This window comes from Pelophylax lessonae, assembly GCF_965119305.1.
Source record: "Pelophylax lessonae genome assembly, chromosome: 8".
NCBI classification, from domain to species: domain Eukaryota; kingdom Metazoa; phylum Chordata; class Amphibia; order Anura; family Ranidae; genus Pelophylax; species Pelophylax lessonae.
In genome coordinates this window covers 594534-666622 of record NC_138775.1, presented here as the reverse complement: position 1 = coordinate 666622, position 72089 = coordinate 594534, and the positions used below count along the sequence as shown (strand labels likewise).

General features: G+C 50.2%; 1 protein-coding gene across 1 annotated transcript; it reads right to left on the bottom strand.

Annotated features, from left to right (window-relative positions):
* Positions 1–42870: 42870 nt before the first annotated feature.
* LOC309562425 (protein SSUH2 homolog) lies at positions 42871–58250 on the bottom strand. Its single transcript, XM_082266639.1, has 9 exons — positions 58126–58250; positions 57426–57486; positions 52974–53098; positions 51935–51997; positions 49717–49799; positions 49298–49387; positions 48033–48138; positions 44062–44169; positions 42871–43015 (listed from the first exon to the last, which is right to left on the bottom strand). The coding sequence occupies exons 1-9, from the start codon at positions 58162–58164 to the stop codon at positions 42875–42877; spliced, it is 816 nt and encodes a 271-aa protein (XP_082122765.1). The 5' UTR covers positions 58165–58250; the 3' UTR covers positions 42871–42874.
* Between the last annotated feature and the right edge of the window lie 13839 nt (positions 58251–72089).

The window sequence follows — 72089 nt, the reverse complement described above, 5'->3', positions numbered from 1 at the left end:
CTCTTGTTTTTTTCTTCAAAGTCTTCGCAGAAGACTTCTTTACAGAAGAAGCAGCAGCACCCTTTTTGGCACATGCCACCGCTCCAGGTGGGGGGGGGGGAACCTTCCCTTAAGTCAGACCTAGGAGACTCATGGGGCAAGACTGACTCGGGGGGCACAGACTTAGAAGGTTCTGACACAAGAGGAGCGGGTACAGTAGGCTGGGGGGACACAGAGACAGCCACAGAAGGAATACCTACAGACACAGGAGGGTTGGCCACAGAAACTGGGGAGGGATCCTGAACAGGACCTGGGGGGTCAGTCACCGCAGAGGAGGATGGTACACCAGGGGCCTCATCCTCCATCCTGTCCAGCCTCAACAGCTCATCTACTACCTCCTTCTCCATATTGTGCCAGGCCTCCGGACATCTGCTGTAGGGGTGGCCAAGGCGCAAGCACAGGTTGCACCTTATCGCCTGGGTGCAGTCCCTGGCCACATGACCCTGTCCCCGACATACCGAACATATTAAGGCTGAACAGGAGGAGCTAAAATGCCCCTTTTCTCCACAGCGGTAACACAGCTTTGGCTGACCAGGATAAAAAACAGTCATCCTATCCCTCCCTATGAAAGCCGAGGAGGGCAGGTGACGGACAACATTCCCATCCCTGGCCAACCTGACCGTTACTGACCAACCCCCAGTCCAGATGCCACGTTCATCAAGGATTTTATTTGGCGTTGTCAAAACCTCACCATAGTTCCTTAACCAGACCTCCAAGTCCCGAGCAGGAACACTCTCGTTAGTGAGGATGATGGTTATTTTTTTTAACCGTTGATCTTTGTGAAACAGCAACTGGTGCCAGATCTTCCCATTCGGGTCTTGACCTGCACCGAGCCTCATATCGTTCCCAGAACAGGTCAAGACCCTCTGGCCTGGTGAAGCGGATTGTGTACTCCCGACTCCCAGCTACATGTATCAGGGCATAAAGGTCATTCGCCCCAAAGCCCATCTCCAAAATCATATCCACCACCACACGCCGTGCTGGAGAGACTGCACCACCTTCCCATTTAAGAATGACTACATTACGCCTTGGACCCCCAGCAGAAGCCAGAGACCCAAGACCAGAACCAGGGGTGCTCAAGGTGGCAGTCTGTGGTGTAAATCTCTGCCTGGAAGCAGGGTTCCTCATTGGCTGCAGCCCTGGCTTAATAATATTACCAGGTGCAGAGCGTACCACCTGAGCAAAAGAGGGCTTATCAGGGCCAAGACCCCACACTGATGTGACTTTAGCCGGTACATTATTATTATTATCCTTATTATTAACTGCTTGTACTGAGCCAGCAGGATTGTCCATTGCACACATATTGGCAGCATTATTCAGAACACCTGAAATAGAAGAATCGTTAAAAATCACCATTCATTATCACAGTGTCTGCTGTAGTACCACAGGTGGCCTGATGCTGCAGTGTAGAGTCCTGAACAACAGCTGTGACTGGACAAACAGCCTTGGGCTCAGCAAAAGGGGGGTTAATGGGTTGCTCTGGCTCTTGTAGTTCCTTTGCTGCAATGTCATTTTTTAAACGCAGTTTTTCCTGCAAGGGAACATCAGCAGCTGAAATATTGCTGGATACAAAATTACCAGCCTGGGTGTCATTGGGCAAAACATCAGTATTAGCCAAGGTGTTAAATGGCACAAAAATAGTTTTATCAGTCACTTGGGACTTGCTAGGTTTTACCTTATCAGGCACATTATCAGGTATGTTCTCCTCACCAAACACCAGCTGATCCGCCTGTAATGGAGACTCCACTGCCTGGATCACTGTCAGCATGCCTCCTGAGCCCTGAGAAGGCAACGGGCTGCTCACCTCACCTTGGGGGGGCAGGGGGTCAGAACTTGGGGTCCCCTCCTCCACCTCCATCTTTGCCATCCTTGCAAATCTGCGGTCATTGCAGAACTTTTCCTTAAAGGGCCCCTCTATGCCTTCCATCATGGCCACAATGGTTTCCTGGTGTTGAACCCGGACCTTTGCCAACTGGATTTCCGGATCCATAGATCCACGGTTGCGGCTGTACAAACCTTCACGTTGCTTTCGCAGGCGTTTCAACTCTGCTCTCAGTTTGTAGAGCTGGTCTCTCTCCCTATTCAGGACCTTGATCCCGGCCACCACTCGCTCCCGAATGGACTCGGTATCCTCATCCTCACCAGGGGCAGAGAGATCCCCAGCCATGGCTTGTCCAGGAGCAGGTATGTCATCCATCAGCCCAGGCGATTGTTTAGAGCTTCCAGCAGGAGAGGCCCTGCTGGCCTGCATGGCCTCCCCAGATAGGGGCCAGCAGGGCTGGGAGAGATTTTACCGAACTCCCCTCTCACAGAAATCACCTGGAGCATCTCCAGACACACAGCCAGAGAACCTTCCTGCAGCCACACCCGAAGCTGAATGATGGGAAACGACTCCTCCCACTGACAGCAATGATGGGGCACTATTCCTCCAACTGACACCAATGATGGGGCACTATTCCTCCCACTGACACCAATGATGGGACACTATTCCTCCCACTGACACCAATGATGGGGCACTATTGATCTTTTATTGAAAAGAATCAAGCAACATATTTTATACAAAAGTAAAAAACATAACTATAGTACAATATTCCAACAGAAAACAAAGGAATACACATCCATGTGCAGAATATATACAATATATACATAATCCACTTCCAACATTTTTAGAAAACTATTTACATAAAGCAGCAGAGAGGGCCTAAGAGGCACAACCCACAACCTATGTATGCAGCCATTTATCAAAAACTGAGCATTAAGAAAAAATCTAGGGTGATAAGAGACAGAAAGCCACACCCGGGAAAGAGACTCCTGGCAGTCAGGGAGGCCTGAAACCCCTCCACGCCTTCAGCCAAGCCCTCTGACCCCACTTGTCTCTCTCAAGCGCCCGAATCTTCCCCACCTCATGCAGAATGTCACACACCACCACCTGAACAGGAAGGATTTTACGCCGAAGGGTGACCTGACACCGTGCGTTCCAGGTGTAATAACGGACTACTAAACTAACTAAAAAAAGTGTATCCAAACAAAAGCCCCCACCAGTATTGAATGCTCCGTACACCCACTCAGCATAACCCAGCCTGGAGAGGAAAGGAACACCGAGGGCCCGCCCAACCTGTTTGTACACCTCTATGTTAAAAGGGCAACGAAGCAAAAAATGGTCCATAGTCTCCTCCTCACCTGTACATTCCTCCCGAGGACAACCACGATCCATCCCACTGCGGAATTTCAAATTGCCCCGAACATAGAGCCTCCCGTGGAAGCACAACCAGGCCAGATCCCTGAATTTAAGGGGGACTCTAGCCAAATTAATCAGTCTTAACCCTTCCCTCAAAATTGGGCCTGGGCAATCCCTTAAGGCCAGTGGGTCATGAAAGACTTCGCTCAAGACTCGGCTCATAAGGACTTTCCTCGGAGCGGATCTGAGATCTTCAGCCGACAGTCGCCACTGCCGCAGTAACTTCAGACACGGAGCGACATAGGCTGGGAGCTGACCACGATGACCCCTGAGATTCTTCACTTGGCCACCTTCTTCCCAAAGTCGCAGAAAAGGCCTAAACCAAGATCTAAACATGCCTGCCCATCCAGGAGGTTCCACTGTAAGCATACTACCAATGTTAAACTTGAGAAATAGCAGTGAAAAGAAAAGAACGGGGTTGACCATACCCAAGCCACCCTCCCTCCTGGATAGATAGGTAACATTCCTCTTGATGGGGTTCAGTCTGTTCCCCCACAGCATCTGGAAGAACACACTATAGATCCTAGCATAGAGAGACACTGGCAAGATGCAGACAGGGCTGACATACAAGAAGATCGGTATCAGGTAAGACTTAATCAGATCAACCCTTTCCCTCAGAGATAACTTCCATCTCTTCCAGTTGACCACCTTAGTATTGGCAACTTCCAGCCTGCCTTCCCAGTTTTTGAGGCCATAATCGCCAGGTCCAAATTCAATGCCTAATATCTTAATATTTTCCTGGGGCACTGGAAAGTTGTCCGGGAGATCAAACCCCTCACCTTCCTTTCCCATCCAAAAAACTTCACTCTTTTCCTGATTGATCTTGGAGCCTGATGCTTCAGAGTACCGTGATGTCAGAGAGACCACCTCCTCCGCTTCATCTGTCCCAGTGACAATCACTGACACATCATCCGCATAGGCAACAACCCTCAAAGGCGGCTCACCCGGGATTCCCACTGGTACCCCACACAACATGCTGCTCTCTAGCCTCCTGATGAAGGGGTCGATTGCAAACACATAGAGCAGGGGACTCAGGGGACAACCCTGGCGCACCCCAGAACCAACCTCAAAGGACTGTCCAACCCAACCATTAACAAGAGGGAAGCTTTCTGCCCCCTTATACAAGACTTTTAACCAATCGACAAAACCACCCGGCAGACCGTACTTACTAAAGAGCAACCACAGGTACTCATGGTTGACACGATCGAAAGCCTTTGCCTGATCCAATGCCAGTAAATACTTTCCCCAGCCTGCAGCCCTGCACTGCTCCAAGGCCTCCCGGACAGCTAAAACCGCTGTGAAGGTGCTCCTACCCTGGATCGAACAGTGCTGATGGCGAGAAAGCAAAGACTCTGCTACTGCCGATAGGCGCCAGAAAAGTATCTTCGCCAGCACCTTTCTATCGACATTGAGAAGGCTAATGGGGCGCCAATTCTCAATCATCGAAGGATCTTTACCTTTTGAAAGAAGAATCACAGCTGAGAGTCTCATGGAAGGGGGAAGCACCCCCTCAGCAAGACAACTGTTAAAAATCTCTACCAAATGTGGGGCCAGAATAGACTTAAAGGCTTTGTAAAACTCAGCCGTCAGACCATCCGGTCCAGGTGACTTTTTGATGGCAAGCTGTTCAATTGCCCTCGTCACCTCTTCAACTGTGATCTCTTCTGTCAAATTCATCAAGAGGACATCTCCACAATTTAGACCTGGAGTAGAGTCCAAAAAGCTTTCCATCTTGTCACGGTCAAGCTCTTTCCTCCCAAGAAGTTCAGCATAAAAAGACCTCACGACCTCCAGGATCCCTGACCTGGACTTTGTCAAGGAACCTGTACTATCCTTAAGGCCAACGACCATCTTAACAGCTACACCCTGTTTGCAGTTCTGGTAAGGGTCAGGCGAGTGGTATTTCCCATAGTCCCTCTCCAGAACCAAAGAGGTATGCCGGTCATATTGACACTTCCTGAGGAGGATTTTCACTTCAGAGATTGCCCCAGGATCTCCTCCTCTCGAGACAAGAATATCCAGCTTCCTCCGCAAACGTTGGTAGGTCATGTATCTATTAAACTGTTTTTTATTGGCTAGGCCCCTGAAGAATCCAGCAATCCTCTTTTTGGTCAGCTCCCACCACTCAGCCTTGCTGCTACAAAAGTCCAGGATGGTCACCTGTGCCTGAAAGAATTCCTCAAAGGATTGTCTAACATGTTCTTCCTCAAGGAGAGTCGAATTTAATCTCCAGATGCCTTTGCCCCTCTGAGGGAAGTCTGAAGCATTCAAGACCACAGATAGCATACAGTGATCAGAGAACTCCACTGCCTGCACCACTGGGGGTGAGAAAGCAGAGGCCTCCTTCAAAAAAAACCTATCTATTCTACTCTGACTATTACCTCGATGAAATGTGAACCCTGTGTCATCCGGAAGGTGCTTAATGTGCACATCCACAAGACCAGCATCCCTAACCATACTATTTAAAAAAACGCTATCATATCCCAGCCTGTCATTGAAGTCCTTCCTGTCCTTGGGCCTAGTCACAGTATTAAAGTCACCTCCAAAAACCACTTGCCGGGATGTAAAAAGAAATGGCTTGATCCTTGTAAAAAGGCATTTCCTGTCCCACTTTGTGTGTGGCCCATAAATATTAATTAGGCGCAGGTCCTGCCCTCCCACAAGAACGTCTAAGACCATACATCTCCCAATCTCCACCTCAATAATCCGCCGGACAGTTACCATGCCGGTTTTAAACAACACCGCCACCCCGCCGTAAGGCTCGGCCGCAAGAGACCAGTAAGATGGACCATACCTCCACTCTCTCTTGGCCATATGAATATCTGCCAAGGAGGTGAGCCTAGTCTCCTGCAAAAATAAAATTTCAGCATCTAATTGGCTGAACAAAAAGAAGGCCATAGAACGAGCTCTTACCGACTTAATGCTGGCAACATTTATTGTCACCACTTTTAACGGAGGGGGAACCGCCATTTGGGTTATTGGGTGGATTGCTTCTTAGCTCCCCTCTGCTGCTCATCACCAGAAGCCTCTCTCTTTCTTGAGGCCTCCTCCAATTCCATTTCTGAATCAGAATTTTGCTCAGAAGAAGCTCCAGATGTGGAGATATCCCATGCAGAAGCCCTAGAACGGTTGGGGACAGACACTGGGGCATCCTGTCCCTGTTCCGTCCTCACCGCCTGTCTCTTCCGCCTCACAACCTTCCTTCTCTCCTCCAGGTACTGCAGGTCAGATTCAGAGATGTTATCTCTTGTTTTCTTCTTTTTTGAAGTCTTCACAGAAGACTTCTTTACAGAGGAAACCGCAGCACCCTTTTTGGTACCCTCTACCACTCCTGGTGGGGGGGGACCTTCCCTTAAGTCAGACCTAGGAGGGGATGACTCATGGGGCAAGACTGACTTGGGGGGGACAGACTTAGAAGGTTCTGACACAAGAGGAGCGGGTACAGTAGGCTGGGGGGACACAGAGACAGTCACAGAAGGAATACCTACAGACACAGGAGGGTTGGCCACAGAAACTGGGGAGGGATCCTGAACAGGACCTGGGGGGTCAGTCACCGCTGAGGAGGATGGTACACCAGGGGCCTCATCCTCCATCCCGTCCAGCCTCAACAGTTCATCTACTACCTCCTTCTCCATGTTGTGCCAGGCCTCCGGACATCGGCTGTAGGGGTGGCCAAGGCGCAGGCACAGGTTGCACCTTATCGCCTGGGTACAGTCCCTGGCCACATGACCCTGTCCCCGACATACTGAACATATTAAGGCTGAACAGGAGGAGCTAAAATGCCCCTTTTCTCCACAGCGGTGACATAGCTTTGGCTGACCAGGATAAAAAATAGTCATCCTATCCCTCCCTATGAAAGCCGAGGAGGGCAGGTGACGGACAACATTCCCATCCCTGGCCAACCTAACCGTTACTGACCAACCCCCGGTCCAGATGTCACGTTCATCAAGGATTTTTTCTAGCCTTGTCAAAACCTCACCATAGTTCCTTAACCAGACCTCTAGGTCCCGAGCAGGAACACTCTCATTATTGAGGATGATGGTTATTTTTTTAACCGTTGATCTCTGCGAAACAGCAACTGGTGCCAGATCTTCCCATTCGGGTCTTGACCTGCACCGAGCTTCATATCGTTCCCAGAACAGGTCAAGACCCTCCGGCCTGGTGAAGCTGATTGTGTACTCCCGGCTCCCAGCTACATGTATTAGGGCATAAAGGTCATTCGCCCCAAAGCCCATCTCCAAAATCATATCCACCACCACACGCCGTGCTGGAGAGACTGCACCACCTTCCCATTTAAGTATAACGACATTACGTCTTGGACCCCCAGCAGAAGCCAGAGACCCAAGACCGGAACCAGGGGTGCTCAAAGTGGCAGTTTGTGGTGTAAATCTCTGCCTGGAAGCAGGGTTCCTCATTGGCTGCAGCCCTGGCTTAATAATATTACCAGGAGCAGAGCGTACCACCTGAGCAAAAGAAGGCTTATCAGGGCCAAGACCCCACACCGATGTAACTTTAGCTGGTACATTAATATTATTATCCTTATTATTAACTGCTTGTACTGAGCCAGCAGGATTGTCTATTACACAAACATTAGTAGGATTATTCAGAACACCTGTGTTGGAAGTAATGTCAGAACAATCAGTATTCACTATCACAGTTTCTGCTGTAGTACCACAGGTGTCCTGATGCTGCAGTATAGAGACAGCAGCTGTGACTGGACAAACAGCCTTTGACTCAGCAAAAGGGGGGTTAACTGGTTGTTCTGGCTCTTGTAGTTCCTTTGCTGCAATGTCATTTTTTAAACGCAATTTTTCCTCAGTGGAAACATCAGCAGCTGAAGTATTGCTGGATATAATATTACCAGCCTGGGTGTCATTGGGCAAAACATCAGTATTAGCCAAGGTGTTAAATGGCACAAAAATAGTTTTATCAGTCACTTGTGACTTGCTAGGTTTTACCTTATCAGGCACATTATCAGGAAAGTTCTCCTCACCAAACACCAGCTGATCCGCCCGTAATGGAGACTCCACTGCCTGGATCACTGTCAGCATGCCTCCTGAGCCCTGAGAAGGCAACGGGTTGCTTACCTCACCTTGGGGGGTCAGGGGGTCAGAACTGGGGGTCTCCTCGTCCACCTCCATCTTTGCCATCCTTGCAAATCTGCGGTCATTGCAAAACTTTTCCTTAAAGGGCCCCTCTTTACCTTCCATCATGGCCACAATGGTTTCCTGGTGTTGAACCCGGACCTTTGCCAACTGGATTTCCGGATCCATAGATCCACGGTTGCGGCTGTGCAAACCTTCACGTTGCTTTCGCAGACGCTTCAACTCCGCTCTCAGTTTGTAGAGCTGGTCTCTCTCCCTATTCAGGACCTTGGTCCCGGCCACCACTCGCTCCCGAATGGACTCGGTATCCTCATCCTCACCAGGGGCAGAGAGATCCCCAGCCATGGCTTGTCCAGGAGCAGGTATGTCATCCATCTGCCCAGGGGATGGCTGAGAGCTTCCAGCAGGAGAGGCCCTGCTGGCCTGCATGGCCTCCCCAGATAGGGGCCAGCAGAGCTGGGAGAGATTTTACCAGACTCCCCTCTCAAACAGATCACCTGGAGCAGCTCCAGACACACAGCCAGAGAACCTTCCTGCAGCCACACCCGAAGCTGAATGATGGGAAACGACTCCTCCCACTGACAGCAATGATGGGGCACTATTCCTCCAACTGACACCAATGATGGGGCACTATTCCTCCCACTGACACCAATGATGGGACACTATTCCTCCCACTGACACCAATGATGGGGCACTATTCCTCCCACTGACACCAATGATGGGACACTATTCCCCCCACTGACACCAATGATGGGGCACTATTCCCCCCCACTGACACCAATGATGGGACACTATTCCTCCAACTGACACCAATGATGGGGCACTATTGATCTTTTATTGAAAAGAATCAAGCAACATATTTTATACAAAAGTAAAAAACATAACTATAGTACAATATTCCAACAGAAAACAAAGGAATACACATCCATGTGCAGAATATATACAATATATACATAATCCACTTCCAACATTTTTAGAAAACTATTTACATAAAGCAGCAGAGAGGGCCTAAGAGGCACAACCCATCACCTATGTATGCAGCCATTTATCAAAAACTGAGCATTAAGAAAAAATCTAGGGTGATAAGAGACAGAAAGCCACACCCAGGACAGAGACTCCTGGCAGTCAGGGAGGCTTGAAACCCCTCCACGCCTTCAACCAAGCCCTCTGACCCCACTTGTCTCTCTCAAGCGCCCGAATCTTCCCCACCTCATGCAGAATGTCAAACACCACCACCTGAACAGGAAGGATTTTACGCCGAAGGGTGACCTGACACCGTGCGTTCCAGGTGTAATAACGGACTACTAAGCTAACTAAAAAAAGTGTATCCAAACAAAAGCCCCCACCAGTATTGAATGCTCCATACACCCACTCAGCATAACCCAGCCTGGAGAGGAAAGGAACACCGAGGGCCCGCCCCACCTGTTTGTATACCTCTATGTTAAAAGGGCAACGAAGCAGAAAATGGTCCATAGTCTCCTCCTCACCTGAACATTCCTCCCGAGGACAACCACGATCCATCCCACTGCGGAATTTCAAATTGCCCCGAACATAGAGCCTCCCATGGAAGCACAACCAGGCCAGATCCCTGATTTTAAGGGGGACTCTAGCCAAATTAATCAATCTTAACCCTTCCCTCAAAATTGGGCCTGGGCAATCCCTTAAGGCCAGTGGGTCATGAAAGACTTCGCTCAAGACTCGGCTCATAAGGACTTTCCTCGGAGCAGATCTGAGATCTTCAGCCGACAGTCGCCACTGCCGCAGCAACTTCAGACACGGAGCGACATAGGCTGGGAGCTGACCACGATGACCCCTGAGATTCTTCACTTGGCCACCTTCTTCCCAAAGTCGCAGAAAAGGCCTAAACCAAGATCTAAACATGCCTGTCCATCCAGGAGGTTCCACTGCAAGCATACTACCAATGTTAAACTTGAGAAATAGCAGTGAAAAGAAAAGAACGGGGTTGACCATACCTAAGCCACCCTCCCTCCTGGATAGATAGGTGACATTCCTCTTGATGGGGTTCAGTCTGTTCCCCCACAGCATCTGGAAGAACACACTATAGATCCTAGCATAGAGAGACACTGGCAAGATGCAGACAGGGCTGACATACAAGAAGATCGGTATCAGGTAAGTCTTAATCAGATCAACCCTTTCCCTCAGAGATAACTTCCATCTCTTCCAGCTGACCACCTTAGTATTGGCAACTTCCAGCCTGCCTTCCCAGTTTTTAAGGCCATAATCGCCAGGTCCGAATTCAATGCCTAATATCTTAATTTTTTCCTGGGGCACTGGAAAGGTGTCCGGGAGATCAAACCCCTCACCTTCCTTTCCCATCCAAAAAACTTCACTCTTTTCCTGATTGATCTTGGAGCCTGATGCTTCAGAGTACCGTGATGTCAGAGAGACCACCTCCTCTGCTTCATCTGTCCCAGTGACAATCACTGACACATCATCCGCATAGGCAACAACCCTCAAAGGCGGCTCACCCGGGATTCCCACTGGTACCCCACACAACATGCTGCTCTCTAGCCTCCTGATGAAGGGGTCGATTGCAAACACATAGAGCAGGGGACTCAGGGGACAACCCTGGCGCACCCCAGAACCAACCTCAAAGGACTGTCCAACCCAACCATTAACAAGAGGGAAGCTTTCTGCCCCCTTATACAAGACTTTTAACCAATCGACAAAACCACCCGGCAGACCGTACTTACTAAAGAGCAACCACAGGTACTCATGGTTGACACGATCGAAAGCCTTTGCCTGATCCAATGCCAGTAAATACTTTCCCCAGCCTGCAGCCCTGCACTGCTCCAAGGCCTCCCGGACAGCTAAAACCGCTGTGAAGGTGCTCCTACCCTGGATCGAACAGTGCTGATGGCGAGAAAGCAAAGACTCTGCTACTGCCGATAGGCGCCAGAGAAGTATCTTCGCCAGCACCTTTCTATCGACATTGAGAAGGCTGATGGGGCGCCAATTCTCAATCATCGAAGGATCTTTACCTTTTGAAAGAAGAATCACAGCTGAGTGTCTCATGGAAGGGGGAAGCACCCCCTCAGCAAGACAACTGTTAAAAATCTCTACCAAATGTGGGGCCAGAATAGACTTAAAGGCTTTGTAAAACTCAGCCGTCAGACCATCCGGTCCAGGTGACTTCTTGATGGCAAGCTGTTCAATTGCCCTCGTCACCTCTTCAACTGTGATCTCTTCTGTCAAATTCATCAAAGGGACATCTCCACCATTTAGACCTGGAGTAGAGTCCAAAAAGCTTTCCATCTTGTCTCGGTCAAGCTCTTTCCTCCCAAGAAGTTCAGCATAAAAAGACCTCACGACCTCCAGGATCCCTGACCTGGACTTTGTCAAGGAACCTGTACTATCCTTAAGGCCAACGACCATCTTAACAGCTACACCCTGTTTGCAGTTCTGGTAAGGGTCAGGCGAGTGGTATTTCCCATAGTCCCGCTCCAGAACCAAAGAGGTATGCCGATCATATTGACACTTCCTGAGGAGGATTTTCACTTCAGAGATTGCCCCAGGATCTCCTCCTCTCGAGACAAGAATATCCAGCTTCCTCCGCAAACGTTGGTAGGTCATGTATCTATTAAACTGTTTTTTATTGGCTAGGCCCCTGAAGAATCCAGCAATCCTCTTTTTGGTCAGCTCCCACCACTCAGCCTTGCTGCTACAAAAGTCCAGGATGGTCACCTGTGCCTGAAAGAATTCCTCAAAGGATTGTCTAACATGTTCTTCCTCAAGGAGAGTCGAATTCAATCTCCAGATGCCTTTGCCCCTCTGAGGGAAGTCTGAAGCATTCAAGACCACAGATAGCATACAGTGATCAGAGAACTCCACTGCCTGCACCACTGGGGGTGAGAAAGCAGAGGCCTCCTTCAAAAAAAACCTATCTATCCTACTCTGACTATTACCTCGATGAAAGGTGAACCCTGTGTCATCCGGAAGGTGCTTAATGTGCACATCCACAAGACCAGCATCCCTAACCATACTATTTAAAAAAACGCTATCATATCCCAGCCTGTCATTGAAGTCCTTCCTGTCCTTGGGCCTAGTCACAGTATTAAAGTCACCTCCAAAAACCACTTGCCGGGATGTAAAAAGAAATGGCTTGATCCTTGTAAAAAGGCATTTCCTGTCCCACTTTGTGTGCGGCCCATAAATATTAATTAGGCGCAGGTCCTGCCCTCCCACAAGGACGTCTAAGACCATACATCTCCCAATCTCCACCTCAATAACCCGCCGGACAGTTACCATGCCGGTTTTAAACAACACCGCCACCCCGCTGTAAGGCTCGGCCGCAAGAGACCAGTAAGATGGACCATACCTCCACTCTCTCTTGGCCATATAAATATCTGCCAAGGAGGTGAGCCTAGTCTCCTGCAAAAATAAAATTTCAGCATCTAATTGGCTGAACAAAAAGAAGGCCATAGAAAGAGCTCTTACCGACTTAATACTGGCGACATTTATTGTCACCACTTTTAACGGAGGGGGAACCGCCATTTGGGTTATTGGGTGGATTGCTTCTTAGCTCCCCTCTGCTGCTCATCACCAGAAGCCTCTCTTTTTCTTGAGGCCTCCTCCAACTCCATTTCTGAATCTGAATTTTGTTCAGAGGAAGCTCCAGATGAGGAAATATCCCAAGCGGAAGCCCTAGAACGGTTGGGGACAGACACTGGGGCTTCCTGTCCCTGTTCCGTCCTCACCGCCTGTCTCTTCCGCCTCACAACCCTCCTTCTCTCCTCCAGGTACTGCAGGTCAGACTCCGAGATGTTTTCATCTCTTGTTTTTTTCTTCAAAGTCTTCGCAGAAGACTTCTTTACAGAAGAAGCAGCAGCACCCTTTTTGGCACATGCCACCGCTCCAGGTGGGGGGGGACCTTCCCTTAAGTCAGACCTAGGAGACTCATGGGGCAAGACTGACTTGGGGGGCACAGACTTAGAAGGTTCTGACACAAGAGGAGCGGGTACAGTAGGCTGGGGGGACACAGAGACAGCCACAGAAGGAATACCTACAGACACAGGAGGGTTGGCCACAGAAACTGGGGAGGGATCCTGAACAGGACCTGGGGGGTCAGTCACCGCAGAGGAGGATGGTACACCAGGGGCCTCATCCTCCATCCTGTCCAGCCTCAACAGCTCATCTACTACCTCCTTCTCCATATTGTGCCAGGCCTCCGGACATCGGCTGTAGGGGTGGCCAAGGCGCAAGCACAGGTTGCACCTTATCGCCTGGGTGCAGTCCCTGGCCACATGACCCTGTCCCCGACATACCGAACATATTAAGGCTGAACAGGAGGAGCTAAAGTGCCCCTTTTCTCCACAGCGGTGACACAGCTTTGGCTGACCAGGATAAAAAACAGTCATCCTATCCCTCCCTATGAAAGCCGAGGAGGGCAGGTGACGGACAACATTCCCATCCCTGGCCAACCTGACCGTTACTGACCAACCCCCAGTCCAGATGCCACGTTCATCAAGGATTTTATTTGGCGTTGTCAAAACCTCACCATAATTCCTTAACCAGACCTCCAAGTCCCGAGCAGGAACACTCTCGTTAGTGAGGATGATGGTTATTTTTTTAACCGTTGATCTTTGTGAAACAGCAACTGGTGCCAGATCTTCCCATTCGGGTCTTGACCTGCACCGAGCCTCATATCGTTCCCAGAACAGGTCAAGACCCTCTGGCCTGGTGAAGCTGATTGTGTACTCCCGGCTCCCAGCTACATGTATTAGGGCATAAAGGTCATTCGCCCCAAAGCCCATCTCCAAAATCATATCCACCACCACACGCCGTGCTGGAGAGACTGCACCACCTTCCCATTTAAGAATGACTACATTACGCCTTGGACCCCCAGCAGAAGCCAGAGACCCAAGACCGGAACCAGGGGTGCTCAAAGTGGCAGTCTGTGGTGTAAATCTCTGCCTGGAAGCAGGGTTCCTCATTGGCTGCAGCCCTGGCTTAATAATATTACCAGGTGCAGAGCGTACCACCTGAGCAAAAGAGGGCTTATCAGGGCCAAGACCCCACACTGATGTGACTTTAGCCGGTACATTATTATTATTATCCTTATTATTAACTGCTTGTACTGAGCCAGCAGGATTGTCTATTGCACACATATTGGCAGCATTATCCATAACACCTGAAATAGAAGAATCGTTAGAAGAATCGTTACAATCACCATTCATTATCACAGTGTCTGCTGTAGTACCACAGGTGGCCTGATGCTGCAGTGTAGAGTCCTGAACAACAGCTGTGACTGGACAAACAGCCTTGGGCTCAGCAAAAGGGGGGTTAATGGGTTGCTCAGGCTCTTGTAGTTCCTTTGCTGCAATGTCATTTTTTAAACGCAGTTTTTCCTGCAAGGAAACATCAGCAGCTGAAATATTGCTGGATACAAAATTACCAGCCTGGGTGTCATTGGGCAAAACATCAGTATTAGCCAAGGTGTTAAATGGCACAAAAATAGTTTTATCAGTCACTTGTGACTTGCTAGGCTTTACCTTATCAGGCACATTATCAGGAAAGTTCTCCTCACCAAACACCAGCTGATCCGCCCGTACTGGAGACTCCACTGCCTGGATCACTTTAAGCATGCCTCCTGAGCCCTGAGAAGGTAACGGGCTGCTCACCTCACCTTGGGGGGTCAGGGGGTCAGAACTTGGGGTCCCCTCCTCCACCTCCATCTTTGCCATCCTTGCAAATCTGCGGTCATTGCAGAACTTTTCTTTAAAGGGCCCCTCTTTACCTTCCATCATGGCCACAATGGTTTCCTGGTGTTGAACCCGGACCTTTGCCAACTGGATTTCCGAATCCATAGATCCACGGCTGCGGCTGTGCAAACCTTCACGTTGCTTTCGCAGGCGTTTCAACTCTGCTCTCAGTTTGTAGAGCTGGTCTCTCTCCCTATTCAGGACCTTGATCCCGGCCACCACTCGCTCCCGAATGGACTCGGTATCCTCATCCTCACCAGGGGCAGAGAGATCCCCAGCCATGGCTTGTCCAGGAGCAGGTATGTCATCCATCAGCCCAGGGGATGGTTCAGAGCTTCCAGCAGGAGAGGCCCTGCTGGCCTGCATGGCCTCCCCAGATAGGGGCCAGCAGAGCTGGGAGAGATTTTACCAGACTCCCCTCTCAAACAGATCACCTGGAGCAGCTCCAGACACACAGCCAGAGAACCTTCCTGCAGCCACACCCGAAGCTGAATGATGGGAAACGACTCCTCCCACTGACAGCAATGATGGGGCACTATTCCTCCAACTGACACCAATGATGGGGCACTATTCCTCCCACTGACACCAATGATGGGACACTATTCCTCCCACTGACACCAATGATGGGGCACTATTCCTCCCACTGACACCAATGATGGGACACTATTCCCCCCACTGACACCAATGATGGGGCACTATTCCCCCCCACTGACACCAATGATGGGACACTATTCCTCCAACTGACACCAATGATGGGGCACTATTCCTCCCACTGACACCAATGATGAGGTATTATTCTTCCCACTGACCACAGGTCCATTTTTATTCCTACCCACCACTAAAGGCCAGGGGATTGTTAACTCCTAATGATTACTGTTATTGGGTTATTTTTTGCTTCCATTGGTCACAGTTTGGACCCCCAATAGTCTGGGGGCCCCGTACCCTATTACAGTAAAGCCGTATCTCTATGTATATAGATATGGAGGTATCAGACATGCAATATTTCAGTACATACCTTGCTCCATGTGTGCAGCTCTGTGGTCACTTTCAGGAGCTCAGCTGAGGAGGTCCATGGGTGAGGACATTGAAGCCGGAGGTCCCAGGTCTGCAGACATAACGAAGGATTGGCTGGCTGGAAGAAGAGGAACGTTGTCCTGAACAAGGAAAATGAAGAGAACTAACAAACTTTTCCAAACTCCGAACTCTGAATGCAGACTGGAGATTGCAGCAGATTTCATCCCATGAATGGGGTCTCCAGGGAGAAGACAGACAATGGAACAACTAGACTGACTGCAATGGGAAGGTTTGGGGAGACGGTGATAAGGAACGCTCGGGATACGGACTATGGAAGGGATTGTGTTCATTCCGCTAAAAAAAGAACTTCTGGACTCAACTATTGTGAAGGAGATTTCCCAAAATATAAAGACATCAGAAGGGACTTCCATCGAAGCAAACAGTGAATACAAGAAAGAGTATAGGAGAGTATATAGAGGAGAGTATACAGAGGAGAGTATACAGAGGAGAGTATATAGAGGAGAATATACAGAGGAGAGGAGAGTATATAGAGGAGAGTATACAGAGGAGAGGAGAGTATATAGAGGAGAGTATATAGAGGAGAGTATACAGAGGAGAGTATACAGAGGAGAGTATATAGAGGAGAGTATATAGAGGAGAGTATACAGAGGAGAGGAGAGTATATAGAGGAGAGTATACAGAGGAGAGGAGAGTATAGAGAGGAGAGGAGAGTATATAAAGGAGAGTATAGAGAGGAGAGTATACAGAGGAGAGTATACAGAGGAGAGTATATAGAGGAGAGTATACAGAGGAGAGGAGAGTATATAGAGGAGAGTATACAGAGGAGAGGAGAGTATATAGAGGAGAGTATACAGAGGAGAGTATATAGAGGAGAGTATACAGAGGAGAGTATATAGAGGAGAGTATACAGAGGAGAGTATATAGAGGAGAGTATACAGAGGAGAGTATATAGAGGAGAGTATACAGAGGAGAGTATACAGAGGAGAGTATAGAGAGGAGAGTATATAGAGGAGAGTATAGAGAGGAGAGGAGAGTATATAGAGGAGAGTATATAGAGGAGAGTATACAGAGGAGAGTATATAGAGGAGAGTATATAGAGGAGAGTATACAGAGGAGAGTATACAGAGGAGAGTATACGGGTGTATTTCATAAAATTAGAATATCATCAAAAAATGTATTTATTTCAGTAATTCATAAAGATAATCTCCTATATTTTCTATAGATGTTACACAGAGTGAGAGATTTCCAGCATTTCTTTCTGTTAATTTTGATGATTTTGGCTTCCAGCGAGTGACACCCCAACATTCAGTATCCCAGAAAATTAGAATATTACATAAGACCAATAAAAAAAGGATTTATAATCCAGAAATGTTGTCTTAGTGAGAAGTCTGTCCATGTACAGTATAGGAGAAGTCTGTCCATGTACAGTATGGGAGGAGAAGTCTGTCCATGTACAGTATAGGAGAAGTCTGTCCATGTACAGTATAGGAGAAGTCTGTCCATGTACAGTATAGGGGGAGAAGTCTGTCCATGTACAGTATAGGATGAGAAGTCTGTCCATGTACAGTATAGGGGGAGAAGTCTGTCCATGTACAGTATAGGGGGAGAAGTCTGTCCATGTACAGTATAGGAGGAGAAGTCTGTCCATGTACAGTATAGGAGGAGAAGTCTGTCCATGTACAGTATAGGATGAGAAGTCTGTCCATGTACAGTATAGGAGGAGGAGTCTGTCCATGTACAGTATAGGGGGAGAAGTCTGTCCATGTACAGTATAGGAGGAGAAGTCTGTCCATGTACAGTATAGGGGAAGTCTGTCCATGTACAGTATAGGGGAAGTCTGTCCATGTACAGTATAGGAGGAGGAGTCTGTCCATGTACAGTATAGGGGGAGAAGTCTGTCCATGTACAGTATAGGAGGAGAAGTCTGTCCATGTACAGTATAGGGGAAGTCTGTCCATGTACAGTATAGGAGGAGGAGTCTGTCCATGTACAGTATAGGGGGAGAAGTCTGTCCATGTACAGTATAGGGGAAGTCTGTCCATGTACAGTATAGGAGAAGTCTGTCCATGTACAGTATAGGAGGAGAAGTCTGTCCATGTACAGTATAGGAGGAGAAGTCTGTCCATGTACAGTATAGGATGAGAAGTCTGTCCATGTACAGTATAGGGGGAGAAGTCTGTCCATGTACAGTATAGGAGGAGAAGTCTGTCCATGTACAGTATAGGGGGAGACGTCTGTCCATGTACAGTATAGGAGGAGAAGTCTGTCCATGTACAGTATAGGAGAAGTCTGTCCATGTACAGTATAGGAGGAGAAGTCTGTCCATGTACAGTATAGGGGGAGAAGTCTGTCCATGTACAGTATAGGAGGAGAAGTCTGTCCATGTACAGTATAGGGGGAGAAGTCTGTCCATGTACAGTATAGGGGGAGAAGTCTGTCCATGTACAGTATAGGGGGAGAAGTCTGTCCATGTACAGTATAGGAGGAGAAGTCTGTCCATGTACAGTATAGGAGAAGTCTGTCCATGTACAGTATAGGATGAGAAGTCTGTCCATGTACAGTATAGGATGAGAAGTCTGTCCATGTACAGTATAGGGGGAGAAGTCTGTCCATGTACAGTATAGGGGGAGAAGTCTGTCCATGTACAGTATAGGAGAAGTCTGTCCATGTACAGTATAGGAGAAGTCTGTCCATGTACAGTATAGGATGAGAAGTCTGTCCATGTACAGTATAGGAGAAGTCTGTCCATGTACAGTATAGGAGGAGAAGTCTGTCCATGTACAGTATAGGGGAAGTCTGTCCATGTACAGTATAGGGGAAGTCTGTCCATGTACAGTATAGGAGGAGAAGTTTGTCCATGTACAGTATAGGAGGAGAAGTCTGTCCATGTACAGTATAGGGGGAGAAGTCTGTCCATGTACAGTATAGGATGGGAAGTCTGTCCATGTACAGTATAGGAGAAGTCTGTCCATGTACAGTATAGGAGGAGAAGTCTGTCCATGTACAGTATAGGGGGAGAAGTCTGTCCATGTACAGTATAGGATGGGAAGTCTGTCCATGTACAGTATAGGAGAAGTCTGTCCATGTACAGTATAGGGGGAGAAGTCTGTCCATGTACAGTATAGGATGAGAAGTCTGTCCATGTACAGTATAGGAGGAGAAGTCTGTCCATGTACAGTATAGGAGGAGAAGTCTGTCCATGTACAGTATAGGAGGAGAAGTCTGTCCATGTACAGTATAGGGGGAGAAGTCTGTCCATGTACAGTATAGGAGGAGAAGTCTGTCCATGTACAGTATAGGGGGAGAAGTCTGTCCATGTACAGTATAGGGGGAGAAGTCTGTCCATGTACAGTATAGGATGAGAAGTCTGTCCATGTACAGTATAGGAGGAGGAGTCTGTCCATGTACAGTATAGGGGGAGAAGTCTGTCCATGTACAGTATAGGGGAGGAGTCTGTCCATGTACAGTATAGGAGGAGAAGTCTGTCCATGTACAGTATAGGGGGAGAAGTCTGTCCATGTACAGTATAGGGGGAGAAGTCTGTCCATGTACAGTATAGGATGAGAAGTCTGTCCATGTACAGTATAGGATGAGAAGTCTGTCCATGTACAGTATAGGAGAAGTCTGTCCATGTACAGTATAGGAGGAGAAGTCTGTCCATGTACAGTATAGGGGGAGAAGTCTGTCCATGTACAGTATAGGAGGAGAAGTCTGTCCATGTACAGTATAGGAGGAGAAGTCTGTCCATGTACAGTATAGGGGGAGAAGTCTGTCCATGTACAGTATAGGAGGAGGAGTCTGTCCATGTACAGTATAGGGGGAGAAGTCTGTCCATGTACAGTATAGGAGGAGAAGTCTGTCCATGTACAGTATAGGGGGAGAAGTCTGTCCATGTACAGTATAGGAGGAGAAGTCTGTCCATGTACAGTATAGGAGGAGAAGTCTGTCCATGTACAGTATAGGGGGAGAAGTCTGTCCATGTACAGTATAGGATGCACTCAGTACTTGGTCGGGGCTCCTTTTGCAGGAATTACTACATCAATGAGGTGTGGCATGGAGGCGATCAGCCTGTGGCACTGCTGAGGATTTATGGAAGCTCAGGTTGCTTTGTTAGTGGCCTTCAGGGACAATCACGATTCCTTAGGCTGTAACTTTTTGTAAACAAAAAACAGATAAAGTCCCTCCCTTCCCCTTTTAAAGCCAGGGGTGGTCTCCTTCCTGAGCTTCCTCACTCTCACAGCCAGGCAGATCACTTGAAGTTGAAGGGCCAGGGGTGGAAGGCGGTGTTTTTGGTTCGTCCATCTTTTCAGCTGATTAGGGTTGAGCGAACACCTAGATGTCCGTGTTCGACGGGTTCGGCCGAACTTTAAAAAAAAGTCCGGGTCCGTGTCCCGGACTTTTACCGAACTTTTCCCGGACACCGAACCCCATTGAAGTCAATGGGGACCCGAACTTTAAGGCACTAAAATGGCTCTAAAACACCAAAGGAAAGGGCTAGAGTGCTGCAAATGGCAGCAAAACGTAATTAAGAGCATGGCAAGTGCTCTGCAAACAAATGTGGATAGGGAAATAACTTAAAACAACAAAAAAAACAGAAAAATAAAACAATGTTCTTCTTCATCTCTGAAGGACGAGGCCCATATGGAGTAGGAGGGAGGTTGAGGTGGTGGTGGATGTGGCGGTGACATAGGCGTGCGCACAGGGTGTGCTGGGTGTGCCTGGGCACACCCTAATCACCTAGGGCACATAGCATTGCCAGTGAGGAGATGGGAAAGATCTCCCTGGGACCTGCTCTGCTCTATTTCTCCTTGCCTACAGGTACATGGCCCCGATACATTACTCTCCCTGCTGGCAAACACATGCATGTGTATTTCAACTTTGGGGTGCACACCTTAATGCAATAGGCTGCGCACACCTATGGGCGGTGTAGGTGGAAGCGGCGGTGGAGGAGGACCAGGGCCGGATTAACAGCATCATGGGCTTGGTGCTGAGGATTTTGAAGGGCCTTAGGGCCGTGCCTTGCCATGCACCCAGAGGAGGAAGGGTGCAGCCATGCATGCCTAATTCAACATGGGATGCTGTCTCTGAAGCCCATAAACACATCCATGCATCGCCAACTGTCCCTCCTTGTCCGGCCTTCACGCTGTGTGGGGAGGTTCTGAGGGTGCTGCCTGGGGAAGCGAGCATAGAAGCCAGACTTCTGTGTTTACAAGTGACAGAAGAGCGGTAACAGTGAATATGGCCAACCCGGGACCTATATAAAAGGTAGGGGCCTGGAGCTGCAGCTCCAATAGCCCCTACATTAATCTGGCCCTGAGGAGGAGGACGAGGTAGCCAACACTGCTTCTTTTCACAAATTTTAAATGAGGGTACACCCCAAAAGAGTGAGAAAGAGCAAAAATGGAACAATGGGTGGGTAAGGTCGGTATCCATTGCTATTCTGCATAAGGTACGGAAAAGTCCCGTGGGATCCATGCCTGGTTCATTTTAATGAACGTGAGCTTGTCCACATTGTCTCTGGACAGGCGGCTGCGCTTGTCTGTTATAACGCCCCCAGCCGTGCTAAATACCCGTTCAGATAATACACTGGCTGCAGGGCACGCCAGCACCTCCAAGGCGTAAAGGGCAAGCTCAGGCCATGTGCCCAATTTGGAGACCCAGAAGTTGAAGGGGGCAGACCCGTCATTCACTACATGTAGGCGTGTGCACACATACTGCTCCACCATGTTGGTAAAATGCTGCCTCCTGCTAAGACGTTCCATCTGAGCTGCTGGTGCTGCTGTTTGTTGTGGCGTGCTGACAAAGCTTTTCCACATTTCGGCCATGCTAACCCTGCCTTCTGAGGTGCTGGCGGTGCCCTGGTTGCGTTGGCGACCTCCTCCTCCTCCTCCTCTGCCTTGTGCTTCCACTGTGGCCCCGCTGTCAGATGGGAATGCCAGCAGCATGGCGTCTACCAGCGTGCGCTTGTACTCGCGCATCTTGCGATCGCGCTCCAGTGAGTGAATTAAGGACGGTACGTTGTCCTTGTAACGGGGATCCAGCAGCGTGGCCACCCAGTAATCAGCACAAGTTAGAATGTGGGCAACTCGGCGGTCGTTGTGGAGACACTGCAGCATGTAATCGCTCATGTGTGCCAGGCTGCCCAGAGGCGACGAAAGGCTGTCCTCTGTGGGAGGTGTATCGTCCGTGTCCTCTGTATCCCCCCAGCCACGCACCAGTGATGGCCATGAGCTGGCCTGGGTGCCACCCTGCTGTGAACATGGTTCCATCTCCTCCTCCAGCTCCTCCTCCTCCTCATCCTCCTCATCCTCCAGAACTGTGCCCCTGCTGGACAATTGCGTCCCTGGCGTTTGCGTGTGCAGGAACCCACCCTCGGAGCCCCTTGCGAATGACTGCCCTGAAAGCCTTGGAAATGTTACCTCTTCATCCTCCTCCTCCTCCTCATCCTGTGCCACATCCTCTTCCATCATCGCCCGAATTGTTTTTTCAAGGAGGCATAGAAGTGGGATAGTTAAGCTGAGAACGGCGTCATTGCCACTGGCCATGTTGGTGGAGTACTCAAAACAGCGCAACAAGGCACACAGGTCTCGCATGGAGGCCCAGTTATTGGTGGTGAAGTGGTGCTGTTCCGCAGAGCGACTCACGCGTGCGTGCTGCAGCTGAAACTCCACTATGGCCTGCTGCTGCTCGCACAGTCTTTCCAGCATGTGCAAGGTGGAGTTCCACCTTGTGGGCACGTCACATATGAGGCGGTGAGCGGGAAGGCCGAAGTTACGCTGCAGCGCTGCCAGGCGAGCAGCAGCAGGGTGAGAACGCCGAAAGTGCGCACAAACGGCCCGCACTTTCTGCAGCAGCTCTGACATATCGGGGTAGTTTTTAAGGAACCTCTGCACCACCAAATTCAGCACATGCGCCAGGCAAGGGATGTGCGTCAAACCGGCTAGGCCCAGAGCTGCTATGAGATTTCGCCCGTTATCACACACCACCAGGCCGGGCTTGAGGCTCGCTGGCAGCAACCACTCATTTGTCTGCTGTTCCATGCTCCTCCACAACTCCTGCGCGGTGTGTGGTTTGTCCCCCAAACAGGCAAGTTGTAAAACTGCCTGCTGTCGTTTACCCCTGGCCGTGCTGAAGTTGGTGGTGAAGGTGTTACGCTGTCCGGATGAGGAGGCGGTAGAGGATGAGGAAGCGGAGTAGGAGGAGTTACGAACAGGAGGCAAACTGAAGCGCCCTGCAATCCTCGGTGGTGGAAGGACATGCGCCAAATTGCTATCCGCCTCAGGCCCATCCGCCACTGCATTTACCCAGTGTGCCGTTAGGGAGATATAACGCCCCTGACCGTGCTTACTGGTCCACGTATCCGTAGTTAGGTGGACCTTGGCACAGATGGCGTTGCGCAGTGCACACCTGATATTTTCCCCCACTTGGTTGTGCAGGGAAGGGATGGCTTGCCTGGAAAAGTAGTGGCGGCTGGGCACGACGTACTGTGGGACAGCCACCGACATAAGGTTTTTAAAACTGTGCGTCTCCACCAGACGGAATGACAGCATTTCAAAGGCCAATAATTTTGAAATGCTGGCATTCAGGGCCAGGGATCGCGGGTGGGTAGGGGGGTACTTCCTCTTCCTCTCAAGTGTTTGGGAGATGGAAAGCTGAACGCTTCCACGGGACATTGTGGAGATGGTTGTTGGTGACCCAGGTGGTGGTGTTGCTGACAGATCGTCTGTTTGCGGGGTGGCAGGTGCCGGTATCACTACAGATGTGGCTGGAGCGGCCGAGACTGCAGCAGAAGAGGAAGCAGGATGAGCCAGAGACGTTTCTTGGTTTTGAAGGTGTGTACTCCACTGCAGCTCGTGCTTTGCACTTAGATGCCTGATCATGCAGGTTGTGCTCAGGTTGAGAAGGTTTATGCCTCGCTTCAAGCTCTGATTGCACAGGGTGCAAACCACTCGTGTCCTGTCATCAGCACATTTTCTAAAGAACTTCCACGCTAGAGAACTCCTTTGAGCTGACTTTGGTGCGCTCGTTCCCTTGCTGCGTTGGGCAGTAGCGGGCGTAGTGTCTAGGGCACGGCCGCTCCGCTTCTGCACCCTGCTCCCTCTTCTGCTGTGCTGGTGGCTCTGTGCGACCACCGCCTCTTCCTCCAAACTACTCAGGTCACCTGCATGACGTTCATTCCATGTGGGGTCGAGGACCTCATCGTCCTCCACATCATCTTCCACCCAGTCTTCACCCCTGCCCTCCTTGTCGGTCTCCACAATGCTGAACGCCGCAGCAGTTGGCACCTGCGTTTCGTCATCATCGGAGACGTGCTGCGATGATCCTTGCATGTACTCATCTTGAGAAATAAGTGGTTGGGCATCGCTGCACTCAATCTCTTCCACTTCTGGGGCAGGGCTAGGTGGATGGCCCTGGGAAACCCTGCTGACAGAGTCCTCAAAAAGAATAAGAGACTGCTCTATGGCTTGGGGCTCAGACTGCTGGCCTGATTTGCAAGGGGGTGAGGTGAAAGACGGTTGGACATTGGCTGCAGGTGCCAACTGTGACCTTTCTGCAGTAGACTGGGTGGGAGACAATGTGAAGGAACTGGAGGCACTGTCAGCAGCAAACCAATCTACTATCGCCTCAACTTGTTCTGGCCTCATCACTTCTAGGGGCGTTTGATGCCCTACCAAATACTGATGCAGGTTCTGTCGCCTACTCACACTTGAGGAAGGTGTTTCACTTGTGCGTGTAGCTGGCACAGATCGACCACGTCCTCTCCTTGCAACAGGAGCTCTACCAGCAGCACCACGACCCAGGCCACGGCCCCTATTTGACGGTCTCCTCATATTTCTGTAATTTAAGATCTTGCCCTAGAAAGGTTTTTATTGAATAGCGGAATAGGAAATATGATCCAAAAAAAGTGTATGTATATCACACGTACACAACCACACTAGGCCCCAATTACTATTGTTTGTACCCCTAAAAGGCTAGATGAGGAGTAGGGGGAGTATGGAACAGGCAGCACCCTCAAACCTTCAGAAGTATGAGATGAACCCCAACAACTTGGAAAGGTGGATCTCTCTCACGCGTACCGACACAGACTATCCCGCAATTCAATTGATCCTCAAAGGTTTTTATTGAATAGCGGAATAGGAAATATGATCAAAAAAAGTGTATGTATCTCGCACGTACACAACCACACTAGGCCCCAATTACTATTGTTTGTACCCCTAAAAGGCTAGATGAGGAGTAGGGGGGGTATGGAACAGGCAGCACCCTCAAACCTTCAGAAGTATGAGATGAACCCCAACAACTTGGAAAGGTGGATCTCTCTCACACGTACCAACACAGACTATCCCCCAATTTAACTGATCCCCAAAGGTTTTTGATTAAATAGCGGAATAGAAAATATGATCCCAAAAAAGTGTATGTATATCACACGTACACAACCACACTAGGCCCCAATTACTATTGTTTGTACCCCTAAAAGGCTAGATGAGGAGTAGGGGGAGTATGGAACAGGCAGCACCCTCAAACCTTCAGAAGTATGAGATTGTGTTCACTGTACCCCACAAAGATTGAGTTCACTGCACCCCACAATGATTGTGTTCACTGCACCCCACAAAGATTGTGTTCACTGCACCTCACAAAGATTGTGTTCACTGTACCCCCCAAAGATTGTGTTCACTGCACCCCACAAAGATTCTGTTCACTGTACCCCACAAAGATTGTGTTCACTGCACCCCAAAAAGATTGTGTTCACTGCACCCCAAAAAGGATGTTGTTCACTGCACCCCAAAAAGGATGTTGTTCACTCCACCCCAAAAAGATTGTGTTCACTGCACCCCACAAAGATTGTGTTCACTGCACCCCAAAAAGATTGTGTTCACTGCACCCCAAAAATGATTTTGTTCACTGCACCCCAAAAAGGATTTTGTTCACTGCACCCCAAAAAGGATGTTGTTCACTCCACCCCAAAAAGATTGTGTTCACTGCACCCCAAAAAGATTGTGTTCACTGCACCCCACAAAGGATTTTGTTCACTGCACCCCAAAAAGATTGTGTTCACTGCACCCCAAAAAGGATGTTGTTCACTGCACCCCAAAAAGGATTTTGTTCACTGCACCCCAAAAAGATTGTGTTCACTGCACCCCACAAAGGATTTTGTTCACTGCACCCCACAAAGATTGTGTTCACTGCACCCCAAAAAGATTTTGTTCACTGCACCCCAAAAAGATTGTGTTCACTGCAGCCCAAAAAGATTGTGTTCACTGCAGCCCAAAAAGATTGTGTTCACTGCAGCCCAAAAAGATTGTGTTCACTGCAGCCCAAAAAGATTGTGTTCACTGCAGCTCACACACAGAAAAATGGATGTGGATCACTGACACCTGCCTATCTCCAATCCCACACCACACAGCAATATCGATTGTAGTTTGTAGAACACAGTTTCCCTAAAATTCAGCAGACTCTGTCCCTAACAGGATTGAGAAGAGATCGTAGATCAGGATTGAGTGCAGATTCACCCCACCCCCCACACAGCAATATCGATTGTAGTTTGTAGAAGACACTGACCCTATAATTCAGCAGACTCTATCCCTAAAATGCCTACAACTCGCCCTGCCTAAACACTCCGACCTGTCCCTCAATTCTATCCGGACACAAATGGTTTTTTCCTGCCTATCTTTCCCTAATCAGCAGCCAGCACGTTGATGTGTGCTCTGTCCCTGAATCTAAGCAGCATAATGACGCCGCTGCGGCTGCCTCGAACTTATAAAGACTTGGTCACATGCTTCAGACGGCCAATCACAGCTACTGAGACATTTGCAGGCATGGCTGGGATGGCTTAAGGCACACCAGTTAAACGATTGTTGATTGGCTGTTGAAAGCCCGCCATGAAAAGAGCGCCAAAGCATGCAAAACCCGGAAATAAAACGACCGAACACGGATTTTTACCCGAACATACAGTAAAGTGTCCGTGTCCGTGTTCGGGTACAAAAAATCCAATTATTCGGTACGAACACGAATAATACAGTCCGTGTTCGCTCAACACTACAGCTGATCAAAAGGCAGAACAGGAGCATGCGCAGTCTTCTTAATCGCGGTTTGATTTGATTGGCTCAATTGATGATGATGTGCCAGGCCAGCTTCATCAAACCTACAACGCTTAAAGTGAAAAATGCATCAAAAACTACTAACAAAGTGGCTGTGCTAAAAATGCTAATAAAGTGCCTGCAATTATATATATTCTTCTTGTATTCAAAATCATCGCCCACAGTATCAAAAATAAAGTGACATGTCTGTGCTAAATGCAGTGCAAATTATTCCCACAATGTAAATTTAATTCATATAAAATATATATGACAATACCACAATAAAATAAGTTGTGATTGTGAATAAGTTAGGTGCAAGATTAAGTGTGTAAACTTTATAAGGAAAAGTCCATAACTGAATTCCAGTGTGCAATCTAAGAAGTGCTGTCACTTGCTGTCAGATGCTTCCACCTTTCTTCTGTGATCTGCTCAGTAAAGTGGTGGACTGGATAGCCTCTCTCAGTCTCTCACCTTAGTAGCACTGGCACTGCACTGCTTCAAAAAGCTGTCTATATTATTTTCATTATAAGAACTTGTCAGAACATGCTTCCACCACCTGTCCTTCACACTAGTAGCGCTCATTTGCTTTGCTCAAGTCAAGTGCCACTGCCAGTGGCCACTGCAGTGCGGGCACAGCCGCACAGGCAGAGGCAGGCTGCAGGAAGCACAGGCAGAGGCAGGCCGCAGGAAGCACAGGCAGAGGCAGGCCGCAGGAAGCACAGGCAGAGGCAGGCCGCAGGAAGCACAGGCAGAGGCAGGCACAGCCGCACAGGCAGAGGCAGGCCGCAGGAAGCACAGGCAGAGGCAGGCTGCAGGAAGCACAGGCAGAGGCAGGCCGCAGGAAGCACAGGCAGAGGCAGGCACAGCCGCACAGGCAGAGGCAGGCCGCAGGTAGCACAGGCAGAGGCAGGCCGCAGGTAGCACAGGCAGAGGCAGGCACAGCCGCACAGGCAGAGGCAGGCCGCAGGTAGCACAGGCAGAGGCAGGCACAGCCGCACAGGCAGAGGCAGGCTGCAGGAAGCACAGGCAGAGGCAGGCCGCAGGTAGCACAGGCAGAGGCAGGCACAGCCGCACAGGCAGAGGCAGGCACAGCCGCACAGGCAGAGGCAGGCTGCAGGAAGCACAGGCAGAGGCAGGCACAGCCGCACAGGCAGAGGCAGGCCGCAGGTAGCACAGGCAGAGGCAGGCCGCAGGAAGCACAGCCAGAGGCAGGCACAGCCGCACAGGCAGAGGCAGGCTGCAGGAAGCACAGGCAGAGGCAGGCACAGCTGCACAGGCAGAGGCAGGCTGCAGGAAGCACAGGCAGAGGCAGGCACAGCCGCACAGGCAGAGGCAGGCCGCAGGTAGCACAGGCAGAGGCAGGCACAGCCGCACAGGCAGAGGCAGGCACAGCCGCACAGGCAGAGGCAGGCCGCAGGAAGCACAGGCAGAGGCAGGCACAGCCGCACAGGCAGAGGCAGGCCGCAGGTAGCACAGGCAGAGGCAGGCACAGCCGCACAGGCAGAGGCAGGCCGCAGGTAGCACAGGCAGAGGCAGGCACAGCCGCACAGGCAGAGGCAGGCTGCAGGAAGCACAGGCAGAGGCAGGCCGCAGGTAGCACAGGCAGAGGCAGGCACAGCCGCACAGGCAGAGGCAGGCACAGCCGCACAGGCAGAGGCAGGCTGCAGGAAGCACAGGCAGAGGCAGGCACAGCCGCACAGGCAGAGGCAGGCCGCAGGTAGCACAGGCAGAGGCAGGCCGCAGGAAGCACAGCCAGAGGCAGGCACAGCCGCACAGGCAGAGGCAGGCTGCAGGAAGCACAGGCAGAGGCAGGCACAGCTGCACAGGCAGAGGCAGGCTGCAGGAAGCACAGGCAGAGGCAGGCACAGCCGCACAGGCAGAGGCAGGCCGCAGGTAGCACAGGCAGAGGCAGGCACAGCCGCACAGGCAGAGGCAGGCACAGCCGCACAGGCAGAGGCAGGCCGCAGGAAGCACAGGCAGAGGCAGGCACAGCCGCACAGGCAGAGGCAGGCCGCAGGTAGCACAGGCAGAGGCAGGCACAGCCGCACAGGCAGAGGCAGGCCGCAGGTAGCACAGGCAGAGGCAGGCACAGCCGCACAGGCAGAGGCAGGCTGCAGGAAGCACAGGCAGAGGCAGGCCGCAGGTAGCACAGGCAGAGGCAGGCACAGCCGCACAGGCAGAGGCAGGCACAGCCGCACAGGCAGAGGCAGGCTGCAGGAAGCACAGGCAGAGGCAGGCACAGCCGCACAGGCAGAGGCAGGCCGCAGGTAGCACAGGCAGAGGCAGGCACAGCCGCACAGGCAGAGGCAGGCTGCAGGAAGCACAGGCAGAGGCAGGCCGCAGGTAGCACAGGCAGAGGCAGGCACAGCCGCACAGGCAGAGGCAGGCCACAGGAAGCACAGGCAGAGGCAGGCACAGCCGCACAGGCAGAGGCAGGCCACAGGAAGCACAGGCAGAGGCAGGCCGCAGGAAGCACAGGCAGAGGCAGGCCACAGGAAGCACAGGCAGAGGCAGGCCGCAGGAAGCACAGGCAGAGGCAGGCCGCAGGAAGCACAGGCAGAGGCAGGCACAGCCGCACAGGCAGAGGCAGGCCACAGGAAGCACAGGCAGAGGCAGGCACAGCCGCACAGGCAGAGGCAGGCCACAGGAAGCACAGGCAGAGGCAGGCACAGCCGCACAGGCAGAGGCAGGCCACAGGAAGCACAGGCAGAGGCAGGCCGCAGGAAGCACAGGCAGAGGCAGGCCGCAGGAAGCACAGGCAGAGGCAGGCCGCAGGAAGCACAGGCAGAGGCAGGCCGCAGGAAGCACAGGCACCACCACAACACAACACTTATGGTCCATGGACCATGGATGGTCGGATAATCATCATAGCAGTCAGTCTCACTCTTCTTTGTTCAAAAAAGCCACCCATGACCCGTGTGTATATAATATATTAATATTTTATATTGATTATTTGATTCTCAAATGGCACATTTGCCAAGGCAAGGATTAGGCCCTCTCCACGGTCCACCTCACTCACCTCATAGAGAAGAAGATGAGATAACGAAGAAAATGCTCCCGCGTCCCGCCGCCCGTGTCACAACTCCTCTCAGTAAGGGCCCTAAGGGGTGGAGTCTGAGTGACACACAACACGTTTAGAGGCGGAGACCTCGAGCGGGAAGACGGCAGCACGGCTCCTCCAGTGAGGTTTCTTAACTTGATGATCATGACAGTGATTCCATGGGCCGCGGCGCGAGCGAGGCTGTGGGATTGATTAAGGCTCGGTTCACATTTATGCGATGCGGGAAGGCTGCGAATTCGCAGTCTGTTCCCGCATCGCACATGCACCCCCGGCAGTTCACACTGCCATATGCGATACGCTGGGGGTGTCAATGTAATCTTAACGACACCCCCAGTTTGATCGCATATCGCAGTGCGATCGTGCAGTTCGCACAGGAGCGGATCGCACAAGTGTGAACCGCTGTGCGATCCGATCCTGATGCGGCTGCAAAAATGCCTCCTGTGCGTGTTTGCACCGGGTGCGATGCGAATTTAGCCATACAAACTGTATGTCTAAACTCGCACCGCACAGGCGATCGCATGTAATGAAGGAGCAGTGCGCTCCGACATTACCTGCGAACCACGCACACGCAGTAGTGTGAACCGGGGCTGAATTGAGTTGTGCTGCCTACTGCTACACGCTACCTACTACTAAATTGTGAGTCAGTATATTTTATTTCATTTTTATATATAAAAGCGCTATTGTTGAGCACTACTAGCCACTAGATCTCCTGGCTGTCACTTTGTCACATGTTGGGGAATCACAGCGGCTCGGCTCCAGAAGTGGTGGGTGTCCCCGTCATCCTGCCAGGGCCACCAAGAAGTTCATCACCTAATCTTAAGTTATTAATATCTTATGAGGAGAGGACCTATGGGATTGAGAATTGAAATAATTAAATATATATGGCTTTTTGAACCAGTGCAGTCAGTGCCACCCAGACGCTATCCACCAGTGCCACCACCATTAAGTGTGTTGGTCGGTCACTCGAGCACTGAAGGAGGTGGAAGCATCTGACAAGTGAAGTGACACTTTAGATTTGCACACTGGAATTCATTTATGGACTTTTCGTTATAGATAGGTTTACACACTTCAACCTGACCTAACTTATTTCATAACTTATTTTATTGTGATTTATTGTCATATTTTATATGAATTGAATTTACTGTTACATTGTGGGAATAATTCTTTTCACTGCATTTAGGCTTTAGCACATTCATGTCACTTTATTTTTCATACTGTGTGGAGTGTGGGGAGGGCACTGGGGGCAACAATGATATTATATCCATTGCACAGGCACTTTATTCGCACAGCCAAGTTGTGTTTGTTAGTAATTTCTTGATGCACTTTAAGCGCTGTAGCACCATTTATTTGTTTGTTTCATATTTTCTTTTTATTGGAAAGATTTGGTATAGCAGCTTTTATTATACACAGCCTTTATTTTCGTATGCGCTGATTTACAAATGACATTATACACATTTTTTTGAGCTTTATGTAACCTGCCATCTACTGTTCTGGCAGTGGTAATTTTTATAATAGTAACGAGTAACTATGCAGCACAAAAAAAAAAAATATCGGAGTAGAAGTATCGAAATCATCGAAAAAATGTAGTGAAGTAAAAGTAGAAGTAGGAGAAAAAAATTCTACTCTAGGAAAGTACAGATACCAAATTTCCGTACTTACAGTACAGTACTTAAGTAGTCCTACTTCGTTACTATACATCTCTGCAGATGACACGGCTCCCCAAATCATCACTGACTGTGGAAAATGTTGCATTTCATTTAGAAATCAAGTTCCCAGAGTTGGAGGAAGAGTGGAGAGGCACAGAATCCAAGCTGCATGAGGTCCAGCGTGAAGTTTCCACAGTCAGTGATGATTTGGGGTGTCATCTGCTGGTGTTGGTCCAATGTGTTTTATCAGGTCCAAAGTCAGCACAGCCCTCTAGAGAAGAGGAAGAGGGTGAGTGGAGTAGTTGTGAAGAAACGATGGACAGGTGGGTAGGTAGGGATTAGAGAAGAGGGTGAGTGGCAGGGCTGGCCCTACCATGGGTCCCAGGTGGCACTTAGAGAGGGGCGGCCCCCGGCCGCCTCTTCTCTTCTTCGCCTATCGCAAAAAAAAAAAAAGAAAAAAAGGTCCGCGGCTGGGCCGACATGCACACTGCGCATGCGCAGCGGCCCGCCGCTCGGCCAAGCCCGTAAACGTTCGGCTATTTCCGGGAATAGCCGAACATGTATTAGCTTTCCCGAGCGGCGGCGCATACGCAGTGTGCATGTCAGGCCGGCCGCGGAAGTGGCGGCACAATTTTTAAATCCTAAGGCGCCCTTTAGGAATAGGAACAGGTAAGTGAGACTGCACACTACCTGCCATTATGCGGGGCTGCAGGCATACTACAGAAGATGCAGTGCTGCGGGCATGGTACATGCCCACAGCACTGCATCTCCTGTAGTATGCCCACAGCACTGCATCTCCTGTAGTATGCCCACAGCCCCGCATTCTCATGCACCATGTCCACAGCCCTGCATTCTCCTGTACCATGTCCACAGCCCTGCATTCTCATGTACCATGTCCATCTCCTGTACCATGTCCACAGCCCCACATTCTCTTGTACCATGTCCAGAGCCCCGCATTCTCTTGTACCATGTCCATCTCCTGTACCACGTCCACAGCCCTGCATTCTCATGTACCATGTCCACAGCCCTGCATTCTCATGTACCATGCCCGCAGCCCTGCGTTCTTCTGTACCATGCCCGCAGCCCTGCAGGGCACTGTGGCACTATAGACAGTAGAAAGCCTGGTGCGCTCATCTGCCCAATGTCTACTGCTCTGTCCTGCTCCTGTCACTCCGTACACACTCACACCCCTCTGACTGCTTTCATAGTCCTATAGAATGTGGGGGCCTCTTGGAGGGTGTAATTTTTTTTTTTGGGGGGGGGGTCAGCATTTCATCCTTGGACCCAGGCAGCACAATGTCTTGGGCCAGCCCTGGTGAGTGGAGTAGTTGTGAAGAAACGATGGACAGGTGGGTAGGTGGGGGATTAGAGAAGAGGAAGAGAGTGAGTGGAGTGTGACAGGAATCACTTTGGTTGGGGGGCTCGTGGAACCCAACTTACCTTTGAGAGCTCTGGAAACCCATTTCCCAGCTCCCCCAGCCCCTCTTATGTGTAAGTCATCCTATGTCTATTAGGGACACAGGGTGACCAAGAAAATGATGGACAACTACTTGGTGGAGAATGTGGTTTTGATTACTTCAAATGGGACAGTAATATTTATCCACAATATACCTCAAGAAATATTATGAAGATTTAATCCCACTTTACACTGTGAGACCTATAGCCTGTTGCCATGACGTCTGAGACTCCTAAACAATCAAAGCATTGTCTGTGTATTAAGGTGTGATGTGTTTACACTTATGATAATGTGTATTGTACTTCATGAGCTCAATGACAGCATGTCTGCTAGGTAATTAGCTCAAGTTAATCAAATCACTGTCCTCTCTTAGTTGCTAGTGGGAAAGTAGAATACTGTTTGTGTTGGTTGTTCCTTAGATATGTTAATCATATTTCAGTACACAATTTTATCTGCATATGATAATCTAATCAGGCACAACCTGGTGGGGTATATATATGCGGTGTGAGTTTGTTCAATAAATGGTCAAGATCTTATACAAGCTAAGTTCTCAGCTAATTTTGTATGGAGCGGCTACAATATCTGATATCTATGTTCAGACTGGAGGAAGCGGTATACTGACGGAAGCACACAAGCACATTGTGGGGCACGGTTCCGTTACATGGAGTAGTTTTGAAGGAACGATAGACAGGCGGGGATTAGAGAAGAGGGTGAGTGGAGTAGTTCTGAAGGAACTTTGAACAGGTTGGTAGGTGGGCTATAGAGAAGAGGAAGTGGGTGAGTGGAGTAATTGTGAAGAAACGAGGGGCAGGTGGGTAGGTGGGCATTAGAGGAGAGGGTGAGTGGAGTAGTTGTGAAAGAATGATGGACAAGTGGGTAGGTAGGCATTAGAGAAGAGGATAAGTGGAGTAGTTGTGAAGTAATGATGGACAGGTGGGTAGATGGGTAGATGGGGATTAGAGAAGAGGGTGAGTGGAGTAGTTGTGAAGGAACGATGGATAGGTGGGTAGGGGGGGCATTAGAGAAGAGGGTGAGTGGAGTAGTTGTGAAGGAATAATGGACAGGTGGGAATTAGAGAAGAGGATGAGTGGAGTGGTTGTGATGGAACAATGGAAAGGTGGGTAGATGGGCATTAGAGAAGAGGAAGAGGGTATGTGGAGTAGTTGTGAAGGAATGACGGCCAGGTGGGTAGGTGAGGATAGGAGAAGAGGAAGAGGGTGAGTGGAGGAGTTGTGAAGGAACGATCGGTAGGAGGGCATTAGAGAAGTCCAGGCAGCCTCCTCTGTAGTCCCGGGGTCCAGAAAGGATCGATGATGGTGGACTCGGCGTGAGATATCCGAACAGCAGAGATCCTCCTTCAATCTTGTTGGAAGGATTTGAATGTTTTTCTTGGGTTCTGATTGTAATTCCCGCGTTCACCGACCTTTACTAGCGGAGTCGCCATTTTTACGATTTTAGGGGCTGTTTTGGTATTTGCGGGGGATGGGAATGGGTTCAGCACTGACTTTGCTCTCCATTATTCTGAGCTGCAATCTGTTGGGGAAGATTATTGAGAACAATCGTTCCCTGGAGGGGCTGAATATAGTGACATGGACCGCTGCCAACTCTGCTCTATTCAATATGGGGGAGGGGGGGGGCACCAAGAAATAATAGAGGGCGTGGCGGTGTATTCTGGGAAATGCCACTGCCGGCCTCCACTTAAAAAAAATAAAAGCCATTTGCCTGGCTGCGTACCTTCAATAACTTGCCGCATGCTTGATTTTGGTGACCCGTTTAGTTAAGTCAGAGGGGAATAAGATTTCTTATCTGCACCCTTATTCCAGGCCCATCCCCCAAATAACTGAACCCGGGGGATCACCCCCAACCTTTCCTTTAGACTCGTTTTACTATTATTGAACCAAAAAGATGCAAATTAGCTAAAGAAGGCGAAAAACAACTGCGGTCATCCGGGTCAGGGAGGTGCGACAATTCTGCGATCTGCAGTGCCACACGCGGCGTCCATCCACTCCGATTCCAGCGATTTGGAAGTCCAGCTCTGCACAGATTCATGTTTATAGAAGGCGGCTCTGGCTGCAATACTTAACCGCCCCCCCCCCCCCCATCACTGTCGCCACAGAAATTGCTTTCCACCACTAGATGGCCTCACTTTTGAGTGACTGCTAGTAGCTTCTTACCTGCTTCTGTCCTGGATCCAATGAGATGGAACATTCTAGAACATTTGCTGACTTTCAAAAATAAAATGCTGCAACAGTAGAAGAAGACATTTCACACCCCCCCCCCCCCCCCCCCCCCCACACACACACACAGATCCCCCCACCAGAGCTGATTACACATCAAGGTGGAAGTGCAATATCTAAACAATTATAAATAGGCTTTGAAATCGCTTGTATCCATTTCAGATTTAAAAATTCAAAATTGTAGTTTACATTTTTTTTCTATATTTTTGGATCTTTTTTGTAATTTTATTTTATTTGGTTAGAAATTAGAAGATTCATCTTTGATCATCTATAGAGGAATTGATGTAACGTGTCTCCATCTTGTGGTCATTTTGCATACTGCAGATTATCAGACAATTTCAGGTTGAGAAAGAGGAAAAGTATGACAGCCAGGCGGTGAGCGATGCCGAGACAGCCAGGCGGTGAGCGATGCCGAGACAGCCAGGCCGTGAGCGATGCCGAGACAGCCAGGCCGTGAGCGATGCCGAGACAGCCAGGCCGTGAGCGATGCCGAGACAGCCAGGCCGTGAGCGATGCCGAGACAGCAGCCGCATCCTCAGTATTGGGGGCTCAGAGTATTCCTGTACCGCACAATGCTCACATGTTCCTAACCACTTCAGCCCCAGAAGATTTACCCCCCTTCATGACCAGGCCATTTTTTGCGATATGGCCCTGACATTACGCACATAGCTGGCGGGGAAGGTGATCTGATTGAGCCGGAAGTGGGAGGAGCAAGCAGCAGCGAGCAGCCGGAGGAGTGTGTGTAGAGGAGAGCGTGGAGGAGAGCCGGGTGACACGTGCGGGGGAGCCGCACTAGGTCACCAGAAGCCGGCGCGAGTGCAGGGGACAGGGGACAGAGAGACCGGAACAGAGAGCGGGACCAGGACGTGAAGGACCGGGACTGGAAGCCGCGGCCGTAGACGGCGGAGCGGCGGCTGCGGCGGTGAACGGACACCACACAGTATTGAGGAGGGAGGTTCACGGAAGCAGGGGAGGAGGAGCAGCGGCGACTGGTGAGTATCTCCCTGCAGCTGTGTGACGTGCTTTGGGGACCTGTGACTGACGGACTGACAGACCATCCTGTGACTGACTGACCATAGGGATCTGTGACTGACTGACCATAGGGATCTGTGACTGACTGACCTTGCTTGCGACCGTCAACGACTGACAAGACTGTTCTGCGACTGACAAGACTGTTCTGCGACTGACAAGACTGTTCTGCGACTGACAAGACTGTTCTGCGACTGACAAGACTGTTCTGCGACTGACAAGACTGTTCTGCGACTGACAAGACTGTTCTGCGACTGACAAGACTGTTCTGCGACCGACAAGACTGTTCTGCGACCGACAAGACTGTTCTGCGACCGACAAGACTGTTCTGCGACCGACAAGACTGTTCTGTGACCGACAAGACTGTTCTGCGACCGACAAGACTGTTCTGCGACCGACCGACGGCGCTCTTGACTGATCGACCGTGAGTATTTTAGAGACTGGTGAGTATCTTAGCGACTAGTGAGCATTTTGCGACTGGTTAGCATCTTGCGAGGGTTAGCATCTTGCGACTGGTGAGTATATTTGCAACTGGTGTGTATCGGGTGAGTATCTTGCGACTGGCGAGTATCCTTGCGACTGGTGAGTATCCTTGCGACTGGTGTGTATCCTTGCGACTGGTGAGTATCTTTGCGACTGGTGAGTATCTTGTGTCTGTTGGATCTTTGCGACTGGTGAGTATCGTTGCGGTTAGTGAGTATCGTTGCGACTGGTGAGTATCGTTGCGACTGGTGAGTATCGTTGCGTCTGTTGGATCTTTGCGACTGGTGAGTATCTTTGCGTCTGTTGGATCTTTGCGACTGGTGAGTATCTTAGCGACTGGTTAGTATATTAGCGACTGGTGAGTACCCCAGGTTTAGTACCAGGGAAGTTAGAGGTAGTGTAGGTAAGGAAGAGCAGGTCGTTAACATTATCCCCATAGAGTAGAGGGTAATAATGTCCGACAGGATTGCGGATGCCACTCAGTGCACTTCTTGCTGCATGTATGCGTTCCTTGATGAACCATTCGAGGGCGAATACTGCTGTGCAAGATGTGAGCAACTTGTTGCTCTGGTAGACCAGATCCTGGACCTACAGAACACAGTGGCAACACTGCGTGGCATCAACAACCTGGAAAGGAGCTTGGACATTGCCTATCAGGCGCTGGCAGGGGTCAGCATAGAGGAGGGAGGAACAGAGGAGACGCAAGCAGCAGAGGTACGCAGCTGGGTGACTGTTAGGAAGGGTAGAGGGAGGAGAGTCAGGGAGGCCAATCCTGAGTTGGTACACCCTAACAAATCTGTCGAGTTGCAGGTTGAGGGGGATATCAGCTCAGGGGTGGCAGAGCTGGAGCATGCACCCTCCCCCAGCTGCCAGGGGAGGGACGGCTCCAGGAAGAAGGGGGGCCGTAACTCAGGAAAGGTTAAAAAGGTTGTGGTAGTTGGGGACTCAATTATCAAGAGGACAGAGAGGGAAATCTGTAAAAAAGATCTCGTGAACCGAACAGTTTGCTGTTTACCGGGCGCCCGAGTTCGGCACATCGCAGATCTGGCAGACAGATTGTTGTGCGGGGCTGGGGATGACCCAGCGGTCATGGTGCATGTGGGCACTAATGACAAAGTTAAAGGTAGGTGGAGGATCCTTAAGAACGATTTCAGGGACTTAGGTAATAGATTGAGGAAAAGGACCTCCAAGGTGGTTTTCTCTGAAATACTGCCGGTACCTCGAGCCACACAGGAGAGGCAGAAGGAGATTAGGGAAGTTAACAAGTGGCTGAGGAATTGGTGTAGGAAGGAGGGGTTTGGGTTCCTGGAGAACTGGGCTGACTTCTCAGTCGGCTACCGGCTCTTTAGTAAGGATGGGCTGCACCTTAATGGGGGCGGTACAGCTCTTTTGAGGAGAAAGATGGCCACCAAGTTGGAGGGGCTTTTAAACTAGGAGACGGGGGGGGAGGGCTCAGAAGTAGAGTCAGTCAGGAGGGAGCAGAGGACTGAAGGCAGCTGTAGTGTCAGCAGCGACAGTAGGTCCACAGCGTCAATTGGGGGGTCTGTGCGGGAAAACCTCAGACCAAACAGAAATAAACAAAACCGCCAATCACGTTTAACTTCCGTAAAACTAAGAGGGGTATATGCTAATGCCAGGAGCCTAGCTAATAAAATGGATGAGTTGGAAATGTTAGTACATGAGGAGGACATAGACCTTGTGGGAATAACAGAGACTTGGTTCGACCCCTCACATGACTGGCTGGCCAATATCCAAGGGTATTCGGTGTACCGGAAGGACAGGGTAGGAAAAAGAGGGGGAGGGGTATGTCTCTATGTCAAGAACAATATAAAGGTGACAGAAAGGAGTGACATTACGGATGGGATGAGCATGGATTTAGAATCTGTGTGGGTTGAACTCCATAGGGAAGGAGAAAAGGGGAAAGTAATTGTGGGGGTTTGCTATAGGCCACCTAACCAAGGGGAGGAGGTAGAGCTGGAATTTTTAGCACTAATGGGTAAAGTGGCAAAATTGGGATCAGTCATCGTATTGGGGGACTTCAATTACCCCGACATTGACTGGGAAGAGGGGACTGCACACTCACAGAAGGCCCGCCTATTCACGGAAACCTTACTGGATAATTACATGTCACAGTTGGTGGATTCCCCTACTAGAGAGAACGCAATCCTGGATCTATTGATCACTAATGACCCAGACATAATCTCGGAGGTAGGAGTCCAGGACAACCTGGGCTCTAGCGATCACAGGATGATCACATTTAGTGTAAATAACAACATAACAAGACAAGTGGGGAACATAAGAACCCTAAACTTCAGAAGGGCAAACTTTCCAAAATTGTACTCAATGATGGAAAAGGTAAACTGGGACCAAACCCTGGGATCACTGACCACAGAGGAAAAATGGGAATGCTTTAGGAACATATTAGGCAAAGGCATCTTGCAGTGCATTCCTATGGGAAATAAATTTAGAAGAGACAAAGCCAAACCTGGCTGGCTAAACTGTAGAGTCATAAAACTTATTAGGGGGAAAAAATTGGCCTTCAAGAAATATAAATCGGAGGGCACTGTATCGGCTTTCGAGCAATACAAGGAGGCAAATAAGAAAAGTAAACAAGAAATCAAGATGGCTAAAATCAACTTTGAGAGACAAATAGCGGAGGATAGTAAAAAAACCCAAAGAAATTCTTTAAATATATCAACAGCAAAAAAACTAAGGCAGAGCATATTGCACACATAATTAACAATGATGGGAGGATGGTTACAGAGGACACTGAAAAAGCAACCGTGCTAAATGCTTTTTTCTCGTCAGTCTTTACACAGGAAAAGGAGGGGTACACTGACCATGACTGTATGGGGTACACTGACCATGACTGTATGGGGTACACTGACCATGACTGTATGGTTAGTAGTAATAAACAGGACTTGCCACCATGGCTAACAGAGGGGGAAATCAGGCAAAGGCTGGATAAACTTAACACAAACAAATCACCAGGCCCGGATGGCGTACATCCGAGAGTACTCAAGGAACTCAGTAAGGTTATATCGAGACCACTGTTCCTGATCTTTGCTGACAGTATTAGGACAGGAGATGTACCAGGGGATTGGAAGAAAGCTAACGTGATTCCAATATTCAAAAAGGGCCAGAGGCATATCCCGGGAAATTATAGGCCTGTCAGTTTGACATCAGTAGTATGTAAACTTCTGGAGGGGATGATAAGGGACTATATTGTAGAGTTTGCTAAGGACAACAACATCATCAGCAGTAATCAGCACGGGTTTACTAATGGGCGTTCTTGTCAAACCAATCTCTTAGCATTCTACGAGGAGGTGAGCTGTGAGCTAGATAGGGGCAGACCAGTGGATGTGGTGTACTTGGATTTCGCTAAGGCGTTTGATACAGTTCCCCACAAGCGCTTGATTTATAAAATAAGGTCTGCAGGTATCGATAGCAGGGTTTGCTCTTGGATATGGAACTGGCTAAAAAGGCGTGTCCAAAGGGTGGTAATAAACAGCGCATACTCAGACTGGTCTGAGGTGGTAAGCGGGGTCCCCCAAGGCTCAGTCCTGGGACCAACCTTGTTCAATTTATTCATAAACAACATTGAGGACGGGATCAGTAGTTCGATATCAGTTTTTGCAGATGACACAAAATTGGGCAGGGCAATAACTTCACAACATGAAGCAGATATCCTGCAGAATGACCTGGACAAAATAACAGAGTGGGCAACGACATGGCAAATGAGGTTTAACGTGGAGAAGTGTAAGGTTTTGCACTTGGGGACTAAAAACATAAAAGCACAATACACGTTAGGGGGGGAACCTTTGGGGGAATCAAAAATGGAGAAGGATCTGGGAGTATTGGTTGATGATAGATTAGGAAACAGCATGCAATGTCAAGCGGCAGCTTCCAAAGCCAACAGAATATTAGCATGCATAAAGAAAGGGATGCATTCCAGAGATAAGACTATAATCCTTCCACTTTATAAAACTCTGGTCCGACCGCATCTGGAGTATTCCGTCCAGTTCTGGTCGCCAGTCCTCAGGAGGGATGTGTTGGAGCTGGAGAGAGTCCAGAGAAGGGCAACTAAACTGATTAGGGGATTGGAGGACCTTGACTATGAAGAGCGTCTACAATCGCTCGATTTATTCTCCCTGGAGAAGAGACGTCTGAGGGGGGACATGATAGCAATTTATAAATATCTTAATGGGGATCCCAGCTTAGAAAAAAAGCTGTTCATTCGAAGGGATTGCATGAGGACTCGGGGGCATACAATGCGATTAGAGGAGAAGCGTTTTAACCTCAGGCAACGCGGGGGGTTCTTTACTGTTAGGGCAACAAGATTGTGGAATTCTCTACCACAAGAGGTGGTTTCTGCGGGTAGTATGGTGGCTTTCAAAAGACTCTTAGACTTACATCTCAAGGATCAGAACATTCAGGGGTATGGGAGATGATTACAGCCACACATGCCTACACAGGTTGAACTGGATGGACTATTGTCTTTATTCAACCTCACCTACTATGTAACTATGTAACTATGTAATTATTTTAACTGACAATTGTGCGGTCGTGCGACGCTGTACACAAATGAGGTCCATTTTTTTTCCCAAAGATGGAGTTTTTCTTTTCACCTGTGCAGTTTTTATTTTTGATTAAGAAAAGAGCGACAATTTAAAAAAAAAATATATATATTTTTTACTTTCTGCTATAAAACATCAAATAATTAAAAAAAATAAAAAAAAAAAAAAAAGTAAAAAAAAATCAAAAGGTCTTCATCAATTTCAATTTGTTTTCTGCTACAAATTTTTGGTAAAAAAAAATCCCAACAAGCGTAATTTGGTTTGCACAAAAGTTATATACAGCGTCTAGAAATGATAGTTTTATGGAATTATTATTTTAGTAGTATCAGTGACTTATAGTGGGACTGCGACATTGCGGCGGACAGATCCGACACTAACTGACACTTTTTGGGGAGCAGTGACACAAATAACAGTGATCAGTGCTAAAAATATGCACTGTCACTGTACTAATGACACTGGCAGGGAAGGGGTTAACATCAGGGGCAATCCAAGCATTAAGGGATTGTTATTTTTATAGAAAAAAAAAAAAAAAAAACTCTACATGTCACTACCCTCCCCCCCCCCTCCCCTCCCCGTTGTGGGATTAGCTGAGTGCCAGCAGCCCCCCCCCCCCCCCAATGCTTTCAATGGGGCCGATGAGCAGCAGCTAATTGCAGAAGTCGCAGCTGGAATTCTGGCGGGTAACGGTGGGCGGGGGGGGGGGGGGGGTAATCGCAGGTGTGACTCCGCCCATAATAAAGAATATAAATATTTACTGATTCTGCTCTTTAATAACCAAAACACAAATTTTCACAACATTTATATGGAAGACAAACGCAGAGAAAGAGAAATCTCCGACGAGACAAAGCGCAGAAATTGTTCTAGAAAGATCGATACTTTGTTACAAATATTCTTCAACTGTGCGAGAGAGCGAGTCATCCAATCCGATCCGAGAGATCGAGTCATCCAATCCGATCCGATCCAATCCAAGAGATCGAGTCACCCGCATCCAATCCGATCCAAGAAGATCCCGATGAGTGCTGCTGACCGGCAGCCGTGAGGAATTTCCATTCTTCTGGTCGGCTCTTGGTGAACATGAGGAGAACATTGGACGGTGCAGAAGGATTGAATGCTCTCTGCGGCCACAGCGCCCCCCTGACGTCACAGCGCCCCCCCCCCCCCCCCCCTGACGTCACATGACAACACAGCAGCACTTTTTGGGGTAGTTCTGAATGAAGACTTTGTTCTCTTTTCCGTACACAAAGTAGCTGAGTTGCTTCTCCTTCCAGCAGTACTGCACTCTGGTCAGCGGGAGGCGCTCCACCATCTGCCTCTGGAGGAGAAGAAAGCGTTTCACTGATTTACATCCAGAGAAATTATAAATCCATCGAGTCCAACCAATAAAAATAAATACAATGAAAACCTTCATCTACTGAACCCCATCCAGAGGAAAGAACATTAAACCTTCTATAGTGTGGGGGCGGGGGGGGGGTCCAATCTGCTGCATTAGGGGAACAATCCCTCCCCCATCCTTTAGGGCAGGGATCCCCAAACTGTGGCCCTTTGCTGACCTTTATCTGGCCCTTGAGGCACCATTCCTTCCCCCGACACCAGAAATGGGGAACTCATCCAACCAATGGCACGGTTTACTCCCACTGATTCCGGGGCATTTTAAACCCCTCCCCCCAGCCCCCCTAAAGTTTGAAGGGCAGTAAACTCTTTCCCAAACCCGCACACTCCCCTCCCAACCCGTCCCCCAAATCCCCCCCTTCCCAAACCCGCACACTCCCCTCCCAACCCCTCCCCCAAATCCCCCCCCTTCCCAAACCCGCACACTCCCCTCCCAACCCCTCCCCCAAATCCCCCCCCTTCCCAAACCCGCACACTCCCCTCCCAACCCCTCCCCCAAATCCCCCCCCTTCCCAAACTCGCACACTCCCCTCCCAACCCCTCCCCCAAATCCCCCCCCTTCCCAAACCCGCACACACTCACCTCCCACCAGACTTTGTTTTTTTCCCCCCAGATGGATCTTTTCTGCTGAGAATGGAAACTTTTATTCTCCCGTATAAATCAATGGCTGCAAATTGTAGAATGACGATTTATTCCACAGAAAATAAAATTAAATCTTCTAATAAATGTGGAAATTGATGGATTCATGGAACTCTGAGCACCTCCACCGCTTGTCCCCTCCCCCTCCACTGCTCGTCTCCTCCCCCCTCCCGAAACACTTACCTACCCGCCACGCTCTGCTCACGGGGGCAATAATCTGCAGACCTCACTACAATAATGTCATCAATGCCAAAATGTTCTTCCTTCCTTCTTGCAGGAATGTGCCTTTAAATCTTGGCAGTGTGTAATGCGTCCCCCCGAAATACGCACCTGTCTGAGGACGCGGCACAACGTGGAGAACTGAGTCCGGTGCTCCTCCAAAGCATTCTGGGAAACCCCAATAATAGTTGGGTCAGGAAAATCTGTAATTCCGGGAACCTGGAAGGGGAAAAAGAATCACATAGAATACAGAATAAGACGGCCTCTCCCGTATATCCATGGCGGCCTCACCAGTATATACACAGCAGCCTCTAATACAGCCTCACCAGTATATACACAGCAGCCTCTAATACAGCCTCACCAGTATATACACAGCAGCCTCTAATACAGCCTCACCAGTATATACACAGCAGCCTCTAATACAGCCTCACCAGTATATACAAGGCGGCCTCTAATACGGCCTCACCAGTATATACACAGCAGCCTCTAATACGGCCTCACCAGTATATACACAGCGGCCTCTAATACGGTCTCTCATACAGCTTCTCCAGTATATACAAGGCGACCTCTCTAGTATATAAAATGCAGCCTCTAATACAGCTTCTCCAGTATATACAATGCAGCCTCTAATATGGCCTCTCCAGTATATACAAAGGGGCCCCTAATATGGCCTCTCCAGTATATACAAGGCAGCCTCTAATATGGCCCCCCTACTATATACAAGGCAGCCTCTAATATGGCCCCCCTACTATATACAAGGCAGCATCCAATATGGCCTCCCCATTATATACAAGGCAGCCTCTAATACGGCCTCTCCAGTAGATACAAGGCAGCCCCTAATATGGCTTCTCCATTACATACAAGGCAGCATCCAATATGGCCTCCCCATTATATACAAGGCAGCATCTAATACAGCCTCTCCAGTATATGCAAGGCAGCCTCTAATACGGCCTCCTCAGCAATCTTCGCTTACATTGTACATGAATTGTCGGGCCGCTTTTTTTCCTAAATGTAACCAAAATGTCACCCAGAAGGAGAAAAATAAGATTTTTGTACTTTCCGTAAAATCCAGCCTCTTTCGTTCATTGATGGACACGGCTCTCCAGGATTCAGAACTATTGGGACGTCCCCAAGCAGTGCCAAACATGAGGGGTGAGATAACAAAAAATCCCAAGGCTAAACACAATAGCAAACCAGGTAAACAGGAGCTGAAGAACAACTGGGGCCCACCTGAACAATACACCCCCAAAAGAGGGAACCCTCAAAACCGTAGCCTGCAAAACTCTGCAGCTAATGGAAGAATCTGCAGATGCCAACACATCCACTTTATAGAAATTAGTGAAAGTTTTCACCGACCACCAGGTGGCCTCCTTGTAAACCTTCACCATGGACACCGGATGGTGGAAGGCCCAGGAGGCACTGATAGAGGGGAAGGAGGAACCGGACCCCTGATAGAAGAGTCACCATCTGTCTGATCCATCTGGAAATGGGAGCAGAAGAAGTGGACAACCCTTTTCTTGGTCCATCCGTGATCACAAACCCTGAGTCTGACCTCCGAAAAGACTCCATGGCTGCCAGATACACCCCAATCTCCAGAACCACACCCCAATCTCCAGAACCACACCCCAATCTCCACAACCACATCCTTAGGCTGTCGGGGCCGGGGACACAAGGAAGGCCACACAAGGTCTTCATTCAAATGGAAATCAGAGGCCACCTTAGGAAGGAACGACGGACATTGGCAGAGAACCCCCTTATCTCTGTGGACCACCAGATATGGGGGTACGACAGGATAATGCTGCAAGATCCGACGTCCTGCAACCAGAGGCGATATCCAGCAAAAAGCCGCCTTCCCAGACAGCGCAAGCAGAGGAATCTCCCGAATATTCTCAAAGGGGGCTTTTGGCGATAAGTATTATATAATAGAAGAGCCGCGGTTCCTTGGTTTCTTTTCCCGGTTTTGGTGTTTTTTTACATTTTACAACACGCAGCTCTTTATTGAAGTTTATTTGTTTTTTGGTTATTGATTTCTGTGGGTTTAGAACCTATTGGGCGCCTATATTTTCTTTTAGGTGGGGAAACATCCTCCTAAGACTCCATAAAAAGGTAAAAGGGGAACCCACAAGCACAGCTAGGGTACTCCCCCACCTAAGGCACCGCACCTGTATCACCACAGGGGCACCCAAAAGCAGAGCACCCCACAACCTGCAGCAGAGAAAGGGAGAGACCCCACCAGAGTAGCACCAGTCTGCACCAGAGATAGCCAGTATCCAGGTCCGGCATCCAGAGAAAAAGGAAACCCAGGAGTCGGCACCAGGGGAGGGGCCCCACAGCCATATTCACTGCCCAGAGGCTCCACTGTCATGGCCGCTGCTCCTAAACCATGCTGGACAAACCAAAAATGGCTGCTGGACTACACAAACATGGCCACCGGCCATAGAGATTCACTGGCACCAATACAATGCCACTGACCACGGCAAAAAATGGCCGCCACATGCGGCTTCCACAAGGCTTTCAGGGATCCTGGAAGGACCCCTGGAGCCCAGGCCACATCCGAAAAGGAAAGGGGGATCCAGGCACAGGACCACCATAACAGCCAGCGCCCACCCAAGCCAGTAAGACCATTCCGCCGGCAGCATGCCCACCCCCCAGGTACATAGCAGTACCCCAGCCCCATACGCCATCCATTTAGGGACCGCCAACATAAAGGTGGACGGGGGGGGGTGGCGGCGGAGATCTCAGCAGGGAACTAGGTCCTTACTCCTGACCAAGCAGAAAAAAAACACTGAGTAGTGAGTACCCATAGGAGGAGGGAGGGGGGGGTGGGGAGAAGAGAATACCTCCTGGGACTGCCCAAAGGCATAGCCTAGTCTTTCTTCTCCCCAGTGGGCAATATAACCCAATGGTTCTGAATAATGGAGAGCCGTTTCTGTCAATGAGCAAAAAAGAAAAACCTTTTTTCTGGCTAAGGAGGGTGTATGGGGCCCCGGCCTCCACTCATCAGCTCTATGGGGGGCCCCGGCCTCCACTCATCAGCTCTATGGGGGCCCCGGCCTCCACTCATCAGCTCTATGGGGGGCCCCGGCCTCCGCTCATCAGCTCTATGGGGGGGCCCCGGCCTCCACTCATCAGCTCTATGGGGGCCCCGGCCTCCACTCATCAGCTCTATGGGGGGCCCCGGCCTCCACTCATCAGCTCTATGGGGGGCCCCGGCCTCCACTCATCAGCTCTATGGGGGGCCCCGGCCTCCACTCATCAGCTCTATGGGGGGCCCCGGCCTCCACTCATCAGCTCTATGGGGGGCCCCGGCCTCCACTCATCAGCTCTATGGGGGGCCCCGGCCTCCACTCATCAGCTCTATGGGGGGCCCCGGCCTCCACTCATCAGCTCTATGGGGGGCCCCGGCCTCCACTCATCAGCTCTATGGGGGGCCCCGGCCTCCACTCATCAGCTCTATGGGGGGCCCCGGCCTCCACTCATCAGCTCTATGGGGGGCCCCGGCCTCCACTCATCAGCTCTATGGGGGGCCCCGGCCTCCACTCATCAGCTCTATGGGGGGCCCCGGCCTCCACTCATCAGCTCTATGGGGGGCCCCGGCCTCCGCTCATCAGCTCTATGGGGGGCCCCGGCCTCCGCTCATCAGCTCTATGGGGGGCCCCGGCCTCCGCTCATCAGCTCTATGGGGGGCCCCGGCCTCCGCTCATCAGCTCTATGGGGGGCCCCGGCCTCCGCTCATCAGCTCTATGGGGGGCCCCGGCCTCCGCTCATCAGCTCCATGGGGGGCCCCAGCCTCCGCTCATCAGCTCCATGGGGGGCCCCAGCCTCCGCTCATCAGCTCTATGGGGGGCCCCGGCCTCCGCTCATCAGCTCTATGGGGGGCCCCGGCCTCCACTCATCAGCTCTATGGGGGGCCCCGGCCTCCGCTCATCAGCTCCATGGGGGGCCCCAGCCTCCGCTCATCAGCTCCATGGGGGGCCCCAGCCTCCGCTCATCAGCTCTATGGGGGCCCCGGCCTCCACTCATCAGCTCTATGGGGGCCCCGGCCTCCACTCATCAGCTCTATAGGGGGCCCCTCTACTCACCTTGGACTGCTCATCCATCACCAGCTTCTCTCCCTTCACATTCCGGAAGAGATCTGAAGAAAATTCCGACTTGTGATCCGTAATGAACTCAAAGACGTTATTCTTCCTGAAATACAAAAACATCGTCACCGACCAATCACAGCGCAGGAATCCGGATCTTATGAGAGGAAAGAGAACCGGTCAGGAACTTCACAAATCTGAATGAAAAATCCCAACATTTCCCCCAATATACAGCAAGAGAAAATCTCCACCTTATGGAGTCCTTCAACCCCCCCCCCCCCAGGGACTCCTCCTAGGCTGGGATGATGTCATCAGTCTGCTGCAGGCATTTCCTCAGTCTCCCCTCACCCAGTGATCAGACTGTACATTGTAACTTTGTAGAAAGGAAGTCACAAGGGGAGAAGCAGGGGCTGATCTGTGTCAGACATTTGTGAGCATCGCCAAGAACTGCACAGGCACCAAAAAGTTACATGATCGCCATTTCTGCCCCCTCCCCCCATACACTATACATCTCCCCCTATCCTCATACAATATACACTGTACATCCCCCCCTCCCCCCATACACTATATACACTGTACATACACTCCCTCCCCCCATACACTGTACATCCCCCTCCCATACACTATATACACTGTACATACACTCCCTCCCCCCCATACACACTGTACATACACCCCGCCCCCCATACACTATATACACTGTACATCCCCTCCCCCCCATACACTATATACACTGTACATCCCCTCCCCCCCATACACTATATACACTGTACATCCCCTCCCCCCCATACACTATATACACTGTACATCCCCCCTCCCCCATACACTATATACACTGTACATCCCCCTCCCATACACTATATACACTGTACATCCCCTCCCCCCCCATACACACTGTACATACACCCCCTCCCCCATACACTATATACACTGTACATCCCCTCCCCCCCATACACTATATACACTGTGCATCCCCCCTCCCCCATACACTATATACACTGTGCATCCCCCCTCCCCCATACACTATATATACTGTACATCCCCCTCCCATACACTATATACACTGTACATACACCCCGCCCCCCATACACTATATATACTTTACATACACCCCCTCCCCCATACACTATATACACTGTACTTCCCCCCCCCCATCACATACCAATACAGAGACAGAATAGGAAATGAAACAATGAAAACGACGTGCCAATAATATATATATACATTCACAATCACTCCCCGCCCCCGAGGAGACCGCTACGTACCATGTGACTGTGAGGAGCATGTAGGTCAGGACACGCCCCTTCCCAGAGCAGCCATCACACTGCTGGTCGGAGTTCTGGCACATTCCGCAGCTGGGGATACAAAAACCCAACAATGAGAAATATACATGGAGGAGGAGGGGAGAGAAACTTCCAGAGCCCTCAGGAGCCATCACACCAAAACCTGCCCCAATCTCCCCTCCCCCACTGACTGCCCCATTCCCCCCCCCCCCCCCGACTGACTGCAATGCGTTGGACACATTTTTTTTAATCTATTTTTTACCAAAATTAATGGTTCAAAAAAAAAAAAAAAATACAAGGGGAGTCTCACTCCGACTTTCTGAAAAGAAAAATGAAAGCAGTGGTGCAGCAGTCGGAGTGAGACTCCCCAATAATGGTACTTAGCTAATTTCCTGGAGCACCTTTCTGTGCCGTTCCCAAAGCAATGCTGGCAAACCTCCATCTGCATGCGGCGCCCCCTCCCGTTGCACCACATGCACTGCGCCTGATAGGGGGGGGGATAAAAAAAATATATATATTTAAAAAAAAAAAAAAAGACAAACATAAAATAACCACCAATAAAAAATTAAGTCCAGAGACACTGGCGGGGGGGAAGAGATGGAAAAAGAAGGAGCAGAAGGAGAAGAGGACGAGAAGGAGAAGAGGGAAGATAAAGAGAAGAAGGAGAAGGGGGAAGAGAAGGAGAAGAATAAAGAAAAAGAATGAGAAGGAGGAGAAGAGAAGGAGGAAGAGGAAGAAAAGGAGAAGAGACAGACCCTGAGCCTGTACAGACTGAGCGCCCACAGACAGACAGACCCTGAGCCTGTACAGACTGAGCGCCCACAGACAGACAGACCCTGAGCCTGTACAGACTGAGCGCCCACAGACAGACAGACCCTGAGCCTGTACAGACTGAGCGCCCACAGACAGACAGACCCTGAGCCTGTACAGACTGAGCGCCCACAGACAGACAGACCCTGAGCCTGTACAGACTGAGCGCCCACAGACAGACAGACCCTGAGCCTGTACAGACTGAGCGCCCACAGACAGACAGACCCTGAGCCTGTACAGACTGAGCGCCCACAGACAGACAGACCCTGAGCCTGTACAGACTGAGCGCCCACAGACAGACCCTGAGCCTGTACAGACTGAGCGCCCACAGACAGACAGACCCTGAGCCTGTACAGACTGAGCGCCCACAGACAGACAGACTCTGAGCCTGTACAGACTGAGTGCCCACAGCCTGGAAATTGAATTAGGACAAACCTACAAGCCCAGGGAGAGAAGATTGTGCCAGCAGCAGTGGCGTAGCGTGGGTTGTCAGCACCCGGGGCAAGGCAAGTAATTTATGCCCCCTAGCACTCGAGTCTCTTCCACTAGATTAGTTAAAGAAACCCTTACCCCCTAAGCACATGTATAGTTTGTTATGAATGCAGAATGACCAGCGTGCCCCCATTCAATGCAGACAGACCAGCGTGCCCCCATTCAATGCAGAATGACCAGCGTGCCCCCTTTCAATGCAGAATGACCAGCGTGCCCCCTTTCAATGCAGAATGACCAGCGTGCCCCCATTCAATGCAGAATGACCAGCGTGCCCCCATTCAATGCAGAATGACCAGCGTGCCCCCTTTTCAATGCAGACAGACCAGCGTGCCCACTTCAATGCAGAGAGACTTACCTGCAGCGGCGGCTTCTCCTCAGTTCCCCGCGTCTCTTCGAGTCCTCCCGCCTCCTCCTCAGCCAATGGCATGCGTTCGCCTTTCGGCCAATCAGGAAGCGGGTCTCGGACCCGCTTCCTCATTGGCCAGGAGGAGGATCCGTGTGACAATAGCGAATTTTCATTCGCTATTGTCACACAATGGGTGGGCTCGGGGCACACTGCTCTGCGCCCCGGGTCCACCCTTTTTTGAAGTCTATTAGAGCCTCTGGCTCTAATCAGGTGATTAAAAAAAAAAAAACCCACACTCTGACAGCGCCAGGCTGCTGACTCACTCGCTGCTAAACTGACTGAGCAGTGAGGAGAGGCGGCATAGGCGGGGCTTGGCTTGCAAAGCCATCCCACCCTACACCAATGGACAGGTGAGGCACAGTCCAGCCCCACCCTGACCCGCCATTTTCAGCCATAGGGCGGCCGCGCTGGACATCTCCCAGCCGAAAGATGGAGGCAGCCGCAGACAGTGTGTGAACTGTGTATGTCAGACAGACAGAGTGACACTGCGGATGCGCCCCACCCCCCCCAGATGTTGCGCCCGGTGCGGTTGGCCCCCCCTGAACCCCGCACGCTACGCCACTGGCCAGCAGTGTGAACAGGGGGTCATGGAGGAAGACTTAAATTCTACAGAAGAGAAGAAGAAACTCCAAATCCTACTGGGAGAAGAAGAGGAGCCAATGGTAAAAGTAATTGCACAATATGTGACAGACTGAGAGGGACATGAAAAACCGAGGACTGCAAAATCCTTTACATGGACTCCCCATCCCCCTTCATATTACCGAATAACCCCGCCCCAAACTCAACTGTTTTGGCAATGCTAAAATGTATTTGGTCCTGCCAATAAAGCTTATAGGAATTTGAAAGAGGGAGAGAGAGACTTGGAGGAGGGAGGTGGGGAGGAGGAGGAGGAGGAATGATGGAGGACTCACTCTCCCGGTCCCGTGACATTTCAGACACATCTTCCTCCCCAGTCCGTTGCACGTTGAACACGCCTAAAAAAATAGAAATACAAGAAGAGAAGTTGGTGATTGGAGTTCATTTCCTAAAACTGAGAGATCATTAAATGAATGATTAGTACATGATGGGCGGGGCTCTACATATCATGTGATCATCATTAGTACATGATGGGCGGGGCTCTACATATGATGTGATCATCATTAGTACATGGTGGGCGGGGCTCTACATATCATGTGATCATCATTAGTACATGGTGGGCGGGGCTCTACATATTATGTGATCATTATTAGTACATGATGGGCGGGGCTCTACATATTATGTGATCATTATTAGTACATGATGGGCGGGGCTCTACATATCATGTGATCATCATTAGTACATGGTGGGCGGGGCTCTACATATTATGTGATCATTGTTAGTACATGATGGGCGGGGCTCTACATATTATGTGATTATCATTAGTACATGGTGGGCGGGGCTCTACATATTATGTGATCATTATTAGTACATGGTGGGCGGGACTCTACATATCATGTGATCATCATTAGTATATGGTGGGCGGGGCTCTACACATCATATGATCATCAAGTGATTGGGAGAATCATTAGAACAATCCCGGGTGATCCCACCATGGAGGTCGGTGTAAAGCTGTAAAGAGGCTGCAGGAGATCAGCAGCACCAACACAGAACCAGAAGAAAAAAAATAAACTGAATAAGAAGATTTATTGTGATTGCGGAGTCTGCGCCGTAGTGAAGGTCGCAGGGTTCAGTTCGGGTTTTGTCCAACCTGCAATCTATTCTGAATGAGACGCAATCCACCATCTGCTCTGAACTCAGCGATAAGAAACCAAAAACTGCCAAATATTGGCTGTACAAACACACCGAGGACTGACCACCGCAATGTCAGCTGCTGGGGGGTCCCCTTCCATTCCTGAGTCACCCCTGAGGATTCCCCCCCCCTCCATTCCAGCATCACGTGTGTGGGGTTCCCGGATTGGTCTCCCCCATTACCTGCACGGAGGAGGTGAGAGGCACCACCATCTTCTGCACTCTATCCTGGAACATCGGTGGTGCGGTCACAGGGACATCCCAGGCTTGTGGCACCGACCTGCTGACCGACGTGTCCGAGGTCTGACCTACAGGAGAAGCAGAGATTGGTGCTCATGGACCGGACACATGGAGGGTGTGACAGACCTGGCCGGGACCGGGCCTTCTGGAGAGGACTGGGGGCCTCTTACCCACTGACTATGGGCCCTGGCATTTAAGGGAACGCTGCTCATTGGAAGGTGGATGCTGGGGGGATCAGTGGAGTGGTCTTGTTTCGGATTCAAGTTCATGTCTTCCCAAAACCCACCGACTCTGGGGACTGGAGGTTCCACATTGAGGAGGGGGAGGAGATCACTGTTTGTATTGTTAGTTGTGCTAATTACCTCACCTATTGTCTGCTAGCAAACTATTGGGGGATGGGTTTACACTTGTAATAATGTGTATTGTACTTTGTGGGCTCGATGCCGGACAGTCTGACCTGAAGTTAATTACAACATTGTCCAGGCATTCCTGCAGATGGAGGAGGAGCAGACACAGGAGGAGGAGGAGCAGACGCAGGAGGAGGAGGAGCAGACGCAGGAGGAGGAGGAGCAGACGCAGGAGGAGGAGGAGCAGACGCAGGAGGAGGAGGAGCAGACGCAGGAGGAGGAGCTTGTATTCCGCTCTCCTCTCCAGTCTGTGAGGGGAGGGGCGAGTGTCACATAGAGCTGCAGCCACCACTCCCCTCATCTACAGACTGATTCTCCCAATCCAAATCAGGCTGTTTTTTTTAAACTGGACAGTTCACAACACTTCCTGGGGCCCCCCAAACAGTGGTGGAACCCCCGGGGCCCAGACGCAAGTGGGACTTCAGCAACCCTGGTAGTTCCGCCACTGTGTGTGAATTTGTTTAATAAAGGGTTACAGTTTTGCAGCTAAATAAGTCCCATCTAGTTCTTACACTGTTACTGAGGTTGAAAAAAAGACACAAATCCATCCAGCTCAACCAATAAAAAACAAAAAAGAAAACCCAACCATACAATCCCATATACACAATCCTATACCCACCCCAACCATACAATCCCATATACACAATCCTATACCCTCCCCAACCATACAATCCCATATACACAATCCTATACCCACCCCAACCATACAATCCCATATACACAATCCTATACCCTCCCCAACCATACAATCCCATATACACAATCCTATACCCCCCCCCAACCATACAATCCCCTATACACAATCCTATACCCTCCCCAACCATACAATCCCCTATACACAATCCTATACCCTCCCCAACCATACAATCCCCTATACACAATCCTATACCCTCCCCAACCATACAATCCCATATACACAATCCTATACCCACCCCAACCATACAATCCCATATACACAATCCTATACCCTCCCCAACCATACAATCCCATATACACAATCCTATACCCACCCCAACCATACAATCCCATATACACAATCCTATACCCTCCCCAACCATACAATCCCATATACACAATCCTATACCCCCCCCCAACCATACAATCCCCTATACACAATCCTATACCCTCCCCAACCATACAATCCCCTATACACAATCCTATACCCTCCCCAACCATACAATCCCCTATACACAATCCTATACCCTCCCCAACCATACAATCCCATATACACAATCCTATACCCTCCCCAACCATACAATCCCATATACACAATCCTATACCCGCCCCAACCATACAATCCCATATACACAATCCTATACCCTCCCCAACCATACAATCCCATATACACAATCCTATACCCTCCCCAACCATACAATCCCATATACACAATCCTATACCCGCCCCAACCATACAATCCCATATACACAATCCTATACCCTCCCCAACCATACAATCCCATATACACAATCCTATACCCCCCCCCAACCATACAATCCCATATACACAATCCTATACCCGCCCCAACCATACAATCCCATATACACAATCCTATACCCTCCCCAACCATACAATCCCATATATACAATCCTATACCCTCCCCAACCGTACAATCCCATATACACAATCCTATACCCTCCCCAACCGTACAATCCCATATACACAATCCTATACCCACCCCAACCATACAATCCCATATACACAATCCTATACTCTCTCCAACCATACAATCCCATATACACAATCCTATACCCTCCCCAACCATACAATCCCATATACACAATCCTATACCCTCCCCAACCATACAATCCCATATACACAATCCTATACCCTCCCCAACCATACAATCCCATATACACAATTCTATACCCTCCCCAACCATACAATCCCATATACACAATCCTATACCCTCCCCAACCATACAATCCCATACCCACCCCAACCATACAATCCCATATACACAATCCTATACCCTCCCCAACCATACAATCCCATATACACAATCCTATACCCTCCCCAACCATACAATCCCATATACACAATCCTATACCCACCCCAACCGTACAATCCCATATACACAATCCTATACCCTCCCCAACCGTACAATCCCATATACACAATCCTATACCCTCCCCAACCATACAATCCCATATACACAATCCTATACCCTCCCCAACCATACAATCCCATATACACAATCCTATACCCTCCCCAACTGTACAATCCCATATACACAATACTATACCCTCCCCAACCATACAATCCCATATACACAATCCTATACCCTCCTCAACCATACAATCCCATATACACAATCCTATACCCTCCCCAACCATACAATCCCATATACACAATCCTATACCCTCCCCAACCATACAATCCCATATACACAATCCTATACCCACCCAACCATACAATCCCATACCCACCCCAACCATACAATCCCATACCCACCCCAACCATACAATCCCATATACACAATCCTATACCCTCCCCAACCATACAATCCCATATACACAATCCTATACCCTCCCCAACCATACAATCCCCTATACACAACCCTATACCCTCCCCAACCATACAATCCCATATACGCAATCCTATACCCTCCCCAACCATACAATCCCATATACACAATCCTATACCCTCCCCAACCATAAAATCCCATATACACAATCCTATACCCACCCAACCATACAATCCCATATACACAATCCTATACCCTCCCCAACCATACAATCCCATATACACAATCCTATACCCTCCCCAACCATACAATCCCATATACACAATCCTATACCCACCCCAACCATACAATCCCATATACGCAATCCTATACCCTCCCCAACCATACAATCCCATATACACAATCCTATACCCGCAGTTGATCCAGAGGAAGGTGAAAACCCAGCAAAGTATGATCTAATTTACTACAGCAGGGAAAAAATTCCTTCCTGATCCCCTGAGAGGCAATCAGATATTCCCTGGATCAACTTTACCTATAAATATTAGCACCCATTTATAACGGGAGTCACTTTGGTTGGGGGGCAGTGGAACCCAGCTTACTTTCGAGAGATTGAGAAATCTCTTTCAGCCCCCTATGGCCTTATGTGTAATGGGCCACACACACTATAAGATTTTTTGAAGACTTTTTCCTTCAGACTTACCAAAACCAGATAATATGAGGTCAAACCTAAACACTTTACATTTGTATGCAACCCGGAAGGCCCTTCACTACATAGAAAAGGTAAATCTGAAGGAAAAAGTCTGCCCAAACCAGACTTCCACAGACTGATCGGCTAGGAGTCTGACTGTCTTGGGGAGACATTTGAATGCAAAGTAACATCACTCCAAGGGCCCCATCTATAGGGTCTGTCCCTCACTCCCAGTGACGGGGAGTACCATTATATATCTTCCCCCCAAAGGTAGACGAACCAAGTGCCAGACCTTCAATCAGTCTGTGCCTGAGTTAGTCGGGTAACAAATCCCAAAGAGTCCATCCATCATGGCAGCTTCCTTGCCAAAGTTACAAACTATTGTGTAAGTTTGTCTTGGCAGGGAGCATGGAGCTCTCATAGCCGATCAGTCTGTGGAAGTCTGGTTTGGGAAGGCCGGACTGGGCTTCTTGGGCACCCTGTGTCCCTAATAGACACATAAGAGGGGCCTAGGGGGGCTGAGAGGGGGATTCCCCAACCTCTCTAAGGTAAGTTGTGTTCCATGAGCGCCCCCAACCAAAGTGACTCCCATCACAATGTACACCTAGGAGAGAATCCAGGACTTTCTTATAGCAATCTACTGATCCGGCCAGAACCTCCTCTGGAGGGAGTCTATTCCACATTTTCACAGCTCTTACTGTGAATAAACCTTTCCCTATTTGGAGACGAAATCTGTTTTCCTCTAAACGTAAAGAGTCATATCATATCCCCCCCTATGTATTTATACATGGCTCCTCCCATTCATACAAGACTCCTCCCATTCATGCAAGACCTACCCACGTGCGGCTGCGTCACCCACTGACAGGAGCGATGTTCTGTGAAGGTTTCCAAGCGATACTGAAAGTAACAAAAAAACGGACAATTAACATCATAAAAGGTGACGCCGCACTCCGACGCTCTTCACAGCAAAACTTTAATCAGAGAAACGAGAACAATTCTCAGAAATTCCAAAAAGGTAAAAATGAAATAAATTTAGATTCGAATAACGAAACATTTCTCAGAACTTTGATTCAGAACGAAGCGAACCGCACATGTCTGGTCAGAACACAAAAGCTCAGCGGGGGAGGGGTCGGAACACAAAAGCTCAGCGGGGGAGGGGTCGGAACACAAAAGCTCAGCGGGGGAGGGGTCGGAACACAAAAGCTCAGCGGGGAGATCGCTGACATCGCATAGTTAGTATAGCGGCTCCTCCCACACTAGTATAGCGGCTCCTCCCACACTAGTATAGCGGCTCCTCCCACACTCCTCCCATGCGCGCCCCACTTACATGAAAGTATCAGAAAGGGATTTCCAATGATACAGAGCCGTCATCTCATCTGCCGGAGATTTTCCAAGGATATTTCCGGCCCAATAGAAACTTTCCGCTTCAATAATGGAGGAGAATCTCTCATGCGATTCGCAGAGATTTGAGTTTTGGGTGAAGATTTTCCTCCCTGGCAGAGAAATAGCTGACAAGAGACGGCAGGCGATACGCACCCGGTAGGTCTGGAAGGGTCTCAGCTCCTGGATTGTCATCTCCTTCGCCGGAGCCGTACTGTAACAACATTTCCTTCTTCCGAAATCCAGGAACGCTTCTTTAGCTGCAGCTTCTGTGAGATCGGCCAATCTGCAGCAGATAACGCAATGGGGTCACCAGCTGAACACAAATTTATTTGCACAGTTTGTGTCAATGGAGGGGGAAAACATGAACAGGAAGTAGACAAAGGGCCACGGGGGACATGAATGGGGCCACCACCCCTCTGATAGGCCAGTTATTGGCTTCTTTGGTGAATCGCTAAACTCTGAAACTTTAGGATGCCGACCCGGAAATGTGTGAAAGGAAAGCCTGGGGTCCTTCGCTGCACCATTGCTGGGTCAGAGACTCAGATTGGAATGACAGCCAGGCCATTGGCATTGCAGGTGAGGTCAGAATGAACCGGCTGCATGGAATCAGAGCCCATCCCCCTCAGAGCACAATACCTCCATCCAATCAGACTTCCTCCTCTCTCAGGTCAATGACCCCACATACTGAACCCCAACAAGCAGCCCAGCAAAGGTGGGGGGGGGGAGGGGGAGGGGGCTGCCGGCCCCGGACAGGAGACCTCTATTCCCGCGGGGGAAGGGATTAGAAGACGACAAATCTGGAGGGAGTCGATTGTCGACTTCAATGAATTGGAGGATTAACCCTTGAAGTGAACTCAATGCACACAATTATTATAAGAGGCACAATATACGCACCGGGCGCCGGGGTCACCCGGACCGGACTCAGCGATGGTCATAGGAGGGCCGCCGAGCCAACCAACACCTGAAAAAAATGAATCGATCGTTCAGAAATACAGAAAGATCCAATAACTTCCCAATATATCAGTCCTGATCCCTGTGAGACAGGTAGCCCCACCCAGATCCTGCCCACACCCCCCCCCCCACACCACGTCTCTAATTGTGCAGGAAAACTGGCGTTTCATTATAAAATTATCACCAAAAGGTTCTAGAAAAGTCCATAAAGGGGAGTCGGTCTATTCATACAGTAAGTGTCCCCCGGGGGTCATTCTACACTTGTGACTCCTCCTCATTACTTCACACCAAACATGTGGCGCCACCCGGTGTTGGAAATGCAAACTCCTCAACACAGGGGACCCCCCCAACACAAGGACCCCCCCAACACAGGGGACCCCCCCCAACACAGGGGACCCCCCCCAACACAGGGGACCCCCCCTGGAACAAATGCAATCCGCACTTCTTGGGTAAATGTGCCTCAGTTGCCTACGCGTTCCATCTCCCAGCAGATCCCCGATTCCCTCATCCACCAAAAAAGTGCTCAAAGTTTTAGAACTTTATTTAAATAGAAATAATCTCGTTCCACCCTCATGTCCCACTGCCGGCACCAATATAGACAGCCTGCATGTGAAGATAGAGCGGCACCGCTCTCATCGGAGCCGGCGTGTTCCAAATCCCAGAAATCAGATCTGACGGCCAAAGCCCTGACAACGCGTTTCACCACCCGGGGCGTCCTCAGAAATCTCTACCACCGCCATATTACCAGAGACTTTTATACCTCTCTGTTCATTCTGATTGGTGGGCCGGCGCCATATTAAAGTATAACTAAAAGGCAAAACCTTTTTTTTTTCTGTTTTGGACAGAGTGGAGAGGATTGGACCCCCTGTCAGGTTTTTATTGCTGTCTGTGTCCTCGTTAGGGAGATTCTTCTCTCTATTATCACTAAATGTGAAAGTAAAAAAATCCCAAATTTTGGGTTGTCCCCAGGAAAGTAATAGAGGGGAAATCTTCTAATGGGGACACTGGGGGGATAACCTGGGGGGTCCCTAAAGAATTCCCTTAATTTTCAGAAATTTCCTCTCACTTCCTGTTTGGTGATGGGACAGGAAGTGAAGGGAAATTTCCCCAATGGGACACAGATGGCAAAAAAAAAATCTGACAGGGGTTCTAACCCTCCATTGTGGTCTTCAAAATGGGGGGAAAAAAAAGTTCTGCCTATAATTCTATTATAAATACAAAGAAAAAGGACTGAAATATTTCTTTGACCCTCAAACTACAAAATACTAAAATAGGAACCAGAAAGTCTTTACAATTCCTCACTAAAACCTCCGACACAATAAATTTCCCCAACGCCTCTCACCAATAAAACACCCCAATATGTGAAAAGAGAAGGATCCATAACTTATATTTCCTACTGTTAATGTGGTCCTAAACATATTCTAAAAAGTTAAAATACAAAATTATTAGTAAATTATAATATTTTAGAACATATAAATGCTATAAATGTGTAATGGAGATCATCCAATAGTAACATGTCATACCTAGATTACCCACTAGGCGGTGCTGAGTCCACATTTTTACATCATAAAAGTAGTAAAACTTATTCAAGATATAATAATTTCTGTTCTTCCTGAGGACAATTGTGCAGCGAAACGCGTTGAGGCGGAACTATGGGGGTCACATCACTTCCGGACCGATTTCTGGGATTTGGAACACGCCGGCTCCGGTGAGAGCAGAGCAGCGGCGCTCCAGGTTAACATTCAGGCGGTCTTTATTGGAGCCGCCGGTCACACGCGTGGGGATCCCTGTGAACGAACGGGGGCGAGAGCGCGCCCCCTACAGGCTCCTCTTTGCCCAGGAGCGGCTGACTGCTGCAGTAAATGTACTTGCGGCGGTCGGCAAGCGGTTAAAGGCAGAAGATACATTCTATACATTAAGATAAAAAGCCTTCTGTGTGCAGAACCCTCCTAATACTTACCCGAGCCCCCTCTCCATCCAGCTATATCCACGAGTCCCTCGGCTGTCTGGGACTCTGCACCATTGGCGGTCATTTAAGTCAGTTAGCCAATCAGGAGAGAGAAGGGGAAGGGATGGGGCAAAATGGATACACGGAGCTTGGCTCGGGTTCCCCCATAGCAAGCAGGAGGGAGAAGCACTGCACGGCATGCAATGGCTCTGCACGGCATGCAATGGCTCTGCACGGCATGCAATGGCTCTGCACGGCATGCAATGGCTCTGCACGCTTCTCCCGGTGTTCCGATTACTGCAGATCATTTTGCTGATTGTTGGATAATGCTTCCAATGATCTGCGCATGCTTAGTGGTAACTTTACGGCTGCTGATTGGAAGATCCGCTGGCGTGACAACAACGCCCATGGGCAGATGGTTGGGGGAATTATCCAACAATCAGCAAAGCACAGAGGAAGAATCTGATCATCACATTCCGCTTCACTCTCTTTGTGAGTTGGGCCCAACATTGGCACTAAAAGATACAAACTGGGTGCAAAATGGGCCAAAAAACCGGCCGCAGATCGGCACTAATTTAGGTAAAGCGATGTGCGCGTCCGCAACTCCGATAGCGAGGCAGAATCTGACTATCAGATGAAGACTCCGCCCCCCTGTGCGGATCGTTGTATGAAGCCTCCAATGATCTGCGCATGTGCAGTGTCTGATCGGGATATCAGCTGGAGTGACGTAACGTACTGCGCATGCGCACTTTGTAAGATACATTATTAGACAGGAAAACAAATGCCTTTTTCTTTTGGCTCTGCACTGATTGGTGGAAATGCCGGATCGGGATTTGTGAGGGAGGCAAATGGAGATCGCGATTTTTTAACAAATAATTTTGCAGCTCTACTTAGGACGAAGTGAAGGGTCATGAAACGCGTCGGCCTTCACTGTTGCCGGTCTGTGTGGTTTTCTTATGACAGAATTCACATTTGGATCCTATGGAAGAAATAAATATTTTATCCTCTACGGTGCGGAGAGCGGCCAACATTTATTTCTTTGGATCCTTGCATGGACAGCGGACCGAACCGACCCAAACCCGCCACTAGAGGGGGGAAAACCTTCATACCTGACCCCGCCTCTAGAGGGGGGAATACCTTCATACCTGACCCCGCCTCTACAGGGGGAATCCCTTCATACCTGACCCCGCCACTAGAGGGGGGAATCCCTTCATACCTGACCCCGCCACTAGAGGGAGGAATCCCTTCATACCTGACCCCGCCACTAGAGGGAGGAATCCCTTCATACTTGACCCCGCCACTAGAGGGGGGAATACCTTCATACCTGACCCCACCACTAGAGGGGGGAATACCTTCATACCTGACCCCGCCACTAGAGGGGGGAATACCTTCATACCTGACCCCGCCACTAGAGGGAGGAATCCCTTCAAACCCTGACACCGCCACTAGAGGGAGGAATCCCTTCATACCTGACCCCGCCACTAGAGAGAGGAATCCCTTCATACCTGACCCCGCCACTAGAGGGAGGACTACCTTCATACCTGACCCCGCCACTAGAGGGAGGAATCCCTTCATACCTGACCCCGCCACTAGAGGGGGGAATACCTTCATACCTGACCCCGCCACTAGAGGGAGGAATCCCTTCATACCTGACCCCGCCACTAGAGGGAGGAATCCCTTCATACCTGACCCCGCCACTAGAGGGAGGACTACCTTCATACCTGACCCCGCCACTAGAGGGGGGAATCCCTTCATACCTGACCCCGCCACTAGAGGGGGGTATCCCTTCATACCTGACCCCGCCACTAGAGGGGGGAATCCCTTCATACCTGACCCCGCCACTAGAGGGGGGAATCCCTTCATACCTGACCCCGCCACTAGAGGGGGGAATCCCTTCATACCTGACCCCGCCACTAGAGGGGGGAATACCTTCATACCTGACCCCGCCACTAGAGGGGGGAATACCTTCATACCTGACCCCGCCACTAGAGGGAGGAATACCTTCATACCTGACCCCGCCTCTAGAGGGAGGAATCCCTTCATACCTGACCCCGCCTCTAGAGGGAGGAATCCCTTCATACCTGACCCCGCCACTAGAGGGAGGAATCCCTTCATACCTGACCCCGCCACTAGAGAGGGGAATCCCTTCATACCTGACCCCGCCACTAGAGGGGGGAATACCTTCATACCTGACCCCGCCACTAGAGGGGGGGAATACCTTCATACCTGACCCCGCCACTAGAGGGAGGACTACCTTCATACCTGACCCCACCACTAGAGGGAGGACTACCTTCATACCTGACCCCGCCACTAGAGGGAGGACTACCTTCATACCTGACCCCGCCACTAGAGGGGGGAATCCCTTCATACCTGACCCCGCCACTAGAGGGAGGAATACCTTCATACCTGACCCCGCCACTAGAGGGAGGAATACCTTCATACCTGACCCCGCCACTAGAGGGGGGGAATACCTTCATACCTGACCCCGCCACTAGAGGGAGGAATCCCTTCATACCTGACCCCGCCACTAGAGGGAGGAATCCCTTCATACCTGACCCCGCCTCTAGAGGGAGGAATACCTTCATACCTGACCCCGCCTCTAGAGGGAGGAATACCTTCATACCTGACCCCGCCACTAGAGGGGGGAATCCCTTCATACCTGACCCCGCCACTAGAGGGAGAACTACCTTCATACCTGACCCCGCCACTAGAGGGGGGAATCCCTTCATACCTGACCCCGCCACTAGAGGGGGGAATCCCTTCATACCTGACCCCGCCACTAGAGGGGGGAATCCCTTCATACCTGACCCCGCCACTAGAGGGGGGAATCCCTTCATACCTGACCCCGCCACTAGAGGGGGGAATCCCTTCATACCTGACCCCGCCACTAGAGGGGGGAATCCCTTCATACCTGACCCCGCCACTAGAGGGAGGAATCCCTTCATACCTGACCCCGCCACTAGAGGGGGGAATACCTTCATACCTGACCCCGCCACTAGAGGGAGGAATCCCTTCAAACCCTGACACCGCCACTAGAGGGAGGAATCCCTTCATACCTGACCCCGCCACTAGAGAGAGGAATCCCTTCATACCTGACCCCGCCACTAGAGGGAGGAATCCCTTCATACCTGACCCCGCCACTAGAGGGGGGAATCCCTTCATACCTGACCCCGCCACTAGAGGGGGGAATCCCTTCATACCTGACCCCGCCACTAGAGGGGGGGAATCCCTTCATACCTGACCCCGCCACTAGAGGGAGGAATACCTTCATACCTGACCCCGCCTCTAGAGGGAGGAATACCTTCATACCTGACCCCGCCTCTAGAGGGAGGAATACCTTCATACCTGACCCCGCCACTAGAGGGGGGAATCCCTTCATACCTGACCCCGCCACTAGAGGGAGAACTACCTTCATACCTGACCCCGCCACTAGAGGGGGGAATCCCTTCATACCTGACCCCGCCACTAGAGGGGGGAATCCCTTCATACCTGACCCCGCCACTAGAGGGGGGAATCCCTTCATACCTGACCCCGCCACTAGAGGGGGGAATCCCTTCATACCTGACCCCGCCACTAGAGGGGGGAATCCCTTCATACCTGACCCCGCCACTAGAGGGAGGAATCCCTTCATACCTGACCCCGCCTCTAGAGGGAGGAATACCTTCATACCTGACCCCGCCTCTAGAGGGAGGAATACCTTCATACCTGACCCCGCCACTAGAGGGGGGAATCCCTTCATACCTGACCCCGCCACTAGAGGGAGAACTACCTTCATACCTGACCCCGCCACTAGAGGGGGGAATCCCTTCATACCTGACCCCGCCACTAGAGGGGGGAATCCCTTCATACCTGACCCCGCCACTAGAGGGGGGAATCCCTTCATACCTGACCCCGCCACTAGAGGGGGGAATCCCTTCATACCTGACCCCGCCACTAGAGGGGGGAATCCCTTCATACCTGACCCCGCCACTAGAGGGGGGAATACCTTCATACCTGACCCCGCCACTAGAGGGAGGAATCCCTTCATACCTGACCCCGCCACTAGAGGGGGGAATACCTTCATACCTGACCCCGCCACTAGAGGGAGGAATCCCTTCAAACCCTGACACCGCCACTAGAGGGAGGAATCCCTTCATACCTGACCCCGCCACTAGAGAGAGGAATCCCTTCATACCTGACCCCGCCACTAGAGGGAGGACTCCCTTCATACCTGACCCCGCCACTAGAGGGGGGAATCCCTTCATCCCTGACCCCGCCACTAGAGGGGGGAATCCCTTCATACCTGACCCCGCCACTAGAGGGGGGAATACCTTCATACCTGACCCCGCCACTAGAGGGAGGAATCCCTTCATACCTGACCCCGCCACTAGAGGGGGGAATACCTTCATACCTGACCCCGCCACTAGAGGGAGGAATCCCTTCAAACCCTGACACCGCCACTAGAGGGAGGAATCCCTTCATACCTGACCCCGCCACTAGAGAGAGGAATCCCTTCATACCTGACCCCGCCACTAGAGGGAGGACTACCTTCATACCTGACCCCGCCACTAGAGGGAGGACTACCTTCATACCTGACCCCGCCACTAGAGGGGGGAATCCCTTCATACCTGACCCCGCCACTAGTGGGGGGAATACCTTCATACCTGACCCCGCCACTAGAGGGAGGACTACCTTCATACCTGACCCCGCCACTAGAGGGAGGACTACCTTCATACCTGACCCCGCCACTAGAGGGAGGACTACCTTCATACCTGACCCCACCACTAGAGGGGGGAATCCCTTCATACCTGACCCCGCCACTAGAGGGAGGAATACCTTCATACCTGACCCCGCCACTAGAGGGAGGAATACCTTCATACCTGACCCTGCCACTAGAGGGGGGAATACCTTCATACCTGACCCCGCCACTAGAGGGAGGAATACCTTCATACCTGACCCCGCCACTAGAGGGAGGAATACCTTCATACCTGACCCCGCCTCTAGAGGGAGGAATACCTTCATACCTGACCCCGCCTCTAGAGGGAGGAATACCTTCATACCTGACCCCGCCACTAGAGGGGGGAATCCCTTCATACCTGACCCCGCCACTAGAGGGAGAACTACCTTCATACCTGACCCCGCCACTAGAGGGGGGAATCCCTTCATACCTGACCCCGCCACTAGAGGGGGGAATCCCTTCATACCTGACCCCGCCACTAGAGGGGGGAATCCCTTCATACCTGACCCCGCCACTAGAGGGGGGAATACCTTCATACCTGACCCCGCCACTAGAGGGAGGAATCCCTTCATACCTGACCCCGCCACTAGAGGGGGTAATACCTTCATACCTGACCCCGCCACTAGAGGGAGGAATCCCTTCAAACCCTGACACCGCCACTAGAGGGAGGAATCCCTTCAAACCCTGACACCGCCACTAGAGGGAGGAATCCCTTCATACCTGACCCCGCCACTAGAGGGAGGACTACCTTCATACCTGACCCCGCCACTAGAGGGGGGAATCCCTTCATACCTGACCCCGCCACTAGAGGGGGGAATCCCTTCATACCTGACCCCGCCACTAGAGGGGGGGAATCCCTTCATACCTGACCCCGCCACTAGAGGGGGGAATCCCTTCATACCTGACCCCGCCACTAGAGGGGGGAATCCCTTCATACCTGACCCCGCCACATAGTGGGAACCGGCGCAGGAACGCAGCGCGCATCGCACCAATGTGAACCGGCGCAGGAACGCAGCGCGCCAATGTGAACCTGCATAGGAACGCAGCACGCATCGCACCAGTGGGAACCGGCATAGGGCCAACTCACACCATAGAAATGCAGTCCGGATGCTTTTCTGCATGCGTGTTTTTGATGCATTTTTGGTGCGTTTTCCCCTCTTTTTTCTGAGCCCTAAGGGGGGGGGGGTCACACCCTAGGAATGGGGTGCGGATGATTTCTGCATGAGGTGTGAAGCGGCTCTCGGGGTTCTTGGAGTTTGAGAGTTCCAAATATTTGGGAATAACTTACTGTCACTTATCCGGTCCGCTCCTCCTCTGGGGGGAGGGGGTGCAGCAGATATTGGGGTGCTCAGAGGGTTGGGGGTGTCCATCTTGTGCGATCTTCTGCCGGGTGCGGAGGGCTTGGAAAGTTCCGGATTTGAGGCATCCGTAGGAAGCTGGGCAGCTGGAGCAGCATTGTTCCTTCTGGAGGGGAGAAGGTTCTGAGGAGGGAGAAGAAGATCTCCGGCCACTGCAGGAGGAACCGGCACAGGAGGCACAACACTCACCGACAGCCGAGGAGAACTCAAATCCACCTCCACGAAGTCCGACTGCAAAGGAGACGCGGCTGCCGGAGGAAAAACAACAAAAACTTCCCTGAGAGACCCAATCATTACAGGAAACATTCACCGACACCAAACCTCCCATTCACCGACACCAAACCTCCCATTCACCGACACCAAACCTCCCATTCACCGACACCAAACATCCCATTCACCGCATTCACCGACACCAAACCTCCCATTCACCGACACCAAACCTCCCATTCACCGACACCAAACCTCCCATTCACCGACACCAAACCTCCCATTCACCGACACCAAACCTCCCATTCACCGACACCAAACCTCCCATTCACCGACACCAAACCTCCCATTCACCGACACCAAACCTCCCATTCACCGACACCAAACCTCCCATTCACCGACACCAAACCTCCCATTCACCGACACCAAACCTCCCATTCACAGACACCAAACCTCCCATTCACAGACACCAAACCTCCCATTCACAGACACCAAACCTCCCATTCACAGACACCAAACCTCCCATTCACCGACACCAAACCTCCCATTCACCGACACCAAACATCCCATTCACTGCATTCACCGACACCAAACCTCCCATTCACCGACACAAAAACATCGCATTCACTGACACCAAACCTCCCATTCACCGACACCAAACCTCCCATTCACCGACACCAAACCTCCCATTCACCGACACCAAACATCCCATTCACTGCATTCACCGACACCAAACATCCCATTCACTGACACAAAAACCTCCCATTCACCGACACCAAACCTCCCATTCACCGACACCAAACATCCCATTCACTGCATTCACTGACACAAAAACATCCCATTCACTGACACAAAAACATCCCATTCACTGACACCAAACATCGCATGGATTGGAGGAAATTTTCATGTTCTTACTGTGAAGTTGTCACCATATTTTGGTGCGGCGGTGAAGCTGCGATTATTTGGCTCCGGCACACAGCGTTCACACCAAAGAAACGCAGACCGGTGCATTCTGGGTGTTTTTATGCACATGCGGTTTTTTATGCGTTGCAGGGAATTTTTTCCCCATCCTAACTGCTTGCTGACTCCTGGGGGCGATCAACCTGCGCTGACAGAGAAGGACGGGCGGATGATGTCATCACAGCTGACCGTTCTTCTCCCTGGAATGATCACAGAGCTCCTTCTATATAGGAACACATGTCTCTATGATCATTTCACAAGCCCCTCCCCCATACAGTTAGTAAACACTCCCTAGGCTCACATTTAACCCTTTGATCACCCACAGTGTTAACCCCTTCCCTGACAGTGTCATCAGTACAGTGACAGTGCATATGTATAGCACTGATTACTGTAGTGATGTCACTGGTACCCCCAAAAGTGCCAAAAATGTCAGTCAGGGGTCCGATCTGTCCGCCGCAATGTTGCAGTCCTGCAAAAAAAAAAAAAAAATCATGACATAAATCCCCTAGTTTGTAGATGTGATAACTTTTGCACAAACCGGGATTTTTTTTTTTTTTTTTTTACCATAAATATGCAGCAGAATACAAAATGGCCTAAAAGGATGAATAAATTAGATTTTTTTCTTTTTTTTATTGGATGATTTTTTGTTATTCTTTCAGAATTATCACTCTTATTTTTTTGTTTATAGCGCAAAAAAAAAAAAAAAAAAAAAAAAAAAATCGCAGAGGTGATCAAATACCACCAAAAGAAATCTCTATTTGTGGGAAAAAAAGACATCAATGTTATTTGGGTACAGCGCCGCATGACCGCGCAATTGTCCATTAAAGTAACGCAGTGCCGAATCGCAAAACATGGCCTGGTCATTAAGGGGGGTAAATCTTCCAGTCCAGCAGTGGTTAAATAAGGACTTGCATGTTCTAATGCGTTTTACCGCGTTCCAGTGCAGGAGAAATGCAGCATGTTCTACTTTTCTTCCTGGAAGCGGAACGCACCGGTGTGAAATTTGCCATTGGAAACCACATGACCCACCATCCCTGCAAAAAAAAAAAAACGCATTGGACAGCATGTGGTGTGAACCGGTGTAACGTTAGAATTCCATACCCTCGTCACTTCCTGTCAGAAACAGCTGAGCAGCGTAGCAGTGCGCATGCTCAGAGCCCAGGATACGTCATTGAACAGCAGAGACGTTGACAAGTGCGCATGCTCGGAGGGTATGGATTTATCACGGCAGTGTGTGTAATGCGGCGGTTACATTAAAACAGCTGTGCTGCACTATGAGTCATCTCCGCTCCTATCCCTGTCACTTCCCTGATCTCATCTCCGCTCCTATCCCTGTCACTTCCCTGATCTCATCTCCGCTCCTATCCCTGTCACTTCCCTGATCTCATCTCCGCTCCTATCCCTGTCACTTCCCTGATCTCATCTCCACTCCTATCCCTGTCACTTCCCTGATCTCATCTCCGCTCCTATCCCTGTCACTTCCCTGATCTCATCTCCGCTCCTATCCCTGTCACTTCCCTGATCTCATCTCCGCTCCTATCCCTGTCACTTCCCTGATCTCATCTCCGCTCCTATCCCTGTCACTTCCCTGCTCTCATCTCCGCTCCTATCCCTCTCACTTCCCTGATCTCATCTCCGCTCCTATCCCTGTCACTTCCCTGATCTCATCTCCGCTCCTATCCCTGTCACTTCCCTGATCTCATCTCCGCTCCTATCCCTGTCACTTCCCTGATCTCATCTCTGCTCCTATCCCTGTCACTTCCCTGATCTCATCTCCGCTCCTATCCCTGTTACTTCTCTGATCTTGGCTAATAAATATAAAAGCGGCGGCGGGTGTATGAAATGTAAATGACGGAGATGTCGGCTCCGTGATCCGCTTTTATATTTATTAGCCGAGATCAGGGAAGTGAGAGGGATAGGAGTGGAGATGAGATCAGGGAAGTGACAGGGATAGGAGCGGAGATGAGATCAGGCAAGTGACAGGGATAGGAGCGGAGATGAGATCAGGCAAGTGACAGGGATAGGAGCGGAGATGAGATCAGGGAAGTGACAGGGATAGGAGCGGAGATGAGATCAGGGAAGTGAAAGGGATAGGAGCGGAGATGAGATCAGGCAAGTGACAGGGATAGGAGCGGAGATGAGATCAGGCAAGTGACAGGGATAGGAGCGGAGATGAGATCAGGGAAGTGACAGGGATAGGAGCGGAGATGAGATCAGGCAAGTGACAGGGATAGGAGCGGAGATGAGATCAGGGAAGTGAAAGGGATAGGAGCGGAGATGACTCCTAGTGCAGCACAGCTGTTTTAATGTAACGGCAGCAAGTGTAACATTACATACCCTCCGTAGGTGCACCGGAAGTGACGAGGGTATGGTTTTTTTCACGGAACACCGGTGTTGTAAAATTTTGTCGGACCCGTGAAAACAGCTGATGGGAGTTGTCCGTGCGCATGCGCAGAAGACATTGTTCGAGGTTTGGCAAAATTATAACACATAGCGGGCAGTTGCCTGAGAGGAGGCGGGGCTGAGGTGGGACGGAAGACACCGCCGCGTCATCTGCAGAGCTGAATAGAGGAGGCGGGACGGAGGCGCGGCCGTGTAATAAATGCAGGGCTTTAGCGACTCCTTCTGTTTTATTATCTTTAGTAATTATCGTATTATTTATCCTTAGGATTTCATTACATTTACTATTTATATAATACAAAATAAGAAATACTAAATGTAATGAAATCCTAAGGATAAATAATACGATAATTACTAAAGATAATAAAACAGAAGGAGTCGCTTAAGCCCTGCATTTATTACACGGCCGCACCTCCGTCCCGCCTCCTCTATTCAGCTCTGCAGATGACGCGGCGGTGTCTTCCGTCCCACCTCAGCCCCGCCTCCTCTCATTCAGCTGCCCGCTATGTGTTATAATTTTACCAAACCAAGATAATGTCTTCTGCGCATGCGCACTTGAGACTCCCATCAGCTGTTTAATGACGTAGGGTCACCAGAAGTGACGAGGTCGATTTTTTCATGGGTCCGAGAAAATTTTAGAACACCAGCCAGCAGATGTTTTTTTCCAGCAGCCAGTAAACTCCCCCGCATGTTATCCTATCTGTCCAATCACACACAGGCTGTTATCAGATTTTGACGGGGGAGGGGGGCATTTTCTGGCTGAAAAAAAAAAAAAATAGTAGGACTAGCGAGTTTTTCAGCTGTAAAATCACAGACAAAAGCTTAAAAACACTGAAAAACGCGGCTATTCGGCATCGATCAGCGTTAACTTTTATGGGAGTTTAGTTTTGCTTAAAAAAAAAAAAACGCTGCAAACTCTCAGCTTTCTACAGCTAACACTGCGGCTTTTCTATAATGTCCGGTCTGCAGGAGGCCTAACAGTCAGCAAGGGAGGGTTACATCACTGACTGCAGGAATGAAAGAACACAGCCCCTGGCACCCTTTAGACGTGCATGTTCCAGGTAAGGGAGATATAGACTTTGCCCATCAGTTGAATGCTTTTCCAGAAGCAGAGCCATTAGAAGGAGTTTATGGGGACCACAGAAACTGAGGAACAACCAATGAAAACTTGAAGTCATTTTTGACTTTAGTTCTTCTATACTAAAAACTTACAGAGGAGTTTGCAGCCCAACTATTTTCTACACATACCGGATACACCGAACACACAGACAGACACACACAGACAGACACACACAGACAGACAGACAGAGACACAGACACACACAGACACACACACACACACAGACACACAGACAGACACACAGACAGACAGACACACACACAGACACACAGACAGACAGACACACACAGACACACACAGACAGACACACACAGACACACACACACGAACAAAAAGACACACACGAACAGACAGACAGACACAGACAGACAGACAGACACACACACACACGAACAGACAGACACACACACATGTGCGCATGTAAACACACAGACACTCCAGATAATAATAATTGCA

Bases quoted from the DNA above. Each gene is read 5' to 3' on its own strand.
- LOC309562425 (XM_082266639.1), bottom strand. From the start codon at position 58,164: ATGACAATCCAGGAGCTGAGACCCTTCCAGACCTACCGG. The intron at 57,487-58,125 runs GTGCGTATCGCC...TGTTACTTTCAG, and splicing joins GACCCTTCCAGACCTACCGG to TATCGCTTGGAAACCTTCAC. The intron at 48,139-49,297 runs GTACGTAGCGGT...TTTGTATTTCAG, and splicing joins ATGCTCCTCACAGTCACATG to GAAGAATAACGTCTTTGAGT.